Below are 72,089 nucleotides of genomic sequence, written 5' to 3'. Positions count from 1 at the left end.
TCATGTCAGTATTGTCCTGTTGAAAAACGGCACTTTGGGACTGTCACATGATAGGTAACACATGAGGACGCAGGGTGTCCGTGACGTATCGTTGCACCGTCAGAGCACCGTCAAATACTATTGCGAACTGAAGTCACACCATATCGCCCCACACTCTGACATACCAGGAGGAGGACGTTAATGTCCCGTCAACAGCCAGGTCATTAGAGACGGGTTGGGGAAGGGCGGGGAAGGAAATCGGCCGCGTCCTTTCAAGGGAACCATCCCGACATTTGTCTAAAGCGATTTAGGGAAATCACGGGAAACCTAAATCAGGATGGTCGGACGCGGGTTAGAACCACAGTCCTCCAGAATGAGAGTCCAGTTTTCTAACCACTGCGCCACCTCACTCGGTCTGACACACCAGGACTAAAACCACTGTGCCTCTTCGAAACACTGAAAGAATGGGACCTTTCCCAAAGTCGCCACTACACTCGCCGACGACGGTCGTCGGGGACGATGGAGAATTGCGATTAAACGATTAATACAGCGGTGACGCCTCCCATTAGCAGTCCATACATCCTAGTTACGGTACCACTCCAGTCTTGACCGTCTGTGTTATTGTGCTACAGGCCGCCCATGCAAGGGACAGAAATTCCCTAGTTCGGCTGCTGCAGGAAGTTCATTACATGCGATGGCAGGCTCGGATGCCAAGGGGTTACGATGTGCTTAGTGCACAATATGGCGATACTCGCCCCTTCCCTGCCCTGCGGTAGTCAGACGCGTTCAATGGCGCGTTACTATCCTAGAGAAATTTAATTATTACTTGAATTGAACATAAAGTTTTTCAATGTGACAATTAGTTTAATTTATCAGAAACTTACAAAAATAAAATCCTTCAAGAGTTACGCAGATATCACCAGAAAGAGGGAGAGCGACGCATCATTCAGATGGTGGGCATGTGGCCTTAATGACTGCATGGTATGAACTCGTCAGAGGCTCAGCAATAGTTGTAGAAGTGTTACTTTCAAATAGCTGAGCTATTGTGACCCATCGTCCCTCAGTGTTAATCACTGCAGCCTGCATCTGACGAGATCGAAGCCCAACAGATTCATTGGTCAGAAATGAATGAATGAATGAATCATTCGCTCTTGGAAAAGACAAGCGATAAAACCACGAAGGTATAATAAGAGTTTTTATGACGCCATAAACTTGAAGCCAACGTCTGCCATGTTCGTATGGCCAAACATTAGCCTCTGGTGGAAGGGTTTCGATAGAAAATGCTTGCCTGCATTATTGAGAGGTGCAAAAGCCGTTCTTATTATAGTACAAAGTGTAGAGGAATCACATTCCATACCAAAGTAGACTTTTCTTTTATATGCACGAATTTTAGTTGCGCTGCTTACTTTTACTCTAGTGGTTATCTTTTTGTCATTTAACTTTAGATTTCCTATCAGTCCAACTCGAAAATCGCTCTTGCGAACTCGGTGTGAAGGAAAGTCACAAACCAACCAAACATGGCAAATCATATTTTCAGCGTTTTCTGGAAGATGATACGGACCGAACATCAGTTTCGTCTGTCCGTGTTAAGAAAAATGCTGCATTGTGATAGCAGCCTTTTTATATCACATAATTCTTTTCTTGATTATTGGAAACATAACAAAAAATTAGTTCAATTAACGAGACGAAATGCGTTGTGTTACTGGATCAAGTAGGCACTTAAGACCAGAAGGTCGTCTCAGAATGCCTTCCTCATGCTGTATTACTCACAACAGCATTTACTATTTGAAACAGTTGTTGCGTGCACACGAGGGAAATTAAGAACAAGAAGCAATCGTCTCCTAATGCTTTGGGAAAAATATCATGGCGGCACCGGCTTCAACCAACATACTGTGTAATGCTGTAGCGCCACTCCCCTTATTACACCTCCTTATACCATCATGAAAAAAAATTGTTATGTTTCAGCCACAGGCTTATTTTATATCACTGATGTCGTTGGACTTAACTTTTACATTTTGTGGTTCTTGAGTATAGAGAGATTCATAAAAAAGAAAAAACACCTCATGTATTCAAAGAAAATAAAGCACACATAGGCACGATAAACTAAAGAAACGTAACTCCTTTATTAAAAGTAATAGTTCATCCCCAGAACTTGGACGATGAGTATGTTTGTCCTCCCGCTCCTATGCAGTGGGACACCGTACCAGTATCACTTCTGAATGCCCCACAAATCTGGATATTGCATGATTCGATCAGGAGGCCGGACGAAGACTCACCATGAGGCCCTTTCAAACTCTGTCAAGTGTTAATAACTCTGCCTCACACGGTACGCGGCATCTCCGTGTCGTTCACGGTGATCACTCAATGTCTGACGCTGCTTATGTCCCTTATACACCCTGCTATTTCTGGTAACAACGCTATTGTACTCTGGTGCCGTTCTACATATCACAGAGATCTGCAACTCCTATCACTTATATACTTGCCGACCGTATACATCTGAACGAAGTTACACAGACATCCGACGCTGTAGTCATGGACTGTGCGGCTGGCCCCGGCGGAGGTTCGGGTCCTCCCTCGGGCATGGGTGTGTGTTTGTCCTTAGGATAATTTAGGTTAAGTAGTGTGTAAGCTTAGGGACTGATGACCTTAGCAGTTAAGTCCCATAAGATTTCACACACATTTGGACATTTTTGAACAGACATCCGACTGTCTTCTGGATATTTCACTTTTCGTCAGGAAATGCGTCAGTAGCGAGTAAAAAAAGCTCTCACATTTAAAATATCGTCCCATGAATAAAACGATCTGATACGACGTCTCGGACATCTAAATCAGCGTGATAAGAGAAAAAAAAGACCACAAAATAAGATGCCCCGGAAGACTGTCTGAAAATATTACGCCTCCATGTATTATCGTAAGTATCCTCTATATGGAAGAGAATAACTGTTAATATTTCTGCACTGGAAACCCATTAACATAGAGGCCTCGAGAATAATCAGGTTATTAACATAAGACTGCTGTCGCCTGAATCTTCGTTGTGACTAAGGACAAGACAAGAAAGAACCTTTCCATCTTTTCCAAGGTCTCTTCCATGCAGCTATTTAGTATTGCTACTCGGCACATTAGAACTTTACAACATATGAGGAAAAGATATAAAATGCAGCAATCTCTCTATTATGCGGTTCCGACGGGCGCGAGATTGCACGGACATCCGAAAAACATAGATAATTCAAGCTACACTTTCTTTACCGAACTGCTACTTACCGTATGCACAAAACAATGCACAGAAAAGTACGAGAATCCATGGTATAATTCGAAGGCAAGTAGTCATCACGAAAATATAATTGATTATGTTTACACAGTTTTAATTACCTTACAGGAAATGGAATATGATGCTCAGGATGTGATGGGACAAACAGGCCTATAGAGATGATTAAATATGGACTATTGTTAAGTTCAGACTGTCACATCTGATCAACAGCAATAATGTTGTGATTGTTTAAAAACGGGGAAGCAGCAAAACTTCCGATTACTTGTTGTTGTTGTGGTCTTCAGTCCTGAGACTGGTTTGATGCAGCTTTCTATGCTACTCTATCCTGTGCAAGCTTCTTCATCTCCCAGTACCTACTGCAACCTACATCCTTCTGATTCTGCTTAGTGTATTCGTCTCTTGGTCTCCCTCTACGATTTTTACCCTCCACGCTGCCCTCCAATACTAAACTGGTGATCCCTTGACGTCCTACCAACCGATCCCTTCTTCTAGTCAAGTTGTGCCACAAACTTCTCTTCTCCCCAATCCTATTCAACACTTCCTCATTATGTGATCTACCCATCTAATCTTCAGCATTATTCTGTAGCACCACATTTCGAAAGATTCTATTCTCTTCTTGTCCAAAATATTTATCGTCCATGTTTCACTTACATACATGGCTACACTCCATACAAATACTCTCATAAACGACTTCCTGACATTTAAATCTACACTCGATGTTAACAAATTTCTCTTCTTCAGAAATGCTTGCCTTGCCATTGCCAGTCTACATTTTATATCCTCTCTAATTCGATCATCATCAGTTATTTTGCTCCCCAAATAGCAAAACTCCTTTACTACTTTAAGTGTCTCATTTCCTAATCTAATTCCCTCAGCATCACCTGACTTAATTCGACTACATTCCATTATCCTCGTTTTGCTTTTGATAATGTTTATCTTATATCCTCCTTTCAAGACACTGTCCACTCCGTTCAACTGCTCTTCCAAGTCCTTTGCTGTCTCTGACAGAATTAAAATGTTATCGGCGAACGTCAAAGTTTTTATTTCTTCTCTATGGATTTTAATACCTACTCCAAATTTTTCTTTTGTTTCTTTCACTGCTTGTTCAATATAGAGATTGAATAACATCGGGGAGAGGCTACAATCCTGTCTCACTCCCTTCCCAACCACTGATTCCCTTTGATGTCCCTCGACTCTTATAACTGCCATCTGGTTTCTGTACAAATTGTAAATAGCTTTTCGCTCCCTGTATTTTACCCCTGCCACCTTTAAAATTTGAAAGAGAGTATTCCAGTCAACATTGTCAAAAGCTTTCTCTAAATCTACAAATGCTAGAAATGTAGGTTTGCCTTTCCTTAATCTAGCTTCTAAGATAAGTCGTAGAGTCAGTATTGCCTCACGTGTTCCGATATTTCTACGTAATCCAAACAGATCTTCCCCGAGGTCGGCTTCTACTAGCTTTTCCATTCGTCTGTAAAGAATTCGCGTTAGTATTTTGCAGCTGTGACTTATTAAACTGATAGTTCGGTAATTTTCACATGTGTCAACACCTGCTTTCCTTTGGATTGGAATTACTGTATTCTTCCTGAAGTCTGAGGGAATTTCGCCTGTCTCATACATCTTGCTCACCAGATGGTAGAGTTTTGTCAGGACTAGCTCTCCCAAGGCTGTCAGTAGTTCTAATGGAATGTTGTCTACTCCCGGACCTTTGTTTCGACTCAGGTCTTTCAGTGCTCTGTCAAACTCTTCACGCAGTATCATATCTCCCATTTCATCTTCATCTACATCCTCTTCCATTTCCAAAATATTGTCCTCAAGTACATCGCCCTTGTATAGACCCTCTATATACTCCTTTCACCTTTCTGCTTTCCCTTCTTTGCTTAGAACTGGGTTTCCATCTGAGCTCTTGATATTCATACAAGTGGTTCTCTTCCCTCCAAAGGTCTCTTTAATTTTCCTGTAGGCAGTATCTATCTGACCCCTAGTGATATAAGCCTCTACATCCTTACATTTGTCCTCTAGCCATCGCTGCTTAGCGATTTTGCACTTCCTGTCGATCTCATTTTGAGACGTTTGTATTACTTTTCGCCTGCTTAATTTACTGCATTTTTATATTTTCTCCTTTCATCAATTAAATTCAATATTTCTTCTGTTACCCAAGTATTTCTACTAGCCCTCATCTTTTTTCCTACTTGATCCTCTGCTGCCTTCACTACTTCATCCCTCAAAGCTACCCATTCTTCTTCTACTGTATTTCTTTCCCCCATTCTTGTCAGTTGTTCCCTGAAACTCTCTACAACCTCTGGTTCTTTCAGTTTATCCAGGTCCCATCTCCTTAAATTCCCAGCTTTTTGCAGTTTCTTCAGTTTTAATCTACAGTTCATAACCAATAGATTGTGGTCTGAGTCCACATCTGCCCCTGGAAATGTCTTACAATTTAAAACCTGGTTCCTAAATCTCTGTCTTACCATCATATAATCTACCTGAAACCTGTCAGTTCAGATTACTTAGGGTTGTCAAACCAATACAGACATGGAAAAAAAAGTAAGTGAAACTTCTGAAATACTAAATACTTTATGGAGCCCGAAAATGAGCAAAACCTGGTTTTATGTTTATTCTTAAATTACAAAAATTTTTAAAAATTATCGAAATATCGGAAAAGTATACTCTACTGACTTCTACAACAATATAAAAAACAACAAACATCTTTTCTTTTTTTCTGTCTTCTGACAGATTTGGTGCTGCTTCTTCTGGTAACGTGGAAGTTATTCTGTGATGTCTTCATCGATATTCTATCATCCTGTCCCTACTTCTTGTCGGTGTTTTCCATGTATTCCTCTCCTCGCCGATTCTGCACAGAACCTCATTTCTTATCTTTTCAGTCCACCACATTCGTCTGTAGCACTACATCTCAAATGCTTCCATTCTGTTCTGTTCAGGTTTTCCAGTATAACATGTTTCACTATCGTGCAATGCTGTACTCCAAACGTACATTCTCAGAAATTTCTTCCTCAAATTAAGGCCTATGGCCACGTAAGTCCTTTTTCCCAGTGCTGATCTTTTCTTTATGTCCTCCTAGATCCCTCCGTAATGCGTTATTTTGCTGCCTAGGTAGCAGAAATCCTTAACTTCATCTACTTAGTGATCATCAAGTTTATCGCTGTTCTCATTTCTACTACTTCCCATCTTTCGTCTTTCCTCGTTTTACTCTCAATTCATACTCGGTACTATAAGACCGCTCATTCCATTCAACAGCTCCTCTAACTCTTCTTCACTTTCACTGAAGCCAGCAGTGTCATCAGCGAATGTTAACATTGATATCATTTCATCTTGAATTTTAATCCTGTCCATGAGCCTGTCTTATTTCCGTCATTGCTTCCTCGACGTTTAGATTGAACAGTAGGCGAAAAAGATTACATCACTCTCTTAAACCCTTTTTAATCCGTGCGCTTCGTTCTTGGTCTTCCACTCTTCTTGTCTCCTCTTGTATCTTGTACTACTGTATATTATCCATACTTCCCCACAGCTCATCCCTATTTTTTTTTTTAAAGATTTCGAACATCTTGCATCATATGACATCGTCAAACGCTTTTTCTAAGTCGTCAAATTCTGAGAAAGTGTTTTGATTTTTCTTCAGTTTTGCTTCCATTACCAATCGCAACGTCAGAATTGCGTCTCGCATTTGTCGGATATTGCAGTCTTGGGAATTGTGTAGATGATAGCTTCTCCGAAAGTGATGCGGTATATCGCCAGCCTCATACATTCGTGCACGTGAAAATGCACGTGACGACTCTTAGGAGATGCACCCGCTATTGAGAAGAGAAGAGACAAGGCAGTTCTTGCGACGGAGGTCGCCTACGCGGCGCGCCAAGTGGCGTCGAAGTGTCTCGAAACGCCCGGGACGCCCGGGACGTCATTGCGGAGCTGCTGACAGGGCTCTCATGTGCACCTTGCCGAGCCTTTGAATTTCGACATCGGGTCTGTCCCGTGTCTGTGTTGCTACTGTTCTACTTGGGAAGTCGTCGCACCTCTTCTTGTGTGTTCTAATAACCTGCCCCAAGGTAAGACAAGCCATGTTCACATGAACTGCGGTACACTCTCGCCTTTCCGAGTCCTAGACCGTCTAACAAGACGAAGAATAGTTTTTTACCTTCGTTGACGGGGGCCTAATACAATGGATGCCTTAATTCCGTTGGAGTCTACCGTTGTTCCGGGATATTAAACTTCACTCAAGAGCCAAAGAAACTCGTACATCTTCCTAATATCGTGTCTGGCGCACACGACGTAGCATGGACTCGACTAGTCTGAAGTAGTGCTGGAGGGAATTGACACCATGAATCCTGTAGTGCTGCCCACAAATCCGTAACAGTACGAGGGGGTGGAGATCTCCTCTGAACAGCACGTGGCAAGGCATCCCAGATTTGCTCAATAATGTTGATGTCTGGGGAATTTGGTGGCCAGCGGAGGTGTTTCCTGGAGCCACTCTGTATCAATTCTGGGCGTGTGGGGTGTCGCATTGTCCTGCTAGAATTGCCCAAGTCCGTCGGAATGCACGATGGACATGAATTTATGCAGGTTATCAGACAGGATGCTCACGTACATGTCACCTCCCAAGTCAGACGATTCAGTTGCTGAAAGGTTCAAAGAAAACTTGAGTTTGATTTATACATGTACCCGATTCATACGATAATAGTTTGTGGTGACTTTAATTTACCCTCGGTATGTTGGCGAAAATACATGTTTAATTCCGGAGGTACGCATAAAACATCATCCGAAATTGTGATAAACGCATTCTCTGAAAATTATTTCGACCAATAAGTTCATGAGCCCACGCGAATAGTGAACGGTTGTGAAAACAAACGACCTCTTAGCAACAAATAATCGTGAGTTAATAACGAGCATCAAAACGTATACAGGGATCAGTGAACACAGGGTAGCGAGATTGAATATTGTAGCCCCCAAAGCCTCCAAAAATAAAGGAAATTATATCCAAAAAAGAAGATAAAAACTCATTTGACACCTTCCTGAGAGACAATCTCCCCTCCTTCCAAATTAATAATATAAATGTGGATCAGATGTGGCTTGTATTCAAGGAAATAGTATCGGCAGCAATTGAGAGATTTATACCAAATAAATTAACAAACGACGGAGCTGATCCTCCTTGGTACACAAAACGGGTCAGAACACTGTTGCAGAAACAACGAAACAAACAAGCCATATTTAAATAGACGCAAAATCCCCAAGATTGGCGATCTTTTACAGAAGCTCGAAATTTAGCGCGGAATTCAATGCGAGATGCTTATAACAGTTTCCACAACGAAACTTTGCCTCGAAACCTAGCAGAAAATCCAAAGAGATTCTGGTTGTATGTGGAGTATGTTAGCGGCAAGACATAATCAATGCCTTCTCTGCACGATATCAATGAAGATACATTCGAAGACAGTGCTGCCAAAGCAGAGTCACTAAACACTGCCTTCCGAAATGCCTTCACAAATGAAGATGAAGTAAATATTCCAGAATTTGAATCAAGAACAGCTGCCAACATGAGTAACGTAGAAGTAAATACCCTTGGAGTAGTGAAGCAACTTAAATCACTTAATACAAGCAAGTCTTCTGGTCCAGACTGTACACCAATTAGGTTCCTCTCAGAGTATGCTGATGCATTAGCTCCATACCTAATAATCATATACAACCGTTCGCTTGACGAAAGATCTGTGCCCAAAGACTGTAAATCTGCACAGATCACACCAATATTCAAGAAAGGTAGTAGGAGTAATCCACTAAATTACAGGCCCATATCATTAACTTCGATCTACAGCAGGATTCTGGAAGATATATTGTGTTCGAAGATAATGTATTACCTCGAAGAAAACGATCTACTGACACACAGTCTACATGGGTTTAGAAAACATCGTTCTTGTGAAACACAACTAGCTGTTTATTCGCATGAAGTGTTGAGTGCTTCTGACAAGGGATTTTAGTTCTATTCCGTATTTCTGGATTTCCGGAAGGCTTTTGACACTGTACCACACAAGCGGCTTGTAGTGAAATTGCGTGCTTATGGAATATCGTCTCAGTTATGTGACGGGATTTGTGATTTCCTGTCAGAGAGGTCACAGTGCGTAGTAATAAACGGAAAGTCATCGAGCAAAACAGAAGTGATTTCTGGCGCTCTCCAGGGTAGTGTTTTAGGCCCTTTGCTGATGACGCTGTCGTTTATCGTCTAATAAAGTCATCATTAGATCAAAACCAATTGCAAAAAGATTTAGAAAAGATGTCTAAATGGTGTAAAAATTGGAAGTTGACCCTTAATAACGGAAAGTGTGAGGTCATCTACATGAGTGCTAAAAGGAATCCGTTAAACTTCGGTTACACGATAAATCAGTCGAATTTAAAGACCGTAAATTCAACTAAATACCTAGGAATTACAATTACGAACAACTTAAATTGGAAGGAACACACAGAAAATGTTGTGGGAAAGGATAACCAAAGACTGCGTTCTATTCGCAGGACACTTAGAAAATGTAACAGATATACTAAGGAGACTGCCTAAACTACGCTTGTCCGTCCTCTTTTAGAATACTGCTGCATAGTGTGGGATACTTATCAGATAGGTCTGACGAAGTACGTCGAAAAAGTTCAAAGACGGGCATCACGTTTTGTATTATCGCGAAATACGAGACAGAGTGTCACTGAAATGATACGGGATTTGGGCTGGACATCGTTAAAAGAAAGGCGTTTATCGTTGCGACGGAATCTTCTCAAGAAATTCCTATCACCAACTTTCTCCTCCGAATGGGAAAATCTTTTGTTGACGCCGACCTACATAGGGAGAAACGATCACCACGCTAAAATAAGGGAAATCAGAGCTCGTACGGAAAGATATAGGTGTTCGTTCTTTCCGCGCGCTGTACGATATTGGAATAATAGAGAATTGTGAATGTGGTTCGATGAACCCTCTGCCAGGCACTTAAATGTGATTTGCAGAGTATCCATGTAGATGTAGATATAGATGGGCTAGGAAAGTCAGGCGTGGCTCTGAGGAGTGCGACCAGATATGTACGGTAAGCCGTGAGCAGGAAGGGGCTGGTCGGTCGGTTACAGGAAACGACAGAATGTAAATACCGAATGGCTTTGGAGGACTTACGGTCAAATAACGCAGAAGGGATAGATAACATTCCATCAGAATTTCTAAAATAATTGGGGGAAGTGACAACAAAACGACTATTCACGTTGGTGTGTAGAATATATGAGTCTGGCGATATACCATCTGACTTTCGGAAAAGCATCATCCACACAATTTCGAAGACGGCAAGAGCTGACAAGTGCGAGAATTATCGCACAATCAGCTTAATATCTCATGCATCGAAGCTGCTTACAAGAATAATATACAGAAGAATGGAAAAGAAAATTGAGAATGCGGTAGGTGACGATGAGTTTGGCTTTAGGAAAAGTAAAGGGACGAGAGAGGCAATTCTGACGTTACGGCTAATTATGGAAGCAAGGCTAAAGAAAAATCAAGACACTTTCACAGGATTTGTCGACCTTGAAAAAGCGTTCGACAATATAAAATGGTGCAAGCTGTTCGAGATTCTGAAAAAAGTAGGGGTAAGCTATAGGGAGAGACGGGTCATATACAATATGTACAACAACCAAGAGGGAATAATAAGAGTGGACGATCAAGAACGAAGTGCTCGTATTAAGAAGGGTGTAAGACAAGGCTGTAGCCTTTCGCCCCTATTCTTCAATCTGTACATCGAGGAAGCAATGATGGAAATAAAAGAAAGGTTCAGGAGTGAAATTAAAATACAAGGTGATGGGTATCAATGATATGATTCGCTGATGACATTGCTATCCTGATTGAAAGTGAAGAAGAATTAAATGATCTGCTGAACGGAATGAACAGTCTAATGAGTACACAGTATGGTTTGAGAGTAAATCTGAGAAAGACGAAGGTAATGAGAAGTAGTAGAAATGAGAACAGCGAGAAACTTAACATCAGGATTGATGGTCACGAAGTCAATGAAGTTAAGGAAGTTAAGGAATTCTGCTACCTAGGCAGTAATATAACCAATGACGGACGGAGCAAGGAGGACATCAAAAGCAGACTCGTTATGGCAAAAAAGACATTTCTGGCCAAGAGAAGTCTATTAATATCAAATACCGGCCTTAATTTGAGGAAGAAATTTCTGATGATGTACGTCTGGAGTACAGCATTGTATGGTAATGAAACATGGACTGTGGGAAAACCGGAACAGAAGAGAATCGAAGCGTTTGAGATGTGGTGCTATAGACGAATGTTGAAAATTAGGTGGACTGATAAGGTAAGGAATGAGGAGGTTCTACGCAGAATCGGAGAGGAAAGGAATATGTGGAAAACACTGATAAGGAGAAGGGACAGGATGATAGGACATCTGCTAAGACATGAGGGAATGACTTCCATGGTACTAGAGGGAGCTGTAGAGGGCAAAAACTGTAGAGGAAGACAGAGATTGGAATACGTCAAGCAAATAATTGAGGACGTAGGTTGCAAGTGCTACTCTGAGATGAAGAGGTTAGCACAGGAAAGGATGGAAAAAAAAGGAAGACAGAAGACACAGCCCGAGACATCCACGGCAACGATCACACGTCATAAGAAAGGCAGATCAGTCGTTCACGAACCGTCAGACGATATAACATGTCCCCAAGGTGACATTCCTTGCCTGATTCCTTCCATGCCACAGTGAAAAGAGGACTGTATAGCGATTGTGAGGGTCACATTCCATTGTAATGTTGATGATGGACAATAGGTCCAAATGAAATGAAATACAATCATTTAATACACCTTTGTGATGATCGTAAACTATGATATATGTCGTACAGGGTCTTATGCTCCAGCACTGTCAGTTTAGTTAGTAGTTGCCTCACCTGCATAAAGAGTGACGGCCGCTGTGGCCGAGCGGTTCTAGGCGCTTCAGTCCCGAACCACGCGGCTGCTACGGTCGGAGGCTCGAATCCTGCATCGGGTTGGATGTGTGTGATGTCGTTAGGTTAATTAGGTTTAAGTAGTTCTGAGTTCTAGGGGATTGATGACCTCAGATGTTAAGTCCCATAGTGCTTAGAGCCATTTGAACCATTTGAACCATTAAGAGAGTAGTTTTTGTTTGGTTTCCTGTTGTCGAAACATTAACAGATTGGCTTTTTCTGGAATTACTATAAGGTGGCACTTACACAGAGGTACCAAAAGTCATGGGATAACTCCCGATATCGTGTCATACCTTATTTTGCCCGACGCGGTGCAGCAACTCGACGTGCGATGGAAGCCCCTGCAGAAGTACTCAGCCATGCTACCTTTACAGCCATCCATAATTGCCAAAGGGTTGCTCGTATAGGATCTTGTGCAATAACTGACCTCTCAATTATGTCCCATAAATATTCGATGGGATTCATGTCGGGCAATTTGGGCGACGAAATCATTCGCTCGAGTTGTTCAGAATCTTCTTCAAACCAATCGCGAACGAACGTGGTCTAGTGACATGGTCTATGACTGGCTGCAAATAACTATTTCCAGTCAACGGTCAGAGCAGCCAGTCCGTTGCATGTAAACACAGCCCGCATTATTTGGAGCCAGCAGCAGCCCGCACAAAGTCTTGTTGACATCTTAGGTCCTTGGCTCAGTGGCGTCTGCGCCACAACAAACCCTACCATCAGCTCTTACCAACTGAAATCGGGACTTATCTGACCAGACAGCAGTTGTTCAGTCGATAGGATCACGGGCCGAGAGGCACTGCAGGCGATGACGTGCTGTTCGCAAAGGCACTCGTGCCCTCCGTCTACCACCACAGCCAATTAACGCTAAATTTCGCAGCACTGTCCAAACGGATACGTTAGACGTACGTCCCACATTGATTGTTGTTTGTCTGTTAGCAGTGACATCTCTACGCAAACGCCTCTGCTCTCAATCGTCGGCCACTGCGTTGTCCGAGGTGAGAGGTATTACTTGAAATATGGTATTTTCGACACATTGACACGTTCTAGGAATATTGAATTCCCGAACGATATCAGAAATGGAATGTCCCATGCGTCTAGCTCCAACTACCATTCTCTGTTCAAAATCTGTTAATTCCTGTCGTCAGGCCATAAACACGTCAGAAATCTTTTCACATGAATCATCTGACTACAAACGACAGCTACACCAATCCACTGCGCTTCCATACGTTGTGTACGCGATACCACCGCCACTTCAAAAAATGGTTCAAATGGCTTCTAGCACAATAGGACTTAACATCTGAGGTCATCAGTCCCCTAGAACTTAGAACTACTTAAACCTAGCTAACCTAAGGGCATCACACACATTCATGCCCGAGGCAGGATTTGAACCTGCGACCGTAGCGGTGGCGCGGTTCCAGACTGAAGCGCCTAGAACCGCACGGCCACACCGGCCGGCCACCGCCACTTACATATGTGCAAATCACTATCCCATGACTTTTGTCATCTCTGTGTACGTCTTACTGGGGCTTCATGATGCAGCACTGCCCAGATGTGTCAGTGGTAGCTTGCCCTGCAAAATTAGAGAAGTTGCCTAGTTTCTTATTTTCAAATAATTAACGAATTACCTTTGTTATAATTACTATAAGGCAGCATTTACTTCTCACTCGAACCAAGTTTACCGTAATTAGAGCATCAAAAATTGTTACCCTGAGTTTTAACTCTAACTCTGCGTCTACGTTTCGTTAAGTAGCTACATCCTTTTCAGTTTACTAATTTTTTCTTTACTTTATGTTATAAGTTTTCATTTTTTATTACAACTGTTACAGCATGAATCGATTATGTATTATCACGACAGATTTTTTTTCTGTGCAGAAATATGTGAGAGTTGTAAAACGGATGGTGTTTGGTCCTATTTAAGAGAAAGCAGGAAGCCTGTAATAAATGAACTTTGCTCCTGATAGTGTTTGTAAATGATCAGAGTTCATTAAATTTTTGGAAATCTGTCTAAAGGTTTCATTAGCGTGTTTCTGTACACACATCTTAAGAGGTCACAATAATACAGGGTGTCCCTGGAAGAGTGGTCAGTATTGAGGGATGTGACAGGAACGTTTGTTCGAAACAAAAACGTCCAACAAACATGGGTCTAAAGTGAATACCTTAAGACCTATGAGAACTTTTTTATCTTCGATACTGTGAAACGAATCGCTTCCGCTGCGAGCTCTTTGCTTTCCATATTTTGGGAGGACGTAATATGGACCAAAACAAGAAATGGAAATGCCGTGTCGCTAGGACCTCCCGTAGGGTAGACCATTCGCCTGGTGCAAGGCTTTCGAGTTGACGCCACTTCGGCGACTTGCGTGTCGATGGAGATGAAATGATGATGGTAAGGACAACACAAACCCAGTCCCTGAGCGGAGAAAATCTCCGACCTAGCCGGAAATCGAACCCGGGCCGTTAGGATTGACATTCTGTCACGCTGACCACTCAGCTGCCGGGGGCGGACACCAAAACAAGAAAAAAACTGTCTAGTAAATACGGGCTCTAACATACATACCAAAAGAGTTATGACCAAGTGTTCAGTAAAAGAAGGTGAACCAATGCTGCCCGCATCTCGTGGTCGTGCGGTAGCGTTCTCGCTTCCCACGCCCGGGTTCCCGGGTTCGATTCCCGGCGGGGTCAGGGATTTTCTCTGCCTCCTGATGGCTGGGTGTTGTGTGATGTCCTTAGGTTAGTTAGGTTTTAGTAGTTCTAAGTTCTAGGGGACTGATGACCATAGATGTTAAGTCCCATAGTGCTCAGAGCCATTTTTTGAACCAATGCTAATAGCTCATAAGGCATCCATTTTAGACCCCGTTTTTTCTGTAAATTATTTCCTTGTTTTGGTCCATACCTCTCGAAATATGGAAACAAAATAGCATGCAGTAGAAGAGATTTGTTTCACGACGTGCTCATAGCTCTTAAGGTGAGCATTTTAGAGCCCACGTTTACTACGTATTTTTGCTTTGAGTGTTCGTTCTTTTCATATCTCTGAATACTGCCTATTCCTCCTGGGACACTCGGTATAGCAAGGCAGAGAATGAAATTATCTGAAGGTACGTCATCTACTATGCCAATATGATTAAAACATGATTACACACTGAGGAAAAAAAACGCAACTCCAAGCATAACTTGTGCGATACAAACGAAAGTTGGTAGGCACGTTTCTACATTTCAAAGATAATGTCTATTCAACTTTCGCGCCAGTCGATTAGAGTGGCACTTATAGCGCCACTATGAGGATGAAAATCTGGTTGGTTGGTCGGTTGATTGATCCGGGTGGAGGTCATCGGCCCCATTGGATTGGGAAGAATGGGGATGGAAGTCGGCTGTGTCCTTTCAAAGGAACCAGCCCGCCATTTGGGGATTTAGGGAAACAGCGGAAAACGTAAATCAGGATGGCCGGACGCGGGTTTTAACCGTCGTCCTCCAGAATGCGAGTCCAGTGCGCTAACCACTGTGCCACCTCACTCAGTGTGCAAATCAGGTTTACTTTCAACATACGATGTACCGGTCGTCAGAGTTAGTTACCTTTGAGATTGGGTGTGATGAGTTGGTGTTAGTCAAGAACGCCTGTAAGGCGCCAAAGACCCCACTGAATTTGAACGAGGTCGTGTAATAGCGCTACGAAAAGCTGGATGTTCCTTGTGCGATACTACAGAAAGACTTGGCAGGATAGCCACTGTACATGATTGCCAGCAGTGATGAGCACGGGAGTGTACGGCCGCAAGGTGACTCCGAAGGGTTCAAGTCGTTCAAATGGCTCTGAGCACTATGGGACTTAACTTCTGCGGTAATCAGTCCCCTGTAACTTAGAACTACTTAAACCTAACTAACCTAAGGACATCACACACATCCATGCCCGAGGCAGGATTCGAAACTGCGACCGAAGCGCACGCGCGGTTCCAGACTGTAGCGCCTAGAACCACTCTACCACTCAGGCCGGCCTCTCCGGAGGGAACAGTCGTGTTCGGCGTACAGCTGTGGCGCATCAAGCTGCGTCTGCAGCATGAATTTGAGCAGCAGCTGGCACCACAGTGACACAAAGAACTGTTACAAGTTGGTTACTTCAAGGACAGTCTGGTGATTCGACCTGTTGTGCTGCCATTCATGAACAGCATTCCAAGGGATGTTTTCCGACAGGATAACGCTCGCCCACATACCGCTGTTGTAACGCAGCATGCTCTAAATAGTGTCAATATGTTGCCCTGGCCTGTTCGTTAACCAAATCTGTCTGTGATGAAGCACATTTGCGACATCATCGAATGACAAGTTCACCGTCATCCACAAACAGCATTAACCTGTTGAAGCGCCCTGCTAACCCACAGGACAGGGCAGACAGAATAAGGGGCTGTCAGTTACACTCGAACATACAACTTTATACTTTGATCAAACGTTACAAGAGCCCAAAAAATTTTTTTATACACACAGCCTTAATCTTTGGGACTTAATTGGCGGCTGAAAGCCACTTTAATTTAAAAACGGATGAAGGCCAATAACTTAAAACGCAAGCATAATCAGAAATTTAAAAGGCAAGCCTTATCTTCAAACAGTTCTTTAGTAAAAGCTGAAGTAAGCAAGTTAAATTCAAATCCGCTGAAGGCCGAACACTTAAAACTCCAAAACATTAATTTTTTTTAAATATCAAAGTCCTTACATGAAACAGTTCTTTAATTTAGGCTGAAGGCTTCAAGAACAAATAACAAACTCAAACCGGCTGAAGAACGAAGACTTAAAAATTCAAATTTTTTTAAAAGCCAAAGGGCTTACGCGAAACACTACTTAAGAGTAAAACAACTCTAATTTAAAACACAAAACCTGCTAGATGCCATACAAGTACCAACAACAAGAACAATTTTTTTTAAAAAAAGGCAGTACACACAAGGGCGCCCATATGTTCGAGGGTCGGCCTTAGGTGAGACAAGCAGTCGGGCCAACCATTCACGATCCGACGACAACCCAACCGACCGACAGTCAGCGGACTCACTGACAAGATAACTTCAACTTCACCCGACCAGCGCACAACAGGGAGTTCAACGGAACAACGTAAAATATATTTGCGCCCTCAACCAATCAAACACGGAGCTGTCAAACTACAAACCGTGCTGGACAAATCAAATGGCTCTGAGCACTATGGGACTTAACAGCTGAGGTCATCAGTCCCCTAAACTTACAACTACTTAAACCTATCTAACCTAAGGACATCACACACATCCATGCCCGAGGCAGGATTCGAACCTGCGACCGTAGCTGTCGCACGCTTCCATACTGAAGCGCCTAGAACCGCTCGGCCACCGCGGCCGGCCGTGCTGGACAGCAACAACATGAGGAGGAAACTACACTGCCTGAAATTTACGTCAACGGCCAGGGTAGGTAACCGGAACGTTAACGGTCACATGGCACAAGATTCTGCTGGTGCACTTCAATTCAAATAACCAAATACAGTGAAACTCCACCGAAGGGTGGCTAGAATTTTCCAACTTGAAAACCACGTTGTTGCTCGTGGGAATAACCCAACAGCCGACAACGAACTCCAAACGACACGATGCGAACAGTCTTGACTTGCTGGTAGGTTAACTCAAAACTCAACCTTCTTGTCCAGGGTCGGTGAGCCACAGACCTCGTAGTAATGGGAACAGCGCCACACTCTCCGACACCGCGTAGAGACCGCCAGCGGTCCCCGGCCAAACTACGCCCCGCCGAGAATTCCTCGCTGCTCAACGTCAACCGACCGACTGCTCAGAGCCAGTACGCCGACAACATTTGAAATAACTTGTCAGTCAAAATCACACAAACTACAAACAGTTTCAAGTTCACTTGCCCGAAGAACTAGACAATGCTAACAGCAGTGACTGTACAATAGCAAAGACGAATCACGAGTCGGCACACACAGCTAACCCATAAGCGATCGCCGGCCAAATACACGTCTTCCGGCAAGACGACCGACCGACGACCAACCAAAGTCGTCCCCACTCCAATTATGTGCGTCGGCAACCGTCGGGCGAGTCATAGCGGTCCGGACCTCATTGCTGCCGCGCTCCGACTGAACTGGTGCCGCGTGCCAACTCAAACACTGCCAGGTCCGAACTAACTGCTGGCACGTACCTACTCACCGGTCGACAGACGACGAGCGGGAAGTAACAGCAGTCCAGCAAAGACAATACGGCAGGGCTTATATCGATAAGCGCTGCTGCTGCCGCTCACGGGCAGGCAAAGCAGCAACTCAGTGACACAAGTAATTTAAACTAACATAACGAGGTGGCAGTACGGCAAAAACAGGATGCTAAATAAGAGATGGTACGGACACGAGCCACGCACGGCTCACCTGTCCGGTCCCAAGAAAAAATTTAATAAGTAATACTTGTCAGACCAAATGAAAGGAGACTGCGCCAAGAAGCACAAGCCCTGACGCTAAAGGAAGCTTTCCAATATACGTAAGTGGTAACATCGAGTGGAAACCTATAAGAGAAATCGAACATTAAAGTGTTTTCGTGTCGAACGAGCCAGCGGATGGAAATATCCCGAACAGCTATTATAGAATGTCAGCCTCAGAAATTCTGAGAGAGGATTCAGGGAGAGCAGTAGTGGTCGCTTTGAGGAGCCACCGTGTAGCTGCGCATGGCAGCAGCAGCAGAAGGATGCAGAAGTAATATTCTCAGCGGGAAGTCGGTCATCAGATCTAGTGAGACGCACGTCAACTGCAAGATAAGTAATTATTATCTATTCTGGGGACTAGCTTTGAACATAGACGATCTGTCTTTGTCTCAAGTAATATATAGCATTTGTAGTTTTGTAATTAACAAGAACAATTTACGGAATAGTAATTGTCTCTTGTAAGCTTAGGCGAGTGGCCTGTTGATAAAAAGAAATTGAGTCTGACATTTATTAAAGAAGGGGTTAGGAATTGGCGCTTCTTTTATAAGTTATGAAAGATGTAATAAATACTGAGCTCTTCAGCATACCCATCCTGCCGTCAATCCTAACCGATTACCACTGCAACCAATAATCACAGATCTACCTCGGACAGCTTTCTCATCTCCGACAACAAAAGTGGACACCCCAACAGCCCTCAGATTGTCATCAACGTTCCTTTTGCACGACAAAACTGTGCTGGGATGCGACAAACCTCCCTGTATTGTTTTTGGATGGGTTCCGCCTTTAGCAAAACACAGTTTTGTTTTTTATCCCAAACATGTTTCACTGCAGTTGCAGCATCATCAGTGGGCCTTTATTTTATGGCTTTTTACCACAGGGTGTGGCTGTCCTGAGGTATTATTTTTTTATAGCGCCTGTTTTCTTTCACAGTTTGTCAAGGTCTTGTTTTTACAGCTGATAAACAGTGAAACAGTGACAGTGACAGCTCAATATACGGAACTTCACAGCGAAGAAGATGAGAGGGAAAGAAAACATGACAAACTGTGAGAGAACATAGGCACTATAAAAACATAATACTTCAGGAAAACCACACCATGTGGTAAAAAGCCATAAAATAAAAGTCACTGATGATGCTGCAACTGTAATGAAACATGTTTGGGATAAAAAACAAAATTGTGTTTTGCTAAAGGCGGACTCCATCCGAACATATCTGTTGTTAAAGCAAACACGGACAAAGGAGCTTCAACCTCAAGATGATTACTCCCTGTATTGACCGACAAAGTGCAACAGGCATGGAACTCTATCTCACAAACATACATTTGTCACCTGTACAACAGAATGCAGCCACGTTTGCACGCTTGCAATCAACTTTCTGGCATTTGCAACCGTTATAAATGTACCAGAAATTCACTTTTGCAATGGCTACCTCCCGCTTAGATTAATCTGTGACCTTGCAATGTTAATCATTTAAATGCGTTATCTACGCAAAAGTGTTACCGGAATATCATTATCCTAGATTAATTATTTCTTGGTGTTGTGACTTTGTTCCGACAATGCAGATTAATGAGTAGACAACGTTCCGTTAGAGCTACTGATAGCCTTGGGAAAGCCACCCATGACAAAACTCTACCATATGGTAAGGAAGATGTATGAGACAGGCGAAATACCCTCAGACTTCAAGAAGAATGTAATAATTCCAATTCCAAAGAAAGCAGGTGCTGACAGGTGTAAAAATTACCAAACGATCAGTTTAATAGGTCACGGTTGCAAAATACTAACATGAATCCTTTGCAGAAGAATGGAAAAACTGGTAGAAGACGACCTCAACGAAAATCAGTTTACACTCAGGAGAAATGTAGGAACACGGGAGGCAATACTCACCCTATGACTTCTCATAGAAGATAGGTTAAACCTACATTTATAGCATTTGTAGACTTAGAGAAAGCTTTTGACAGTGTTGACTGGAATAATCTGTTTCAAATTTTAAAGGTACCAGGGGTAAAATACAGGGAGCGAAAGGCTGTTTACAATTTGTACAGAAACCAGGTGGCAGTTATAACAGTTGAGGGGCACGAAAGGGGTGAAGTGGTTGAGAAGAGAGTGAGACGGGGTTGTAGCTTATCCCCGAGGTTACTAAATCTGTATATCGAGCAAGCAGTAAAGGAAATAAAGAGAAAAATTTGGAGTAGGAATTAAAGTCCAGGAAGAAGAAATAAAAGCTTTCAGGTTTTCCGATCACATTGTAATTCTGTCAGAGACAGTCTTTGGAATGAAGACCACAACAACGTCCACAGATTAATGTTCTTCACGTCTTTAATACTTCGATTACTATATTGTAGCGAAACACTTGGCCGTGAATGATCACTTCGCTACACATTAGATACGTCGCATCTTCGTTTTCCTCCAGTCTGTCACGGTTAAATTACAGGGCAGGACCGGTGCCAAGAAAGATTCTTGACTCCCAGCTGTGTTTAGACGGGAGCGTTACACGAGGTAAATTTGTGAGCAGTCAGTCGGAACAGAAAAAGCGTCTTCTGCGCAGTCGTTGACCGTAGAATTTTCCCACAGTTTCGCAAGTTGGCGTCGTCCTGTCCGAGCTTTGACTTTCCGTCTGCAACCGCGAAGTGCGTGCAAAAAGGGACAGTTGTGAGAAAGATGGAACCTGCTATATGCAACAACGTCACGTGGGAGACACAGTATATATGGAACAAAAGATCGGTCCCAGAGATGAAGGTACGTAGTTCGAAGGAAGACAGCGCAAGAACCATGTCGGGAATCCCGGTAAGTGTGTGAGACGTAACGCTAGTAGGCTGATTGTGTTGCTGTTACCGAGCGATGCAGCATATCTGTTAGGACAGTGCGCTTTTCTTCGACAGGAGTAGGATCCCGTTTGCGTTCCAAGTACGCTGATTTAGATTTTCTATAGTTCCAAAAACATAAGCTCCAATTCACATATACTTCTGAAATGTGAGTAGTGTCTGCCTGATATGTGGCGATTATCAGTCATTTCGGGGTAAATAACGAATAGTTACTTGAGGTTTCCGCGATGGATTTAATACTCCATCATTTACCAACAGTGCAAGACGACGGCTCTTCTGGGATCTGTGAAAGATAATCTACTTTACACGGAAGATATATATATGAAAATCTTTGTGAACGCGGTAAAATGTACACATTGCGAACAATACGCACCGTAAAAGAACATTGCATTGAACACCAGCGATACACTCGCCTACTGCAGCCTAACAAATCTGAGGTGTCTACATCTACAGCTGCATCTACATATATACTCCACTAGCCACCAAGCAGTGTGTGGAGGAGGGCCCAATTCGCGCAAAAGTCATATTCTCCCCCACCCCCCACCCCCCGCCCCCACCTGTTGGACTCGCGGATCGGACGAGGGAAAAACGGCTGTCAGAACGCCTCAGTACGAGCTCTGATTTCCCTTATCTTTGAATGGTGATCATTGCGCGATTTGAAAGTTGGTGGTAATAATATATGCTCTACATCCTCCGTGAAGATCGGATTTCGGAATTTAGTGAGCAGCCCCTTCCGTTTAGCGCATCGTCTATCTGCAAGTGTTCCCCACTTCAAATTTTCTATGAGATTTGTAACGTTCTCGCGATGGCTAAATGTACCAGTCACGAATCTTGCCGCTCTTCTTCGGACCTTCTCAATCTCTTGAATCAGATCCAACTGGTAAGGGTCCCATACAGACGAACAATACTCTAAGACTGGACTAACTAACGTATTGTAAACAATTTCCTTTGTTGAAGGACTGCATCGTTTCAGGATTCTACCAATAAACAGCAATCTAGAGTTCGCCTTGCCCGTTACTTGTGTAATCTGATCATTCCATGTGAGATTTCGAATAGTCACACCCTAATACTTGACGGATGTTAACCGCTTCCAAAGACCGGGCATTTATTTTGTACTCGTACATTAATAGAGATTTTCGCCTTGTTATACGCATTAGGTTACACTTTGAGAGATAACTGCCAGTCATTACACCACGCATTTATTTTCTGTAAATCCTCATTGATTTGTTCACAACTTTCGTGTGATACTACTTTCCTGTAGACTACAACATCAACGGCAAACAGTCTAATGCCGCTGTCAATACCATCAACCAGAGTCTTTATCTAAATCGTAAAAAGCAGCGGTCCTATTACGCTACCCTGGAGCACACCTGAATTTACGCTTGTTTCTGTTGAAGTCACCCCATTCAGGACGACGTACTGCTCTCTGTTTGTTAGAAAGCTTTCTATCCAACCGCATATGTCATCGTATAGACCGTAAGCGCTCACTTTTTGGAGCAAGCGACAGTGCGCAACTCAGTCGAACGTCTTTCGAAAGTCGAGAAATATGGAATCAACCTGGGAGCCGGTACCTAGAACCTGTTGCGTATCATGCACAAAGAGGGCCATCTGTGTCTCGCATGACCGGTGTTTCCTAAAACCGTGCTCGTTTCTGCAGATGAGCTTCTCAGAGTCTAGAAAGGTCATTATGTCTGAACACAAAATATGTTCCATGATTCTACAACAAATCGAAGTCAGTAAAATTCGCCCTTAATTATGTGCATCCGATTTTCTTCCCTTTTTTATAGATTGCTATGACCTGGGTCTTCTTCCAGTCCCGTGGAACTTTCCACTGTTCCAATGATCTGATACATGATGGATAAGAATAGTGCTATATTTGTAGCATAGTCGACATATAATCATACGGGGATACCGCCTGGGTCAGATGCCTTCCTGGCGTCTAAGGATCTTAACTGTTTTACGATCCCAGATACACTAAACACTATGTCAGCCATCCTTGCGTTTGTTCGATAATTGAAAGGGGGAATGGTGGAACACTCCTCAACGTAAACGAGTTTTTGAAAGCTAGGTTTAGAATTTCGGCCTTCTGTTTATCATCATCCGTTACATTACCCGTACTGTCAGCAAGAGAAGGTATTGAATTATTTGTAGCGTTCATAGATTTTACGTATGACTAAAATTTTTGAGGGTTACTTTTAAAATCTGCTGATAAAATACTGTTTTCAGATTCGTTAAAAGAATCTCTCATAGACCTTTTGGCAGCTGCTTTCATTTCGCATAATTTCTGTTTGTCAGCGGGGCAGTGACTACGCTTAAAACGACTGTGCAAAATTCTCTGCTTTCTCAGCAACTTCCTAATATGTTTCTTGTATCAAAGTGGATCCTTTCCCTCCCCTATATGTTTACTAGGCACATACTTCTGTAGCACGTGGTGGACAATACCTTTAAATTCCGACCAAATATGCTCAATATCTTTGTGCCCTACGGTGAATGCTTGGAGCTGACTATGAAGATATTCATTAATGACACTTTTATTTTCTTTCTCAAACAAGAAAACTCTACGCTGTTTCTTTGGTTCTTTTGCAACTTCCACTGACATAGAAGCCACTACGACATTATGGTCTCTAATACCTTCTTCTAGATCAACTTCCTCAAAAATATCTGTTTGTCGCCAAGATATCTAATATGTTCCCATCTCGAGTTGGTTTTCTAGCCAATTGCTCAAGGTTGTATGTTGAGAGCGCTCCTAGGAATACTTCACATGAGTCTTTGATTCTGCCCCTGTGATATACGTGTAATTTTCCCAGTCAGCGGATGCCACATTAAAGTCTCCACCTATAACTAATGGATAATTTGGATATTTATTTCCTATATACTGAAGACTTTTCCTGAAACGTTCTGCGACGTTTGTTGCGTATGATGGTGGTCTATAAAAACATCCAAATACAATGGTCAATCCTTGTCTGATTGACAGCTTTATCCAGACTATTTCACAGTCCGACCCAGTATCGATCTCAACTGCGTTTAAACAGCTTTTAACTGCAATGAACACACCACCTCCCATAGCATCAGTCCTATCGTTCCTAAACATTGTCCACTCCGAGTTCAAAATTTCACTGCTTTTTATGTCTGGTTTCAAGTTTGTTGACACTGTCAGCCACGAGATACGCGATCTGTTGTACTTTTTTTATTTATGTTAGGAAGTTAAAACCCGTGAAGTCAAGTTCGTCCAAGAAAGCTTCTTTATTTGGATTGTTTACTAGTTTCAGCTAAAAATCTAGCTATCATCAGATCATAAAACATTCTTGCTTAGTGTTGGTGCTATTACGACTTCACACATCGATAAAATCTTTCTTAAAATGACAGCATCCGTAAATAACATATCAAAAACGGGTTTTCACCATTCGTGACCAGTGTAATTGAACTGTGCTCATAAAACAAAGCCGTTATGTCACTAAAATTTAGTAACTGACACAATCAGTAGCATATACAGGATAGATAATTTTAATCCATAATCGGGAATATCAAGGGAAGTTGTAGGTGGCAAAGACGGTCCCGCATTGCTACTAAAGGCCGTGGCCTCGAACGTGATTTTCAATGTGATTTGGAGATTAAAGTGATTTTACTGAATGGAAATCCTAATATTTTATTGATGATTTGAAAAGAGCGGGAAATTTTACGTATTAAATGATATATTATTCAAGGTCATTGCAAGGTCCAATGAACGTCAGATATATAAATATGTTGCTGATTGTAGTAGGGATTAATACGGAACACAGAAGGGATGCAGCAAAATACAGTCTTCGATTGTAAGCGTCATCCCGAGGAATGAGAAGCGAGTGGACTCACTCAACGATTTATAAATCAATTATTTACCTTTTATATGCTTGTTCCTTCTTGCAGATGACAAAATAACATTATACTTTTTTTTCTGTCAGAGACAGCAAAGGACTTGGAAGAGCAGTTGAATGGAATGGACAGTGTCTTGAAAGGAGGATATGGGATGAACATCAACAAAAGCAAAAAAGGATAATGGAATGTAGTCGAATTAAGTCGGGTGATGCTGCCGGAATTAGTTTAGGAAATGAGACACTTAAAGTAGTAAAGGAGTTTTGCTATTTAGGGAGCAAAATAACTGATGATGGTCGAAGTAGAGAGGATATAAAATGTAGACTGGCAATGGCAAGGAAAGCGTTTCTGAAGAAGAGAAATTTGTTAACATCGAGTATAGATTTAAGTGTCAGGAAGTCGTTTCTGAAAGTATTTGTATGGAGTGTAGCCATGTATGGAAGTGAAACATGGACAATAAATAGTTTGGACAAGAAGAAAATAGAAGCTTTCGAAATGTGGTGCTACAGAAGAATGTTGGAGATTAGGTTGGTAGATCACGTAACTAATGAGGATGTATTGAATAGGATTGGGGAGAAGAGAAGTTTGTGGCACAACTTGACTAGAAGATCGGTTGGTAGGACATGTCCTGAGGCAACAAGGGATCACAAATTTAGCATTGGAGGGCAGCGTGGAGGGTAAAAAACGTAGAGGGAGACCAAGAGATGAATACACTAAGCAGATTCAGAAGGATGTAGGTTGCAGTAGGTACTGGGAGATCAAGGAGCTTGCACAGGATAGATTAGCATGGAGAGCTGCATCAAACTAGTCTCAGGACTGAAGACCACAACAGCAGCATATTTATTTTTGGCAATAAACACGTTAGCTACAACTGAAAGTTCAAATCTCTTTCGCTCTTTCCAAATCCGATGTCACAAATAGGTGTTTCCATGAAACAAGACTCAACTTTCGAATGATCTTCGATAATTACCTTTAAGATCATGGTAATGATAGATGAACCGTTATGCAGCTTCCGAATTGTATCTTACATCATATTGCTGCACCCTTACTTCAGAGTTAATAGCTAAAAACGGTTTTGCCGGCCGAAGTGGCCGTGCGGTTAAAGGCGCTGCAGTCTGGAACCGCAAGACCGCTACGGTCGCAGGTTCGAATCCTGCCTCGGGCATGGATGTTTGTGATGTCCTTAGGTTAGTTAGGTTTAACTAGTTCTAAGTTCTAGGGGACTAATTGTGGTGTCACCGCTAGACACCACACTTGCTAGGTGGTAACTTAAATCGGCCGCGGTCCTGTAGTACATGTCGGACCCGCGTGTCGCCACTATGTAATCGCAAACGTAGCGCCACCACAGGGCAGGTCACAAGACACGGACTTGACCTCGCCCCAGTTGTACGGACGACATAGCTTGCGACAAGACGTATCACGTCTTCCTCTCATTTGCCGAGAGACAGATTAAATAGCCTTCAGCTAGTCCATCGCTACTACCTAGCAAGGCGCCATGTGTATCATTGCTAATTGCTTACTACTATGCAAGAGATGTATTTCAACAAGAACAAGACTACATTAAAGTTAAGTATATTAAAATCTCTCTTCTTTTCTTTATAGTTTTCATCCAGTCTCCTGTTTCAGAATTTACGCCCGTCTGCGTTAGTTTCGCGTGCACCTAGCCACTCATTGTGTCGAGACCTTAGGGAATCGACACAACAATATTTTGGCGACGAGGATGGGATGCCGCGCCCACGTTGCAGTCTTTGTGTTATACTTGCTCTAATTTGTTTGTGTCATGGCTTCGCCGCATTCTCCAGATGTACTGTCCGAATTTTTTCGCTTGCAGAATCAGCAGACGCAGGCGTTATTGGAAGCCCTTGGACAGCTCGTCCAGGGTCAACGTGCGCTGCAAACCGATGCGGCACCCGCCGCTTCATCGTTACCGCAGCCACACAACGCTGTCGCACCGCCATTTAGGCCCTTTGAGGCCACAACCGAAAGCTGGACTGAGTGGGCCGATCAGTTCAACTTCCACCTCACAGCTTATGGAATTCAAGGTAAAGAGCGGCAGCCGTTTTTGCTTTCTTGTGTCGGTGTGTCTACCTACCGTGTGATAGTGAAATTGTTTCCCCGACGCGACGTAGCAACTCTGTCCTACGAAGAAATTTTGTCTGCTTTAGATGCCTATTTCAAAGAAACAGTAAATGTAGTTGCAAAACGGTATACGTTTTTTCGTACAAAACGTACCGCCGGTCAGACTAACAGGGAGTGGGTAGCAACTTTGCAAGGCCTTACTAGAGACTGCGCGTTTGCCTGTGAATGTGGCCTCCCATATTCAGATACTATGGTGCGTGATGCAATTGCACAGAACGTTTCTGATGTTCGCATAAGGGAACAGATTTTGAAGCTAGTTAATCCCTCCCTGCAACAAGTGATAGACATATTGGACAGGCAAGACACACTTGACTGTGCTCAGGAATCATTTGAAACTTCGCCAGCAGTGTGTCACATTAATCGGCCCGCCCGGCCCGCTGCAAGGGACGCTAAGCGGCCCTCGCGCCCGACTTCGCTGCGGCCGCCTAGCTTGCAACCACGTGCGCCGCGTAAGCAAGCAACTGCAGTGAAATCTTGCCCGCGGTGTGCAACTAGACATTCGCGTGAAAATTGCCCGTCACGCCAAGCTATTTGCTTTTACTGTCACAAGAAAGGACATGTACAAAGTGTTTGCCGGAAAAAGTTAAGATCAGACAATCGCACAACTTCCAGGCCTTTTGCTTCGCGCCGGAATCGAATCCAGGACAATCAGGCTCGTGGACCTTCGCCCATGGACATTAATGTAGTTCATTCCCACCCGTCCAGTGACACTTTAGCTAACAGTGACTGTGTTCGTCCCACCCAACGTGTGCGTCGACGTCGCCGGAAATCCCGTAAAGTTGCAAGTGCTTCTGGACCTGTATCAGTTCAAATTGCACGAGACAGTCGCTCTTGTCGTCAACAAGACAATAAACTTTTTGTGGACTTAGACTTTGCCGGAAAAGTGATCCCATTCCAGCTCGATACCGGAGCTGCTGTTTCATTGCTCAATCACGACACGTACAAACAACTGGGCCAACCGCCATTGCGTGCCGCAAATGTTACGTTAACTAGTTACTCAGGACAGCATATACCTGTGTTAGGACAGTGCAGCCTTATTGCAACATACAAGGGACAGACAAAACTTGTGTCCTTTTATGTTCTTCGTTCCTCTAGTGCAGTGAACTTGTTTGGTTTAGATTTGTTTCAATTGTTTAATATGTCTATTGTAAATCAGGTCCTATCCGTGAATCAGACTGTGCCTTCCGCCAGTGTTTCTAGTCTTTGTGAAGAATTTGCAGACATTTTTGCACCGGGCCTTGGTTGCGCTAAGAACTATGAAGCGCATTTGGAACTGAAAGACAACGCGCAACCGAAATTTTTCAGAGCGCGCAATGTTCCCCACGCATTGCGTGATGAGGTCGCAAGAACATTAGCCGAATTAGAATCTCAAGGTGTAATTGAACGTGTGCAGGCTTCTCTCTGGGCCTCACCCTTAGTAATTTTGCCAAAACCTTCCGGAAAATTGAGACTTTGCGTGGACTTCAAGGCAACTGTGAATCCACAACTTGTGACTGCTACTTTTCCTTTGCCCCGCCCGGAAGATCTTTTTGACAAACTGTGCCCGGGAAAGTATTTTTCAAAATTGGACCTCGCAGATGCGTACTTGCAGATACCTGTGGACGAAGAATCCCAGCGCGTCTTAGTGGTAAACACGCATCTTGGCTTGTATCGCTTCAAAAGACTGCCATTCGGGTGTGCATCCGCCCCTGCTTTATTTCAGCAATATTTACAAACTATTTGTGCGTCGGTCCCTACTGCTGCGAACTATCTGGACGATATTGTGATCTCAGGAAAGACAGGAGCCGAACATTTGCAGAATCTCCGGACATTATTTCAGGTCTTGCGTCAGAATGGTCTTCGCTTGAGGAAGGACAAATGTGTGTTTTTTGCTCGTGACTTACCGTACCTGGGGCATGTCATAAATGCCCAAGGAATACATCCGAGTCCAGAGCACCTTCGTGCCATTCAGGACTTGCCGTCACCGCAGAACTTAAAACAGCTACGGAGTGTGCTGGGTAAGGTAAATTATTATCACCGATTTGTGCGCAATGCTTCTTCCATTTCAGCTCCGCTTCATCGCTTACGCCGTAAAGGTGTTCCGTTCGTCTGGACGACGGAATGCGAACGCGCCTTTCGCCAGTTGAAATCGGCGTTCCTTTCAAATACTTGCCTTACGCCATTCGATCCCCGAAAACCCCTTTTGTTGATGGTAGATGCATCGGATTTCGGGATCGGTGCTGTGCTTGCGCACAAGGATGGCTCGCATGATCGCCCTATTGCCTTTGCGTCCAAATTGCTCTCATCTGCGCAAAGAAATTATTCACAAATAGAGAAAGAAGCTTTAGCTCTCGTGTTTGGTGTTACCAAGTTCCATGACTTCTTGTATGGTCGTCACTTTACCATCATCACGGACCACAAACCGTTGACATCACTTTTTCATCCGAACAAGCCTGTACCTCCACGTACAGCGCAGAAATTCATTCGCTGGTCACTTTTTCTCTCGCAGTACCGCTACGATATCTTGTATCGGTCCACTGCTAAGCACGGCAACGCTGATGCGTTGTCCCGTTTGCCTGTTGCTGAGGATAAGGCATTCGATTCTTCCGAACTTGCTTGCATGTTCATTGATTCGGAAGCCGATGACGTGGTCGCATCGTTTCCGATTGATTTTCGTCGTGTAGCTACAGCCACAGCTGCTGACACTGTCCTTGCTCCCGTTTTGCGTTTTGTTGCTACGCAATGGCCCTTGTCAAAGTCACGGATCGAGGATCCTTTGGTTCGCCGTTTTTTTGCTCACAAGGAGAGACTTTTTGTACGACGTGGTGTTTTGTTGTTGCGTTCCGATAATGATCAATCCCGAGTCGTGGTCCCACGTTCGTTACAGTCCTCTGTCTTAAAGCTTCTTCACCAAGGCCATTGGGGTATAGTGCGAACGAAACAACTTGCTCGGCAGCACTGTACTTGGTTCGGAATCGATGCTGCGATTACGAATATGTGCTCCTCTTGTGTGGCGTGTGCCGAACAACAATCCGCACCGCCGCGGAAATTCTTTGCATGGCCGAAAGCCACTTCCCCTTGGCAACGCTTGCACATCGATTTTGCTGGTCCATTCTGGAATGCTCGATGGTTGGTTGTGGTCGATGCTTTCAGTAATTTTCCTTTTGTTGTCCGGATGTCTTCCACGACGTCTTCTGCCACAATCCAAGCCTTGTCTGCTATCTTTTGCATTGAGGGTCTTCCGCAGACTATTGTTTCCGACAATGGCCCACAATTCCTGTCCGCAGAATTTCAGTCATTCTGCACGGCCAATGGTATTCAACATCTGACATCCGCGCCGTTTTCGCCTCAGTCCAACGGTGCCGCTGAACGATTGGTCCGGACTTTCAAGTCGCAGATGTTGAAGTTGAAAGAGTCGCATTCTCGGGAGGACGCTTTGTTGCTCTTTTTGTCCTCATATCGCTCTCAGCCTCGCGATGGTCGCTCGCCGGCTGCATTGCTCCATGGTCGTCCTCATCGAACTCTGATGTCTTTGTTGCATCCGCCACATCAGGTTCCTGTGCAGCGGCAGACTCCTGCTTTTGCTCCTGGCGACGTTGTCTATTATCGCAACTATCGCGGTTCACAGCGTTGGCTCGCAGGGCGCATTCTTCGCTGCCTCGGCCGCGCGATGTATTTGGTTTTGGGGGCCTCTGGTGAGGTGCGTCGGCATCTCAATCAGCTGCGCCTCTGTCGTCGCCTGGGTTCTGCCGCTCCCCGTCTGCTTTCAGCGACGGAGCCGTCAGGTCAGCGCCTTGGGGACCCATCTACTGGCTCGCCTCATCCCCAGGTGTTACCGACGATGCCTTCCATTTTGCCTCATGGCGTCGCGCCGCCGCAGCCGCCGCCGGCGCCGCCAGCAGCGGACGCTTCGCTGCAGCCGCCTCGCGCCTCCCTGGGTCACGCGCCGCCGCTTGCTTCCCGTGACCAGCCGTCCTCCGCCATGGCCTTCTTGCCCGCTCCGGACCAGATGTCGTCTTCGCCCGTCGGGTGCTCCGACCACATGGAGGTCGACCCTTCTGTCTCATTACGTGCGCATACACCTCATGTTGACGTGCACCCTGGACTAGGTTTGCAGGCGTTTCCTAGCTCCCCTCGGACCGAATGGCCGGGTGCGGGTGGCACAGCCTCGCCTGTTGTTCGGCTCCCCACCTCATCGCATACGTCAACATGGGGTCCTCCCCACGGCGGGCGGAAGCCTTATCTCACGACCGTTCGCCGATTTGCGGGGGAGGAATGTGGTGTCACCGCTAGACACCACACTTGCTAGGTGGTAACTTAAATCGGCCGCGGTCCTGTAGTACATGTCGGACCCGCGTGTCGCCACTATGTAATCGCAAACGTAGCGCCACCACAGGGCAGGTCACAAGACACGGACTTGACCTCGCCCCAGTTGTACGGACGACATAGCTTGCGACAAGACGTATCACGTCTTCCTCTCATTTGCCGAGAGACAGATTAAATAGCCTTCAGCTAGTCCATCGCTACTACCTAGCAAGGCGCCATGTGTATCATTGCTAATTGCTTACTACTATGCAAGAGATGTATTTCAACAAGAACAAGACTACATTAAAGTTAAGTATATTAAAATCTCTCTTCTTTTCTTTATAGTTTTCATCCAGTCTCCTGTTTCAGAATTTACGCCCGTCTGCGTTAGTTTCGCGTGCACCTAGCCACTCATTGTGTCGAGACCTTAGGGAATCGACACAACACTAATGACCTCAGCAGTTGAGTCCCATAGTGCTCAGAGCCATTTGAACCATTTAAAAACGGTTTTGCTTATTTGTCCTTCATTGAACCTTGCCATGACCTTGAGTAACGTATCATTTTATACTTAAAAGTTACCGTTCTTTCAAATCTTAAATTAAATATTATCGTTCGCATTAAAAAAAGAAGCTTTAACCTCGAAATCACCTTGAAAATCACCTTCGAGGTCACGGCCATTAGTAGCAGTGTTTGCCCCTCTTCGCCACCTACAACTTTTATCTACAACATTTTACTGTATCTCATATCTGTCCCGAGTTATTCCCGATTATGGATTAAAATGGTCCATCCTGAATATCATGATCTCTAAATACTGATTATGTCAATTACAAAGATGAAATGGCATAACACCTTTGTTTTATGATCATCGTTCAATCACACTGGCAACGAACGATGAAAAGCTGTTTTTAATTATTTCATTCATGGATGTCGTAATTTTAAGAAAGATTTTAATAATGTGTGAAGCCGAAATGGCACCAACACGAATGGTTTATGATCTGGAGATAGCTAGATTGTTAGCCGAAACTAGTAATCCATCCAAATAAAGAAGATTTCATATGCGATATTGACTTCATGGGTTTAAAAAATCACAGTGGCTAAAAGTTGTGTTTCCACTGGCAATTCCATGGCTTACGAGAAGTTAAGATAGTGGCCACCGCCTCATTCTTATGGGATTCAATGATCAAGGAGGCTGTGGTAATACAGTCAGTAAAAGAACGTCTCAGCTCGACGAATCATGAAAAATCATTTCACGTCTGCGCTCTCAAAATAAATAAATAAATAAATAAATAAAATAAATAAATAAAAATAAAAAAATACTGTTCTAAATCTACACTGTCTACGCTGCCTGGCATTCCAACATACGCCATCCACAATAACCTACAAAATACTTCGTAAGCACTGCGATTTCGCTGACTCTGCGCTTGCTGTGTTTTCCACATAGAGGCGTAAAGTTTTATCTATGACTCACGCTGTCGTAACCATGTTATCTCTGACGCATGTGGTTTTACTCTACAAAGTTATCTAAAAATTTTGCAAGGGACTCACCTTGAGATTGGCTGAATGGTTGTCTGGCGAAATATCAGAAAAACAATATACCGGATGCACTCCAGAAAACTGATGGAATAAACAGTGGTTAGTTTTTATGTGAAGTGGGCTGCAAGTTGCACAATTTTAAAGATTTGAGACAGGTCATCCTAAATATACGCAAATACATTGAGGTGGTGTCTTAATCAAGTTACACCGTGCAGTGTAACGTATTTTCTGGTGTACATTACTTCCTCTTTACCCTGGCTTTTCCCCACGTAATTCATAGCTTCGGCATGTTAATCTGGATTTGACAGCGTTTGTCCCTTCCTGTTGTTGTCGGAATGACCACCAGATCAAGTATATTGGTGAGTGGTCACCAAACTTTTTTGTTTTGTTTAAGAGCCAATACTGACATTATACATTGACAACTCGGTATGTATAGGTAGTGGAGGAGGGGGGGGGGGGAGGGGGGGGGGAGAGAGCTGGAAGGTAACCACTCAAAAAGAAACTCAATTTTCATCAAATCGTGGTTATTGATCGAAGTTTAGCAATTACACATACTGAATCCACAAAGAATCACATGAAATGTTTTTAAAAAGAAAAGAAAATAGCATAAAGGAACTGCATGCATTGTTGTGGAGCCTTACACAGTGACCAATTTTCCGTACCTAAGAGGGTAACGTTGCCACTGCCACCGCAACAGGATCCGATGTTCTTTTCTGCTTTCCGGGCCCATTTTCTAAGCATGTTGAATCAATACCAAGTGAATCAATACCAAGCCACTGCAGCCGTCAATAAATTTTCAATCGGCCTCTTGTATTACGCCAAATAAAACAAAAGAAAAACAGTTTTAAATAATAGAAATTAATTAGTTCAAAATTGTCACAAAGGGATAAAACGGCGGATGATAGCTTCGTGTACAAAAGAGTTGTATTATGCATGTTTTTTTTGTAAAAAAGCTAACCCTTTTGGGGTGAATACCTGGGCAAGTTTTCCCGACAAGTAATGAGCCACTTTTCCCGACAGGACGTCACTCTGGCTTTAGTGATTCACAGAAGAAACTACCAGACTGAAGTAAATAACAGGGAACTACATTTGTAGGCCAAGAGACGTTGTTTAAACATTGATGTTGTAAAATAAATATGTTGCTCTCCACACAAGTAAGGTTACAGGAGTAATATAAGTGACTTACCTCACATCAGACGACTCAAAACCAAAAATACTAAAAGATAACGGGACAAGCTTCCTGTAGCAATCTCACTGACAAAAATGGTCATGTACTTGAGAAGTAGTGTGATCACTTCGCGGCAGGCAGTAGCGCTGTTTACGGCAAAAACTATACAATGGCCACTTTTCTCGTCCTGCCTACTGTACCACACTTTCCCCTACTGGCATTATTAAGTGGTAAACTACATAAATTAGTATGTTACATTAATTAATAACGGTAATTGCAAAACCAGACACGGTCACAGATGTTTACTGATTTTTGTTCAAAAAAATGGCTCTGAGCACTATGGGACTCAACTGCTGAGGTCATTAGTCCCCTAGAACTTAGAACTAGTTAAACCTAACTAACCTAAGGACATCACAAACATCCATGCCCGAGGCAGGATTCGAATCTGCGACCGTAGCGGTCTTGCGGTTCCAGACTGTAGCGCCTTTAACGGCACGGCCACTTCGGCCGGCCTGATTTCTGTAATTTTGCTTTTCTTTATCTCATTTTTTTATATTACAGCAACCTTAATTTGATTTCATATTATCTGCTACGAACGTGCAGCACACTTGAAGATGACGGATGCGCATTCATGAGTCCATGTTACTTCAGTTCGAAATTTATGCCATAAGACCTGGTCTGTTCGATTTGCGCACGTACTGGATGACAAGCAATAAAGTATTCCCCTTCTCACATATATTCCCCTTGCATTGCCCCGCTACTTGCACTCGCTCTCTGAGATAAGGGCCAAACTGTACTTACCTCACGGCCGAACCCACTAACATCAATTAAAATTCGATACATCTTGAAACATTACTATGTATTTTTGTTGGTTACAGAGCAAGAATAATGCTCTTAATATGCTGATAGCGTTAGTTGACCTTTTTTGTTTCTGCTGTTGAGTGCTAGAAGCTTATTATTATAAAACGCGGCTGAGAACCGCGAGATCGTACGGACGCTTAACTCGGGCGCATGCGCCCGCGGATCGCTGTTTGACGACCACTGACTCAGATTGTTGACCTTGAGAACTGATCCCTGCTACAACCACATGCTGAATTGCATGTGAAATTGGCGCGGTCCAGGTAAGTGTTGTACGGCGTTTTAAGGGTTGAGACGCACTGAAGTTTACTTGTATGCCTCTTTTCTCAATTTTCCCGACAGATAAATGCCCATAAGCGTTAAGTCTGGTGAGCGTGCAGGCCATTTCGTGTTTCGTGTTTCAGCGAGACTGTGGTTACTATTTGACCAAGTTCCACACACACCATGTTGCTGAAGTTCTCTTCAAAGGCTCTTTCTAGCGCAACAGAGAAGTGTCTGTAGTTCAATTAGAAAACATACATCAGAAAACCTCACATTCATTATATACAGTGGATCACCCAAACTTCCCCTGCAAATATTGCGGAAATAGAAATTCCTATTGATGTGCGGTTGACACGGAATGGATTGGTAGTCAGGGGCTAGTATTTTTAGCCAGTCAACAGAGTGTAATCATCATCATCATTTTCTTTGGCCTTTGTCCCACTCAAGCGCGGGGTCGGCCTTGTTACGATGGAATTTGGTATTCTTAGTATGAGATGCCCTTCCTGCCGCCACACCGTACCTCCCCCCCCCCCCCCCCCGGGTTGTAATCAGTGTACCCCAGCTGTCTGCGTTTAGTGTAAGCCATGAAATAGTGTGAACATTTTCAGATGTCTGTCAGTCGTGTAACCGAGGCGGGACGTGGGGAGGAGTCCGGTATTCACCTAGTGGGAAGTGGAAAACCGCCTAAAAACCACATCCAGGCTGGCCGACACACCGGCCCTCGCCGTTAATTCGCCTACCCGAGTCCAGGAAGCACCACATTAGTGCCCCCAGCTAACTTGGCGGGTTAATCAGCAGAGCGTATTAATACTTACAAAGTGTATATTTTATGCAAACTTACACTTTTTGTGTTGGCATCAACAAACTAAAAGTCGAGTAAATTAAAATTCCAGTGGCGTTTGCTGCAGGAGTCCAGTGCGAGTCATTTTCGAGATATTGTGTTTTGATAAATTTCTAGACAGACACTGTTTGTGCCATTCAACCTGCGCAGTTGCTAGGTACAATGTTGTTATGTTTGCCTACAGTGGGCTTGTGTTTTCTTTGAGTGCATTGTGATTTACTAGCCAGTGTGTGACAGTCCAAGCAGTAGGTCGTGAGTGGACGATGGGATTTACCAATACAAAAAAAGCCGACATGCTCATGGTGTATGGAGAATGTAGGAAGATTGAAGTTCGGTCTTGTACGTTGTATGCGGCAAGATATCCCAATAGATGTCAAACGTCTCGGCAATTATTTCCTTACCTCTTCAACCACTGCCTTGGAAGCTGCAGTGTAACACCTAGAAAACGTGAAACAAGGAAACAAGTGACGACAGTAGAAGTGGAAATTAGTGTTCTTGCTCCTGGTGCAGTTGACCCGCACATTAGCTCCCGCGCAAACGCACGAGGAAATGGCATGAGTCAGGAAGGTACACCATATATTCTCCATCGGCATAGGTTCCATCCTTACCACGTCAAGAGCTTCATGGAAACGATTGTGAGAATCGTGTTAACGTCTGTACATGGATATTAAGACAGGATACTCCAGATGTATCATGTATCTTGTTTAGTGATGAAGCCACATTTACCATTCATAGCTGAAACAAACACTACTGGTCTGTTGAAAGTCCCCGTTGGTTTCGTAAAGTGGAATATCAGCGTCCATTGAGTGCAAACGTGAGGTGTGGGATAGTGAACCATCAGCTCATAGGCCCATGTTTCACAGATGGAACACTGAGTACGCAGAAGTGTCGCAACCTCCTAACAGACCATCTTCCACGGGCGCTATAAGATGGATGCTGTAGACTAGGAGGAACCTGTCGTACCAAGAAGACAGTTGTCCAGCCGACAGTGCACCATACACTACAGCACGTCTTCACGAATTGTTTCCAAATTGTTGGACTGGATTCAGAGGACCTGTACTTTGGTCGGCCCATTCATCGGATTTGACACCTTATTTATTTATTTATTTTAAATAAATAAATAAATATGTAGACGTATCATTCGAATCAGCAGGTGACAATTTTGTTAGTACGTTGTCTTCCCAAAAGCCAATATCACTTATGGTTACAGCAAACAACAAGGTAAATCGCACCCCTTCAGTCGAAAAATGACACTTCACCATAGCTTCGAATGATTTTTTTAAATTTTTAACTAGTTTATAAAAGTGTGGAAAACACGGATCAAAGCACTTCCAACTGGAATTTCCTATGCCCTACTTGCAGCCTGCTCTGGTAATGGCTGTAAAAATCAAAAAATTACAACAACCCACACCTCTCTCACGAATTGGGGATGAAAGAGTGTAGTAAATCAGAAACCATCCCGCCTCAGTGCCTGAAATCGTTTCTAGATACTCTTAGTCTTTCGAAATACCAAGGGCTATATAAATTAAAACATAAAATAGTCTACTGCGTCAGTCACAGGTTTATTCTCCCACTATACGTTTCGATGCTTCACATCATTCTTTTCAGGTGGAGAGCGGCGTAGTTATATTGCTGGTGTTAGAGAAGATAATATATGTCTTTTCAGTTCATCAGACGTGGAAAGCAGGTTATGTTCCATCTTTTGAAGGCAAGCGGGATGGGAATTATGCTACTAGTTATTGTATTTGCTCTTCAGTGCTGCACATTATACTTTAATAAATTTTTATATCTAAACAAATTGAAACTATCGAAATGCGTAGGTGGAAAATGAAACAAGAGAGTAGCACAGTAAATTATTTTACATACAGAGTGACAATTATTGAACTATATGACACAAAATCGCCATAATTTCTGAACGGTTTGCGTTAGGACGTTCCAACTGCAAGGTCGACCGCGGGGTATGATGAGAATCAGTATCCGCATTATGGTTTGCTTTAGCAACGAAGCCCACTTTCATTTTCATGGGTTCGTCAATAATCAAAATTGGCGCATTTTGGGGACTGTGAATCCGCGTTTCTCGAACGAGAAGTCTCTTCAACCTCAACGGATGATTGTGTGGTGTGTCATGGAATAATCGGTGCGATATTCCTTGGTGGCACGGTGACTACCGAACGGTACGTGAAGGTTTGGGAAGATGATTTCATCCCCATTATCCAAAGCAACCCTGATTTCGATAAGACGCGGTTCATGCAAGATGGAGCTCGACCCCCATCGAGGCATGAGAGTACTTGATGTCCTGGAGGAGCACTTTCGGGATCGCATTCTGGCTACCGAGAGGCCACTTTCATGGGCCTTGATTGGTCGCCATATTCTCCGGATCTGAACACATTCGATTCATTTTAGTGGGGCTGTATTAAAGACAAGGTATACAGCAATAACCCCAAAACTATTTCTGGACTGAAAACAGCCAATCAGAAGGTCATCGACAGCATCGATGTTCAGATACTTCAGCGGATCATGCAGAATTTCCCTATTCGTCTACGTCACATCATCGCCAATGATGACAGGTACATCTAACATGTCATAACCTAAATCCCAATATCTGTAGTGACGTTTACATGTTGAATAAAGTGTGTGTACGACGTAATTCGTAACTAATATCCGTTTTTTTCGTATAGTTCAATAATTTTCACTCTGTATATTTATCTACTGTGCAGCCCTCGTAATGACATTCTTTATAAATGAAATATTTGCTTTATTTAGCCCTATTCTGTATTAATTTGAGATTACGATCGCAGAAGGTGTTTGGCTCGAGACTGAGCTAAAGTGTTGAGTGAAATAAATCGTAAGGGGCTATCAAACAGTTTCCGTTGAAGGCCTACGCTCAAGAACGGGTATGCCAATCGGACAAAATCTCCTGGAGCATTGAGGAAATTATAGCACCGATACACCAGGCTGGAGATACCCGTTTGATAAAACACCGTGTACTGCTGCGTGAAGAAGTCCGTACATGCCTGATGCACATCCTCGTCCGATAGGAATCGTCGACCCTTCAAGGCATTCTTTTAAGCGAGGGCGAGCTTGATAATCACGTGGGGAGGGATCAGGACTACAGGGCGGGTACTCCAGTGTCTTCCACTCGTGTTGGCGTAACTTCTGCGTTACGACCTTTGCGTTATCGTGAAGCAGCAGCACACCTTGGCGCACCATTTCACAACGATGGTTTTCAATAGAGGTGCTGCCCCGTACACATTCTGCATTCTGAGATGGATGTCTACCGATGTTTGTCCTTCGGCAGCCAAGAAAAGAGTAACAGCACGTTGGTCCCGTTTGGAAGCAATGGTAGTAATGTCACTGTAGTTCACGTTTCCGCACTTACCGTATGCACGTCGGAAAGACTGTAACTCCTTGCCTAGGAGTTGTGCGGGGTAGCCGCGTTGTCATAGGCGCCTTGTGACGGTTCGTGCGGTCTCCCCCCCCCCCCCCCCCCAGGAGGTTCGAGTCCTCCCTCGGGCACTGGTGTGTGTGTGTGTTGTCCCTAGCGTAAGTTAGTTTAAGTTAGATTAAAGGACCGATGACCTCAGCAGTTTGGTCCCTTAGGAACTTACCACTAATTTCCAGTTTCCTTGCCAACATCTCGGTGCTTACGAAGCCGCATCGAAGTCGTGCTACGTTCCATATACGCTACAGCGAAGCCTTTAAACGGAACCTTTTTGATCGCCTCTTATAAATGAATGGATCTCGGTCCTTGAGAAGCGAATTGAGCAGTCCTACTGTGTCCAAACGTCAACACAACTGCCGAATAGCAAGAAATAGGCGTTTGGTTTTTTCGATAGCGGCATCGGGAATGAAATATGCTTTAAAATGCTGGTAGGTCCTAAGGATCCTCACGCCGCTGGATGGAAATCTGCGAGGAGCTTCCTTCCAGTAATGCTTCTTCCCACGTGTTCTGGGGTGCGCAGGGAAAACAGGGCTTTCGAACTGTTCGCTGTCTTAGTTAATCTCTTAGCTATCTGAAAGTGGATGATAACGGTAAATCAACCTGTGGGACAGTTCTCCGGTTCCACAGAAGGATATTCATGTGGCTAGTTGGATGGTAATCCTTTCGGCTGCGCCAAATCAGGTCATCTATCTGCGTGAATCTGTATCACTAAACGGCTAAAACGGTCATATATTCTCAGTTGCAGGTTGCCTATTAAATGACTTCCAGGGGAAACAAAATGTTCATTGTCAGTTTCTCTGTGTCTTGTAAAAATGAATGTATGTGTATATTATCTCTTCTTAAACGTCTGGATCTGTTTTATTCAGGCGCGGTATACAACGTACTTGCGATGAATAAGCAATGGAGAGCAGCACTGTGGGAGTAAGAACTTCCTACCTCTCAAAGGGGTTCAACTGCGGATGGAGGTGGAAAAGGAACGTAGCGCATCACACGTAACTTCCGAGACTTTATTCATCCTGTATTTAAAAATGGGAGCACGTAGCGACTTGCAACAAAATTTAAGTAAAATTTAGAACATTTAAGAAACTTTTTGTCTCCGATACCTCCACAAAGTAATGAAACAAAAAGAGTTTATCGCTTACTAAATTGTCGGTGTTCATGCAGTAAAACTGCCACATGAAGCATAACGATTTTATTAATTACTTCATTACCGCTAACTGTACTCACAACACATTTCGCGGATGATATTCACGTACACAACTGAATGTTCCTGCAAAATTATATCATTGCGAGAAACAGTTCAGGAGATATGACATCAAAAACATTGAGATGTGTGAAAACTGCCACATCAGGCGTTATTTACTTCTTTACTACTGATTCTATCCCGGGTTCCCGGGTTCGATTCCCGGCGGGGTCAGGGATTTTCTCTGCCTCGTCATGACTGGGTGTTGTGTGATGTCCTTAGGTTAGTTAGGTTTAAGTAGTTCTAAGTTCTAACGGACTGATGACCCTAGATGTCAAGTACCATAGTGCTCAGAGCCATTTGAACCATTTTTGAACTTATTCTATTCGCAAAACATTTTGCAGTCAGTACCCAAACAGAGCATTTCATGTACTTAAACATATCTTTGTACGACGTATAGTTCAGGAGGTATGTAGCCATAACCAATAAGATTCTTGAAAAACTAGGTTTTCTTAAAACGGACAGCGAAGTATCCATAACAGAGGTGTTCAACCCGTCAGTCGGAATCGTCCGGTCGATCGCCATGACTTTATGAGTCGATCTTTCAACACCCTTGCCGAAAATGGGCTTAAATGAGATGTTGTTGTAAATTCCAGTTTGTTGACATTGAGTGTTTTGGACGGTATCCGTTGGCGGTAAAATGGTTCAAATGGCTCTGAGCACTATGGGACTCAACTGCTGTGGTCATAAGTCCCCTAGAACTTAGAACTACTTAAACCTAACTAACCTAAGGACATCACATCCATGCCCGAGGCAGGATTCGAACCTGCGACCGTAGTGGTCGTGCGGTTCCAGACTGTAGCGCCTTTAACCGCTCGGCCACTCCGGCCGGCCGTTGGCGGTAAATCCGACAACAATATCCCCGCTTCTTTCGTCTCCATTTACATATCACCGCGTTTAACGCTCGCGTCAAACAAAAGCCTACATTCCTCCAAGGTGAGGTTAGTACTCGCTAACTACGCGTGTTGTGAGTTGGAGTTGCGGTGAGAGGGGAGAGCGCTCAGGGTTAGCTGTGACATGAAGCGCAGTGTGCGGTGCAGGAAGGAACAGGCTCAGACTCCAGTAGGAGACACAGACCTCAGTTTTCCAGTCCGCGCGAAACAACAGCACGCTCGACGATGATAATAATCAGTTAAATACACTACTGGCTATTAAAATTGCTACACCAAGAAGAAATGCATTGGACAAATGTATTATACAAGAACTGACATGCGATTACATTTTCACACAATTTAGGTGCACAGATCCTGAGATATCAGTACCCAGAACAACCACCTCTGGCCGTAATAACAGCCTTGATACTCCTGGGCATTGAGTCAAACAGAGCTTGGATGGCGTGTACAGGTACAGATGCCCATGCAGCTTCAACACGATACCACAGTTCATCAAGAGTAGTGACTGGCGTATTGTGATGAGCCAGTTGCTCGGCCACCATTGACCAGACGTTTTCAGTTGGTGAGAGATCTGGAGAATGTGCTGGCCAGGGCAGCAGTCGAACATTTTCTGTATCGAGAAAGGCCCATACAGGACCTGCAATATGCGGTCGTGCATTGTCCTGCTGAAATGTAGGGTTTCGAAGGGATCGAATGAAGAGTAGAGCCACGGGTCGTAACACATCTGAAATGTAACGTCCACTGTTCAAAGTGCCGTCAATGCGAACAAGAGGTGGACGAGACGTGTAACCAATGGCACCCCATACCATCACGCCGGGTGATACGCCAGTATGACGATGACGAATACACGCTTCCAGTGTACGTTCACCGCGATCTGTTGACTCAGGGATCGAGACGTGGCTGCATGATCCGTTACAGCCATGCGGATAAGATGCCTGTCATATCGACTGCTAGTGATACAAGGCCGTTGGGATCCAGCACGGCGTTCCGTATTACCCTCCTGAACCCACCGATTCCATATTCTGCTAACTGTCATTGGATCTCGACCAACGCGAGCAGCAATGTCGCGATACGATAAACCGCAATCGCGATAGGCTACAATCAGAACTTTATCAAAGTCGGAAACGTGATGGTACGCATTTCTCCTCTTTACACGAGGTATCACAACAGCGTTTCACCAGGCAACGCAGGTCAACTGCTGTTTCTGTATGAGAAATCGGTTGTAAACTTTCCTCATGCCAGCACGTTGTAGGTGTCGCCACTGGCGCCAACCTTGTGTGAATGCTCTGAAAAGCTAATCATTTGCATATCACAGCATCTTCTTCCTGTCGGTTAAATTTCGCGTCTGTAGCACGTCATCTTCGTTGTGTAGCAATTTTAATGGCCAGTAGTGTACTTTGTGTCATTGAAACCGAGATTGCTGTTTGTACTAACAAATAACCGCCTGAACTTTCACACTGTGTAAAGTTGATTCTGACAAATTATTCACAATACTGCAATAAACAGCCGATAATATAAAAAGCCATGTATCTCACTAAACTCTTTTAAACAGTTCTGATGATCTCTATTTTTTTCAGAATTGTCATATCTTGAAAATTGAATTGTTTGACTAAAATTTTTGATGAAGAGAAAATTACCTTTACATATATTTTGTGTAATTAAAATGGTTTGATTCAGAGAATATTCAGCCAGTGTTTGATAATGAGAACACTTAATGACTTCCAACAAAGTTTTGACGTAATTTTAAGGCTTTTTTAAACTTCATCTCGCTTACATGCTTAACACAGTAACTTATCTGTAAAGTAATCCAGTTTTGCACAAGGAGTTGGATTCTATAAAGAATCGGAGTATAGGGGTTTACTGGTTTTAACTAAGCTCTTGACCAAAACTTTCCGCATTGATTCCTGTCACTTCCTACAGTTTTTTTTTTTTTTTATTTCCTTTCATGGTCCGTCCTTTACATTTCTCAGAGAAAAGCTACTTGACAAACTCATTTCAGCTGTAGTTTAAAGGTACAGCCTATAGCTGCAGCCAGTTACTGAGATGTGTACGATGGTCGGTGAGCAGCCTCCTACGTTTCAGATGCTCCTGCTGCTGGTGGCGATGCTGGTGGCGGCTGGGATGGCGCAGTTCTACGGCTACGGCTACCCCTCGTACTACGGGTACGGCCGCGGCTACGGACTCGGCTACTACCGCCCTTATTACGGAGGAGGCTACTACAGACCGTACTACAGGCGCTACTACGGCTACTATGGATGATGGAACTAGCGCAGGAAGTTCCTGGCTTCGATGCACCCTCATTACCCATCAGCTTACTCCTCTACGCTTTATCGTACATATGTATGGACTTGCCTTAGAAACTTAATTGTGCGTTTCACTGTGGTTAATAAAGCAAAGTTTCAGCTGGTACAGCTCCGAATACTCTTTCGCAACTTTCCTGAAAACATATACCTCCTCCGAGGCAAAAATACCATAAGTGAAGTGCGGTCGATATGTGATGAAAAGCTATAAATAATACACTGTGACACTGATAGCGTGCACAAAGGATGTTGTGAAAATAAATCGTCTTTTTCTCCACACTGTTTCATTGAGCTGTGGTGCTGGACCAAGCAGGCTTATCCACAATTCCCATGATCTACCACTAAAAAGCTTGGAAAACATTCGATAACGCAGCAGAAATGTTGTTCAACTAAGCTCAAGAGAAGCACTGCATAACTCATACGCGATTTGGCAAAGAAGTGATCCGAAGGCAATTTTCATTTCTCAACCAACCATCTTAAACCATCAGAAGTTCTTTCCTCTCTTGTATTCACGATTCAGTTCCCTGCATGTGAATAGTAATTTAAAGGAAAAAAGAAGAAACTGGTGTTTGCGTGCCTTGTCTCCACGGATTACACACAGAGGAACAGAATGATTTTCTAATCATACAAGGAGATACCGAATACCATTACGTAATACACATTTTAATTAAAATTTATTAAGGTCACAAGATTCCACATAAATCAGCAAACCTAAAAGGATCGCTCCCAAAACCAAAAGGTACAGTTACCAGTTTCCAAACTGAAAGCACTGCAAGGCAAAGATTCAGATATGACGAAATTTAAGAAATATTCTTCACATCAATGAGCGTTTGAGAGAAAAATTACATGATCTTAAAAGTACATGCTTCAAATGTTGTTGTTGTGATCTTCAGTCCTCAGACTGGTTTAATGCAGCTCTCCATGCTACTCTCTCCTGTGCAAGCTTCTTCATCTCCCAGTACCTACTGCAACCTACATCCTCCTGAATCTACTTAGTGTATTCATCTCTTGGTCTCCCTCTACGATTTTTACCCTCCACGCTGCCCTCCAATCTAAATTGGTGATCCCTTGATGCCTCAGAACATGTTCTACCAACCGATCCCTTCTTCTAGTCAAGTTGTGCCACAAACTCCTCCTCAATTCTATTCAATACCTCCTCATTAGTAATGTGATCTACCCATCTAATCTTTAGTATTCTTCTGTAGCCACATTTCGAAAGCTTCTATTCTCTTCTTGTCCCAACTATTTATCGTCCATGTTTCACTTCCATACATGGCTACACTCCATACAAATACTTTTAGAAACGACTTCCTGACACTTAAATCTATACTCGATGTTAACAAATTTCTCTTCTTCAGAAACGCCTTCCTTCAAATTCTGAAGGGGGCAGGGGTAAAATACAGGGAGCGAAAGGCTATTTACAATTTGTACAGAAGCCAGATGGCAGTTATAAGAGTCGGGGGACATGAAAGGGAAGCAGTGGTTGGGAAGGGAGTGATACAGGCTTCAAATAAAATCAGACAACTCTAAAAAGCTTTTAGCAGTGTGTGGAGTAATGTACACAAACTCACAGTAACGCCCAACTGAACTTTAACTGGGTACATCGAGTGACATATAAATCAATTTCAAGCATGTTTTAAGAAAAGAAGCATACAACAACTCTAACAATAAATTTGAAGGTCAAACTTTTACAAAATATTCTGAGCAACCTACTGATATTGCAAGTGGTTCGACCGGGCTGTAGAAGCCGTGACACTCCACAAAAACGTGGCCAAGTTTCCCATATTAACTGGTCCCAAATCATACACAACACTATTATCACAAACACAATAAAATTAATATTAAATATATCGTGGCGACAAATAGCTGAGTCTCATACTCTGGGGATTGGATTTAGGGATTAGCTGCAACCCTTCCTTCAATACTGCTCTGTTTTACAATATAAGAAAGGGCAAGTAAAGCAGAATAATTGGTCCCAGCATAGCAGAGAGCTCATCACGTCCTTTATACGCCGCCCGGATCGACGGAAAACTTTGCTTTGTTTCCCGCCACAAACAAAATTATTTTTAAATAGGAATTTTACGTCCCCTTTCGATAGAGTAGTCCCGAATTAATCCAGTGCGATATGTATCACTAGGACAGTAATACATGAGGAATAGTCAGTACTCTAGCAGCCACTCGCGTGCCGGCACAAGCAAATTTATAACAAGCATAACAAATTCTTGGAAGTTGGTTGCATATGCAAAAGGAAGAGCACTGGGCGGCCACGCACGTCTGATGAAAATGTCGAGCGTACCAGAGACGCGTTCGTACGGAGCCCTCGGCAGTGTACATGACGGGCAGTCATGAACTTCAACTTCCTCAAACAAGGGTGCGGAGTGTTCTGATACGACGCCTGCAAATGGGGCCTTACAAGTTGCAGTTACATTTTGGATTTCAGTTCGAGGGTATGGCAGAGAACACTTTTCTCGAACGCCTCATCTTTCCGAACGAATCGACATTTCATCTATCAGGTAACGTAAAGCGCCGTAATGAAAAAATTTCGAGGCCACAAAATTTTGGCGTAGTCATCGAACATGAAAGAGACTCACCGAAACCGAACGAGTTTTTTGCCGTCTCTGTTCACAAAGTTTAGGGATCTTCCTTTTTTCGGAGGAAACTGTGACAGGAATGTCATATCCGGACATGTCGGTTGTTTCCTTGCATTCACGATGATACCAGTGTTTACATTTTTATGCATGACGGCGCCGAGCCTCAGTTTACCCTTTCAGGTGCAGCGTTTTCTTAACACCACCATCCCACAACGTTGTACTGTAAGAGATGGACAACACGATATTGTTCCCTGTTTTTTGTCTTCGAGGTCATCAGACCTCACTTTTTGCGATTTTTTTACTGTCGGCTTACATAAAAGACAGAGTCTTTGTCACATCTATGGCAGCTACGCTTCAAAAACTTAGCAACTGAATTGGTGAAGCTGTCGATCCAATAAATAAGGACTTACTGATTCGTGTGTGGAATGAAAGGGACCACAGTTTCGATATTTCTCGAACATCGTGTGGTGCTAATGTTGAGTGAATGGCATAGTGACTGAATGAACACAAAACTTTGAACCTTCCTCTTTCCAGTGACATGTGCAATGTGTTTCTGTTTTCCACAGTTTGTTCAAATGGCTCTGAGCACTATGGGACTTAACTGCTCTGGTCATCAGTGCCCTAGAACTTAGAACTACTTAAACCGAACTAACCTAAGGACATCACACAAATCCATGCCCGAGGCAGGATTCCAACCAGCGACCGTAGCGGTCGCGCGGTTCCAAACTGTAGCGCCTAGAACCGCTCGGCCACTCCGGCCGGCCACAGTTTGTCTGTACTAAATTGTTGAACTCTAGTCTATCTTTTTGAATCAAACTGTATACATCAGTTTTATTACGAGAATATGCTGTCCTTCTCGAACCTACAGAACAGAGGTTGCTAGGCATAAAGTGACACTATTTCTTCTTCCAAAGACTGAACACTAGTTACAAAACATGCCTATCCGAAATAATAGAATCGAGTCGGTAAATTCTGACAACAGAACTCTGCGTACAAAAGTCACTGCCTTCTACTAACCTTTTCGTCAATGGATCGTGCTTTAATAGCGACTTAACGGTTTTAAAACCGTAATACTAGCAGTGGGGTACCGTGCTTCTGAAAATGTTTTCAAAATGTTTTTTTTTTCCTTTGACACAACTGTGACTGTCAGCAATTACCAAGAATCGGTTATAATGCACTTAAACAAGTCTGATAGGAACCACAATACGCTTAACACTCATCCAATATGAGAGAAAGCCAGGAACATGACACTGTTGAACAATTTCTCGGAAACTGAAAACCATAAGCAACAACGTGACTGATACTATGAAGCGATCATGGTTTCACTAACCATCGCGTAGCATATCACTACTATGAAATTATTATTTACTATATATATATATATATATATATATATATATATATATACTCCTGGAAATTGAAATAAGAACACCGTGAATTCATTGTCCCAGGAAGGGGAAACTTTATTGACACATTCCTGGGGTCAGATACATCACATGATCACACTGACAGAACCACAGGCACATAGACACAGGCAACAGAGCATGCACAATGTCGGCACTAGTACAGTGTATATCCACCTTTCGCAGCAATGCAGGCTGCTATTCTCCCATGGAGACGATCGTAGAGATGCTGGATGTAGTCCTGTGGAACGGCTTGCCATGCCATTTCCACCTGGCGCGTCAGTTGTTCAAGCGTCTACTTAAGCACCTTAGTGAAAATAACATACTGTCAAAGTCACAGTTTGAGTTTCTTAAGGTTTCTGATATAGAGAAAGCTTTCTACACTTACAGCAAAATTGTCTTTACTTCTTTGGGCAACAAATTAGAGGTAACTGGCACATTCTATGACCTATCAAAGGCGGTTGACTGTATGAATCACAGCATTCTTTTAAGTAAATTAAAATATTATGGCGTCACTGGTAGTGCTGCAAAGTGGTTTCAGTCATATCCTACTAATAGAAAACAAAGGGTGTCATTATGTAACACTTCAGTAGTAGGCAACCAGAAATCATCTGAATGGGAAGAAATTACATGTGGTGTTCCCCAAGGTTCTATACTAGGTCCACTACTGTTTCTTGTTTATATTAATGACCTGTCATCTGTTACATTACCAGATGCCAAGTTTGTCTTCTTTACAGATGATACAAACATTGCAATAAATAGTAAATCAAATATAAATTTAGAAATGGCAGCTAATCAAATTATTACTGACATTCATAAGTGGTTCATAGCCAATTCACTGTCACTAAACTTTGAAAAGACCCACTATATGCAGTTCAGAACTTCCAAGAGATATCCTTCTGTGTATAAAATATGATGACATGGAAATAGGAGAAGTTGAGAGTGTAAAGTTCTTGGGATTACAACTTGATAATAAATTCAGTTGGGAGCAACATACTAACGAACTGCTAAAGCGCCTAAACAAGTCTGTGTTTGCAATGTGAATGATGTCAGACATAGGAGATATAAATATTTAAAAAATGGCATATTTTGCTTATTTTCACTCCATTATGTCATATGGTATCATATTTTGGGGTAACTCCACACACAGAGAAAAAATTTTTAGAGTACAGAAGCGTATAATAAGAGTAATGGGTAGTGTAAATCCAAGAACATCATGTCGAAACCTATTCAGAGAATTGGGCATATTAACCACAGCTTCTCAGTATATTTATTCCTTAATGAAGTTTGTTGTAAATAATACATCTCTTTTCCCAACTAACTGCTTAGCACACAGTATCGATACTAGGAATAAGTACAATATACATAAAGATTTAAAATCACTTACTCTTGCCCAGAAAGGAGTCCAGTATTCAGCAATGCTTATTTTCAATAAGTTACCAGTAACCATTAAGAGTTTAGTTTCAGACAAGGCATACTTTAAACATAATTTAAAAGAATTTTTGGTGGCCAACTCCTTCTATTCCATCCGTGAGTTTCTCAACAAGTGCAGTAGACAATTCTAATGAAAATTTATTATACTTTAACTTTTGACAATACTTGGTTGTAACAGCCAAGTAACTACCTACTGTGTGAATGATGGATGTATGGAAAGCAGATGTAAGTCTTAAGTCTGTAAATAGTGGAAGTTTAATTTTAAATCTTATACATAATCTGACTGTTCTAAACTGAGGATCACTGAAATGAGTAATTTACTTTAATTTTTGACAATACTTGGTTGTAATAGCAGACTATGAAGAAACAGAAAGTGTATGCTTGTATTCATCAAGTACTGCACCAAAAAGGAGGAATGAATGTCTTAACAGTTATATGGGATCTTAGACCTGTAATAGAGGAAAGAATACAGAACAGAGTTACAGGAGAATACTGAGTTGATAGGAATGAGAGAAAGAAAGACTCCTTGAGTTCTGCAATAAATGTAAGCTCTTTCCTTTTTGGTCGTTAGTCTTCTGACTGGTTTGATGGTGCCCACCACGAACTCGTCTCCTCTGTCAACCTCTTCATCTCAGAGTAGCACTTGCAACCTAAGTTCTCAATTTTTTGCTGGATGTATTCCAATCTCGGTCTTCGCCTACTGTTTTTACCATCTACAGCTCCCTCTAGTACCATGGAAGTTATTCTCCGATGTCTCAACAGATGCCCTATCATCCTGTCCCTTCTCTTTGTATCTTCCTCATATTCCTTTCCTCTCTTATTCTGCGCAGAAACTCTTCGTTCCTTACATAATCAGTCCACATAATTTTCGACATTCGTCTGTAGCGCCACATTTCAAATGCTTCGATTCTTTTCTGTTCCGGTTCACTCGCAGTCCATGTTTCACTACCATACAATGCTCCAACGTACATTCTCAGAAATGTCTTCCTCAAATTAAAGCCTGTGCTTGATACTAGCTAGATTTCTCTTGGTCAGAAACGTCCTTTTTGCCAGTAGTAGTCTGTTTTTCCTTGTTCTCCTTGCTCCGTCCGTCATTGGTTATTTTGCTGGCTCGTTAGTAGAATTCCCGAACTTCATTAATTTCGTGATTATCAGTCCTGACGTTAAGTTTCTCTTGTTCTCATTTTTCCTACCTCTCATTCCTTTCGTTTTTCTTCGATTTACCCTCAATTCATTGTCAGTTCATAGTCTGAACTTATTAGACTGTTCATTCCATTCAGGAGACCATGTAACTCTCCTTCACTTTCACTCAGGATAGCAATGTCATCAGCGAACCTTGAATTTTAATTCCACTCCTGAACGTTTCTTTTATTTCCATCATTGCTTCTTCGATATACAGATTGAGCAGTCGGATCGAAAGACTACATCTCTCTCTTACACCCTCTTTAATCCGAGCACTTCGTTCTTGGTGGTTCACTCCTATTATTTCCTCTTGGCTCTTGTACATATTGTGTATAATCCGTGTCTCTCTATAGCTTACCCCTATTTTTCTCAGAATATCGATCGTACTGCACCATTTTAAATTGTCGAATGCTTTAGTCAGGTCCACAAATCCTATAAATGTGTCTTGATTTTTCTTTAGTCTTGCTTCCATTATCAACCGTAACGTCAAAATTGCTTCTCTGGTGCCTTTACCTTTCCTAAAGCTAAACTGACGCTCATCTATCACATCCTCAATTTTCTTTCCCATTCATCTGTATATTATTCTTGTAAGTATCTTTGAAGCATGAGCTGTTTAGCTGACTGTCGGCTCTTGCAGTCATAGGAATTTTTTGGATGATATTTTTCTGAAAGTCAGATGTTATGTGGCCAGATTCATACATTCAACACACCAACGTGAATGGCCGTTTTGTTGCCACTTCCCCCAAAGATTTTAGACATTCTGATGAAATTTTATCTACCTCCCTTCTGCATTATTTGATCTTAAGTCCTCCAAAGCTCTCTTCATTACTGATTCTAATACTGAATCCCCTGTCTCTTCTAAATCGACTCCTGTTTCTTCTTCTATCACATCAGAAAACTCTTCCCCCTTATAGAGGCTTTCAATGTACTCATTCCACCTATCTGCTCTCTGCTCTGCATTTAACAGTGGAATTTCCATTGCACTCTTAATGTTACCAGCATTGCTTTCAGTTTCACCAAAGGTTGTTTTGATTTTCCTATGTGTTGCGTCAGTCCCTCCGACAATCATTTCTTTTTTAATTTCTTCAGATTTTTCCCGAAGCCTTTTCGTCTTCGCTTCTCTGCACTTCCTATTTCTTACAGACCACAGCGACTTGTATTTCTGTATTCCGGAATTTCCCTGAACATTTTTGTACTTCCTTCTTTCAGCGAGCAACTGAAGCACTTCTGTTACCCATGGTTTCCTTGCGGTTACCTTCTCTGTACTTCTGTTTTTCTTTCTAGCTTCTGTGACTGCCCTTTTTGGAGATGTTCATTTCTCTTCAACTGTACTGCCTACTGAACTGTTCCTTATTGCTGTATCTATTTCCATAGAGAACTTCAAGTGTACCTTGTCATCTCTTAGTACTCCGGTATCCCACTTCTTTCTGAATTGTTTCTTCCTGATTTCTCTCTTGAACTTCAGCCTACTCTTCATCACAACTATATTGTGACCTGAGTCTATATCTGCTCCCGGGTACACCTTACAATCCAGTACCTGATTTCGGAGTCTCTGTCTGGCCGTGATGAAACTTAACTGAAATCATCTCGTAGCACTCACCATTTTCCAAGTATACCTCTTCATCTCGTGATTCTTGAGCAGAGTATTCGCTATTACTAGCTGAAATTTATTACATAGCTCGATTATTCTTTCTCCTCTCCCAAGCCCATATTCTCCCGTAGTCTTTTCTTCTGCTCCTTCCCTTACAACTACATTCCAGTCCCCCATGACTACTAGATTGTGATCCCGCTTTACATACTGTACTACCTTTTCAATATGCTCATACACTTTCTCTATCTCTTCATTTTCAGCTTGCGACGTAGGCATGAATACCTTAATTATCGTTGTCGGTGTTGATTTGCTGTCGATTCTGATAAGAATAGCCCTGTCACTGAACTGTTCACAGTAACACACTCTCTGTCCTACCTTCCTATTCATAACGAATCCTACACCTGTTATACCATTTTCTGCTGCTGTTCATATTACCCTATACTCATCTAACCACAAAACCTTGTCTTCTTTCCCCTCCACTTCACTGACCCCTACTATGTCTAGATTGAGCCTTTGCATTTCCCTTTTCAGATTTTCTAGTTTCCCTACCACCTTCAAGCTTCTGACATTCCACGTCCCGACTCGTAGAACGTTATCCTTTCGGTGATTATGTAATGTTTTTCTCATGGTAACTTTCCCGTTGGCAGTCCCCTCTCGTAGATCCGAATGGGCCAATGGAGAGACCATCATGACACTCCTTCAATTACAGGCCACATGTCCTGTGGATATACGTTATGTGTCTATAATTTAGTGGTTTCCATTGCGTTCTGCATCCTCATGCCCAATGGCATTGCTGATTCTTCCGCCTTTAGGGGTAGTTTCCCACCCCTAGGACAAGAGAGTGCCCTGAACCTCTCTCTGCTCCTCCGCCCTCTTTGACAAGGTCATTGGCAGAATGAGGGTGACTTCTTATACCGGAAGTCTTCGGCCGCCAATGCTGATTATTTATCAAAATTCAAGCAGAGGCGGGATTCGAACAGTGGCCTGAAGACGCTACTCCTATTTTTGTTGATGTCATTTTTTTCTGTTGTTCGTTGAATTTGCTCGGCGCGGACACCCGATGACACCCGTTTGCGGTCTTCGTTGATCCATTCACTCAGTTTTTTGTTGCAGAGGGAAGCTAATCCTGTGACAGAACACGCTGAGTTACCGTGCCGGCCTCCTCGACGATGGGAAAACCGTGGCCTGGTCAGGTGCGTCCGGACTTCCGTTGGTAAGAGCTGATGGTAGGGGTCGATTGTGTCACAATCCCCACGAAGTCATGAAATTAATTTATCAAAATGGCACCGTGGAAGCTGGTGGTGGCTCCATCACGATGTGCGCGGTGTTTATAAGGGATGGAGTGCTCTGATCCAAATGAGCTGATCATTGAGTCGAAACGGTTACGTTCAGCTACTTGGAGACCACCTACAGCCATTCTGAGTCTTCATGTTCCCAAACAATCATGGAATTTTTGTGGATGATAATGCACCACGTCACCAAGCCACATTTGTTCGCCATTGATATACTAAGATGCTACCTGTTCTTCCGGACATGTCCGAAAGAACAGATACCATCGGTGACCATGCAGCTCGTTAGAATGAAATTACAATGAAATGAACACCCTTAGCTGCTTACAGGCGTTGATATACGTCAACGGGGACAGATGAAAATGTGTGCCCCGACCGGGACTCGAACCCGGGATCTCCTGCTTACAGGGCAGACGCTCTATCCATCTGAGCCCAGGAGGACATAGAGGAAAGCGCGACTGCAGGGATTTATCTCTGGCACGCCTCCTGCGAAACCCACATTCTTTACGTCTTGTCCCGCACTACATTCGTAGTGCCCCAGCCCATTATACTCATTACTCGCGGCGCGTTGCCGATTCCCGTAAGAGTTCGGGCACTGTTTGTGCATTCGCACAGAATAAGATGGTCAAGTGGCCGGTGAGCCTTAACTATAGGTATACTGCAGTCCCGCTATCCTCTGTGTCCTCGGTGGCTAGCCGCCACGGTAATTCAGCGTGTTCGGTCAGGGGGTTCGCTGCCCTCTGTAATAAAAAAACTGAGTTAATGGATCAACGACGAACTGAAACGGGTGTCTTGCGGCGTCCGCCCCGAGCAGATACAACGAACGAAAAAAAAAAAAAAAAAGATGCATAGAGCGTCTGCCATGAAAACAGGAGATCCCGGGTGCGAGTCCCGGTCGGGGCACACATTTTCATCTGTCCCCGTTATAGTATGTCAACGCCTGTAAGCAGCCAAGCGTGTTCATTTCATTGTAATTTGTTCGCCATTGGTTTGAAGAACATTTTGAACAGGTCGAGCGAATGATTTGGCCACCCAGATCGCCTGACATGAACCCCATCCAACAGTGATGGGACATAATCGAGACGTCAGTTCGTGCACAAAAGCCTGCACCCGCAACACTTTCGCTATTATGGATGGTTGTAGAGGCATCATGGCTCAATATTTCTGCAGGTGACTTCCAGCGACTTGCTGAGTGAAGCCACGTCGAGTTGCTGCACTACGCCGGAAATAGGAGGTCCGTCACAATGTTAGGAGGTGCCGCAAAAATTTTTCCACGTCGCTGTATGCCTTAATAAGTTGAAAAAAAAATTCTGAAATTGTACATCTTAACTATACCACTGTAATGGAAGTTCAACATGGTCATTGGGAAATCTAGACAAGATGACAACAGATTTGTTTCAGATTGGGTTCTGTAGAAAGATGATGAGAATTACTCGGAGAAGATAAAAACTTGAGGAGATTCTCCGCAGAATAGGCGAGGAAAGGAGTATGTGAGGCACACTGACATAAAGAAGGCATCAGGAATGACTTTTAATTGCACTAGAGCGAGCTGAGGAGGGTAACACCAGCAGAGTAAAACAGAGATTACGGTATACACAACAAATAACTGAGGACCTTGAGTGTAGCGGCTATCCTGCGTTGAAGAATTGGGCAGAGGAGAGGAATTCATAGCGGGCAGCACCTAGCCAGTCAGAAGTGGGATAACATGTACTATTGAACCAAAACCTTACGATCATTGGCCACCATAAGACTGAATGCCGTCTGGTGGAGTTGCGTACACATGATGCTTTAAGGAAACTGTGTAAGCAGAGCAGGGACGAAGGAGGAATCATTCTAGCCACGACAGGGGCAGGAAATGGGGAAACACACTGACATAAGCGACTTTGACAAAGGGCAGATTGTTATGGTGCGGCGCCTGGGGCCGAGCACCTCGGAAATAACGAAGCTGGTCGTGTGTTCATATGCTACTGGCTTGAGCACCCAAGAAAAGCTGTTGCAGGACGCCGAAACCACAAAAATGTGACAAGGTGTTGGACGTCCACCCCTCATCACAGAACGTGGTAGTTCGAATCATGCCCGCTCTGTGAAGCAGTGAGCATATTTTTATCGAGATTGGTCCGTAGTTCAGTGAAAACGTCTCGCCCAGTCGGATGAATCACATTTCTTGTTGTACCACGTCGATGTTGGTGTCCAATGCAACAGCTGCGCGAAACGTACACCTTGCCACACCCGCGGGCCAGTGGCGACAAAAGAATGGTGCAAATGGCTCTAAGCACTATGGGACATAACATCTGAGGTCATCAGTCCCCTAGACTTAGAACTACTTAAACCTTACTAACCTAAGGACATCACACACATCCATGCCCGAGGCAGGATTCGAACCTGCGACCGTAGCAGCAGCGCGGTTGCGGACTGAACCAGTAGCGACAGTATTACGCCAAGGATGATATTGACCTGGGCCTCCACGGAACTCCTTTCAGCAAGATAACTGAATCGTGTTACAGTGATTTGAGGAGAATGATAGTGAACTCATGTTAATCTCTTGGCCACAAAATTTGCCTGAACCGGATGGAACAAATGTGGGACGCTATCGCGCGTCAGATCCGCGCACACAAATTACCGGCAACTCCGTGACCTACGCACAGGCATCTGGGGCTCATACTTCCCGGATCCTACCAAGGACTTCTCAAATCATGCCACGTAATATCGCTGCTGTGCTGCGTTCCAAAAATGTAGCCACACACCACTGAGCAGGTGGTCGTAATGTTTTGGCTCATCAGTGCGTATTCCTGCCACATCAGCCTTCACTACCTTGTTTAGTACCGGCTTTCCATCTGAACTCCTGACAGTTGTACAGCTAGTTCTGTTTTCTTCAAAGCGAATTTATGTTTCTCACAGTTATCCATGCTTTCACGTCATCACATTTCTCCTCTGGTCACTCCTAGTTTTCAATTTGCACTTTCCGTCGACCTCATTGTTTCGACACCTGCAACCCCTTTTGCCTGCTTTATAGCTCTCCCACTCATCCAATTCAATGTTCGACGTCTTATTTGCGATATCAGGATCTATACTAGGTCTTGTTATTCTTGCTTATACACTCTACGATGAAAGCAGAAAAATACGAAGCACCACAAAGAAATTATCTGAATGGAATGGAAATCGATAGATATGATGTACATGTACACTAAGACAAATGACTATAGTTTCAGGAAATTTTGATGACTTATTCAAGAGACAGAGGTTCACAGATTGAGCAACTCAGTAATGCTGGCCCTTATCCAAGCAGTTAATCGGGTTTGCATTCATTGATAGAGTTGTTGGATATCCACCTGAGCGATATCGTGTCAAATTCTGTTCAAATAGCGCTGTACAGCGACAGAATTTCGATATGGTTGAAGGGCTCTACCTATAATGCTTCATCTTGCTCAGATATAAACCCAGGATATCTTGCGATGAAGGGAAACTGTGCTGTAAGAATGTCGCGGATGACAACCCAAGAAGTCCTGCTATCAAAAGAAATAACGCCCCAGACCACCACTCCTGGTTGTGGAGCCGTATGGCCGGCGACAGATAGGTAGGTATACCACCGGTGTCCAGGATTTCTCCGTGTCGCCTGCGCTGTTCATCGGGGCTCAGTCCGAAGCCGGACTCATCACTTGAGACAACTCTACGCTAGTCAATGAGATTCGAGGCCGAAGAAGTTTCTGGAGACGGCCCCGACAGCGTTGAGATATGAACCTTACTGTCTCCCTCCATAAGATCGAACACCCAGGAGTTCCATTTCTTTTCACACCTGGACCCCATTGGTTTTCATCCGCAGTACTTTTACAGCATATTGGTATGCCGCCGATATTCTACGCTCCGTTCTGTTGCTCTTCATGACAAGCCATCCTGGGCGTACATTTCAGCAAGATAACGCCCGGCCGCACACGGCGAGAGATTCTACTGCTTGTTTTCGTGCTTGTCAAACCCTATCTTTGCCAGTAAGGTAGCCAGATCTCTCTCCAATTTTGACGATCTGATGCGGACTTGTCAAAGCGGAGGAGAGGATAGAGATTCAGGGCTCTCTCTTGCCCTTGGGGTGGGAATCTACCCATAAAGGCGCAAGAATCAGCAATGATCAACGGCATGAGGGTGCAGAAGACAATGGAATCCACTGCATTAAAGACACATAACGTGTATCCACAGGACATGAGGCCTGTAATTAAAAATTTTAAGAGTGTCATGATGATGTTTCCATTGGCAAAATATTTCGGTATAGTCCCCCATTCGGATCACCAGGGGGGGACTGACTAGGAAGGGGTGATTGTGAGAAAAAGATTGAATTACAAACGAAAGCATAGCTTTCTACGAATCGGAGCGTGGAACGACAGAAGTTTGAACGTGGTAGGAAATCTAGAAAATCTGAAAAGGAAAACGCTAAGGCTCAATCTAGATACAGTGGCGGTCAGTGAAGCGAAATAAAAGGAAGTCAAGCATTTCTGGTCAGACGAGTTTAGGGTAATATCAGAAGTAGTAGAAAATGGTGTAACTGGAGTAGGATTCGTTATGAATAGTGCAGAGAGTGTGTTACTCTGAACAGCTCAGTGATCGGGTTATTCTCATCAGCATATACATCATACCAACACCAATAACAATAACAAATGTATACTTGCCGACGTCGCAAACAGAAGATGAACAGACGGAGAAAGCATATGAGGATATTAAACGGGTAAGTCAGCATGTAAAGGGAGATGAAAATCTAATAGTCATGGGGGATTTGAATACGGTTGTAGGAGAGGGAGTGGAAGAAAGGGTTACGGTAGAATATGGGCTTGGTAGTATATACGAGAGAGGACAAAAATTAATTGAGTTCTACAGTAAATACTTGTTATTAATACCGAATATTCTGTTCGAGGATCAAAAGAGGGGGAAGGTTTACTTGGAAAAAGCCGGGACAAGATTTCAGTTAAATTACATAGTGATCAGGCAGAGATTTCAAAATTAGATACTAGATTGTTAGGCGTACCCTGGATCAGATATACTCAGTTCACAATTAAGTAATGATGAAGAATAGGCTGAACTTCAAGAGAGTGGTCAGTACGAATCGGTTCGTAAAGAAGTATTAAAAAGTGAAGAGATATGTTTCAAGTTCTCTGGGGCTATAAACATTGCGATAATGACTAGCTCAATATACAGTACAGTTTAAGAGGAATGGACGTCTCTAAAGAGGGCAGTCACGGAAGTTGGAAAGAAAACCGTAGATCAAGAAAGACAACTGAGAAGAAACCATGGATAACCTATGAAATACTTCAGCTGATTGACGAAAGAAGGAAGTACAAAAATGTTCCGGGAAATTCGAGAATTCAGAAATACACATCAGTAGGGAACGAAGTAAATAGGAAGTACAGGGAAGCTAAGGCAAACTGGCTGCATGGAAAATGTGCAGAAATCGAAAAAGAAATTATTGCCGTAAGGACTGATTCAGCATATAGGAAAGTCAAAACTATCTTCGCTGAAATCAAAAGAAAGGTCGGTAACATTAAGAGTTCAATGGCAATTTCACTGTTAAATGCAAAAGAGACAGGGGATCCAGAATTAGAATCAGAATTTAAGGGAGCTTTGGTAGACTAAAGATGAAATATAGCACAAGAGATAGATGGCATTCTATCAGAATTTCTAAAATCATTGGGGAAAGTGGTAACAAAATGACTATTCATATTAGTGTGTGGAATGTACGAGACTCGCGACATACCACCAGTCTTTCGGAAGAACATTATCCACAAAGTTGCGGAGATAGCAAGTGCAAGAATTATCGCACCATCAGCTTAACATCCCCTGCATTCAAGTTAGTGACAAGAATACTATAGAGAAGAATGGTTAAGGAAACTGAAGATATGTTATGCAACGATCCGTTTGGCTGTAGGAGAAGTAATGGCACCAAAAAGACAGTTCTCACGTTGCAGTTGATAATTGAAGCAAGACTGAAGAAAAATCAAGACACGTTCACAGGATGTCTCGGCCTGGAAAAAACGTTCGACGATGTAAAATGGTCCATAGGTTCGAAATCGTGAGAAAATTAGAGGTAAGCTGTAGAGAAAGGTAGGTAATATAAATATGTACAGTTACGAAGAGTGGACAATAAGACTGGAAGACCAAGAACGAAGCACTCGGATTAAAAAAGGTGTAAGACATGAATGTAGTCTTTCGCGTCTACTGTTCAATCTATACATTAAAGAAGCAATGGCAGAAATAAAAGATAGATTCAAGAATCTTATTAAAGTTCAGGGCGAAAGGATATCCATGATAAGATTAGTTTATGACATTGCTGTCCTCAGCGAAAGTGAAGAAGAATTGCAGGATGTATTGAATTCAATGAACAGTCTAGTGGGTACAGAATATTGATTGAGAGTAAATCGAAGAAAGATGAAAGTAATGAGAAGTAACGGAAATGAGGACGTCGAGAAACGTAACATTACAATTGGGGATCACGAAGTAGAGGAAGTTAAGGAATTCTGCTACCTAGACAGCAAAATAGACTATGACGGACGCAGCAAGGAGGACATTAAATGGCGACTGGAACTCGCGAAAAAGACATTCCCGGCCAAGAGAAACCCGCTAGTATCAAACATAGGTCTTAACTTGAGGAAGGAATTTTTGAGAATGTATATTTGGATCACAGCATTGTATGATAGTGAGACGTAGACTGTGGGAGACGTGTGGTGTGGTGCTACAGATGATTGTTGAAAATTAGGTGGACTGATAAACTAAAGCATAAGGAGAGTATCCGCAAAATCAGCGAGGAAGGGACATATGGAAAACGCTGTCAGGAAGAAGTGACAGTATGATAGGACATCTGTTAAGGCATCAGGGGATAACTTCCATGGTACCTGAGGGAGATGTAGAGGGCAAAAACTGCAGAGGAAGACAGACTGGAGTACATCCAGCAAATAATTAAGGACGTAGGGTGCAATTGCTATGGGACATAATTTGTCGCAATATCCCTCAGAACGACATCCACCAATTCTGCCAATCAGTGCCAACTCGAGTAACTGCTTGCGTAAGGGCCAGAGGTGGACCAACGCCTTATTCACTTGCTCACACTGTGTAGCTTTTTCTCTTGAATAAATCATCCCATTTTTCTGAAATTGTAATTGTTTCTTTTTTTGTACATGAACACCAGATCTACTGATTTCCATCCCATTCGGATAACTGTTTTGTGGTGTGTCGGTTTTTTTTTTCTTAGAGTGCATATTCATCTGCGACGTTAAGTATTTCATTTACGAGAGCTAACTTCATCTAACTCTACGCCTATTTGTTGTCTGTTGCATGCCGCCTTCGCAGTCTTCCAATTTCGGTAGCCAGCAGTGTACATTCTATAGGTTTATGACCCTGTGCGTGATAGCATACAGTGAACAACCTATATAATACGTAAATGAGGGACATTTCCTCTTTAACAGTTTTCGTTAATATATTTGGAAAGAGATGGATACAAAAGATTTGGAGCCATCGGGCCACAACTATTTTAATGTGTTAGTAATGCTGCCAAGAAGCACATAAACAGTAACCACGGAGCTAGATACTGATGTCTGCAAACCACTGTGCAGTGCATGGCAGAGGTTACTTCACATTGTACCAAGTATTATGATTTCTTCCTATTCCCTGGCGCGAGAACAATCAATACTTAAATGTCCGTGAGCGTAAGCTGAAAATTTTGGCTTACAAATTTTGTTCGAAAAATCTCAATTCATATGCACTAAATGCGACATCCAGAACTTATCACAAAATATGGTAAGCTCGAGAGAATACCGTACTCCATGAACCTAGGTGAGATCCTTGAACCTACTGGGAGAGGAAAACTAACACAGAAAATGCGCCTGCAAAAACCGAAGAGGATTTACTGAGAGACTTACCACATCTACAACAAAAAATTTCTCACCACACGTGTAAACCTCTGGCCCAATACATAGTTATCAAATCAAAAGGACATAAATGCCACGCTTTACATAAAACAAGACACAGAAAACATCTTGAAAGAGAAACGCAATATTATGAGAAAGATTATCGGCCGAAGTGCAACGGGAGATGGCTACGGACTAAAATTCTGGAAAACAGCAAAACTCGTGGCACACATTTAAAAAATATTAAGGATTTTTTGGCCCTCCTCAGATTCCCAGTGACATGACTTCCTACCAACATTTTAACGTTACACGAAACGACTGCCTTCGACAAATCAAAACGCTCCAAAATGAGCCCACATAAATTTATCCGAAGTTTTAGACAGAAACGCGAACGGACTTAAGGCTGACAGACAGTAAGTACAATGGGAGAACAAAACTGCAAAGACATCAGGAAGAAAATGAATTAGAAAAAGGAAAAGAGTAACACAGAAGATTGAATGAAAAACGTTGAATGATTTCATAGTGTGCAATTCCATCTGACATTAATAATAATTACAATTATTATTACCATTACATGTAAATTAATTATCCCCTCATAAAAATATGCGTGGAATATGCTAACATTTCATAACAATTAACAATTTTTTAAAGCATTGGATATTGTGGAGAAACAGAGTGTAATACAAAATTCAGGTAAGAGATGAGGTGGGAATGTAATTTTTAATTTGTGACCGATTTATAAATACGATCGAAGAAAAATTACAAAGCATACAGTTATGCTAAATGAACATGTCAAGAGTTCACGAAAGTTTAAAAAAATAGATAGCAGGATTCTGATCGGATATATGACTATTTCTTGTTACTACTAACCATTATCAATACTCAGTATAGACTCATATTTGACAGACAAAGAAATAGAAAGGAACATGAACTGTGTTAGAAGTGTTTACGGGAACATCGTATCGGGAATAAAATTATGCTTGTACGTACGTAAGATGGACTAGATAATTTCCCAAAAATTACTGTATTATATAATGGAATTAAGTCTTAGTAGGAACTAATAAAAATATTTATTACATTTTACGTTCATTTGAATTCAGGCAAATCTGCCTTTCTCCAGAGTAGGGTGATAAGAGCATGGATTACAGCAACCCACCTTCAGTGTTTCAGATCAGGCGCTAAACTTCTTTCACTACTGCAGCTATCACACATTATTTATGTTCTTGAAATAAAAACCATCGTTAGTCAATATCGAGAACTATTAGCATTATGAAAATGAGTAAAGCCACTCCGCGTCTTCGTTAAGATCAACAGTTTATAACATAACGGTATTTTGCAGTCAAAGATATGTTAGAAGTAGGGGAGAGTTCTCAGTACTTTAAAATTTTATAGTTTTCAGGGATATGTGAGTACTTTTATCTTTGATAACAGAAAATTACATGAAAAAAATTGAAAGTGGAATTCCTGTACCACGAATTATTACAGTTTTACGTCATGGCCACAATGCTTTTGAATACCGAGACTTCCAGAATTCAATGACAGTAAAGAGAAAGAAGTTAGTACTCACTGTCTTATTACTGTCAATAACGAGCACAAGCTAAATATGGTAGACAAATCTGTTGAATATGTTGTTTGATTCCTTTTTAATGTACTTTTCAAATTGTGCATCCATGAACCATGTAGTAGTATACTTCAACACTATTTAAGAATTGTCAGTTTACACAAGAAAAATAGTTTTTCGAAATGGCACCTAATAAAATGTAGTAACTTTGTCACTGGTCGACAATGCTGTTTTATTAATGCTTTACTTTCACACACTTCTAGATAGCTACATCGCAAAATGAAGACAAAGTTGAGGGAAGAATGTTTTACTGTCCATCTTCCATTGACGTACATACACTGTCTACGTATCGTAAGATTTGAATGTGTGCAGGTCTCAGTTTCTTTACAGTTACGCATCTTTCTGAAATTGTGTACTAGACTACGGGGCGTTTCTAAATTTGCCTGAAGAACCGATCCAAGTACGCAATCTGCGCCACTGCGGAATTGCACGTTGACAATCCGTACAACAACAAGATGACACATTTTCTGGAAGTCTCGTCATTCCAACCACGGCCGCAATTTCGCCAAGTGCGCAGCTGGTCGTGACACGTAAACAACTTGTTTCATGGGAAGTCTCTCACTCTGGTGCGTGACCGTCACGGAGGACAAAGTGTGGGGACCTTCGTAGCGATAACGTCTTCTCCGCCTGCGCATTTCGCTTACAAAAGGCGGCTGTCTGCTTCCACTGAAGAACAATATGTATGAAGCTAAGTCTTACAGCCGTCCGCTAGATACTACTAATCCGATGTGGAATTACTTTTCTGTTAAAATTTCGCATTTGTTATTGTTGAAACAATCGTAGGCCTTACCACTGGCCGAGTAATTTGTTTACAATGACATTTAAGGAAACAATGTTGAAACAAAATTTCGCTCAAGTGTTTCGTTTGACAAATTTCGCTTGTGGTCTAGAGGTAACATCTTTGATTCATCGTCTTAGGTACCTGGTTCGATCGCCGGGACGGTAGCTCAGCGTGTTCGGTCAGAGGGTAATGTGCCATCTGTAATAAAAGAAAACTGGGTTAACAGATCAACAACGAACTTAAATGGATGTCTTACGACGTCCGCCCCGAGCAGATGCAAAGAACTAAAGCGAACAAAATGAATTTTTTTTTAAAAAAAGAGGTAACACCTTTGATTCATAATCAAAACGTCTTAGTTACCGGGTTCGAATCCCACCGATGCTTAAATTTTGATAAATAATCAGCATTGGTGGGCGAAGACTCCTGGCATTAGAAGTCACCTCTCATTCTGCCAACGGCCTTGTCACAGAGGGCGGAAGAGCGGACAGAGGTTCAGGGCACTCTCTTGTCCTAGGGGTGGGAAACTGCCCCTAAAGGCGCAAGAACCAGCAATGATCAAAGGCATGGGGATGCAGAACGCAATGGAAGCCACTGCCTTAAAGACACTGAGGAAATTACCATGAGAAAAAGCTTGAATAATCAACGGAAGGATAACGTTCTACGAGTCGGGGCGCGGAATGTCAGAAGCTTGAACGTGGTAGGGAAACTAGACAATCTGAAAAGGGAAATGCAAAAGCTCAATCTAGATTTGGTAATGGTCGGTGGAGTGGAAAGAAGACAAGGATTTCTGATCAAACGAGTACAGGGTAATATCAACAGCAGCAGAAAATGGTGTAACGGGAGTAGGATTCGTTACGAATAGGAAGGTAGGGCAGAGAGTGTGTTACTGTGAACAGTTCAGTGACAGGGTCGTTATTATCAGAATCGACAGCAAACCAACATTGATAACTGTAGTTCAGGTGTACATGCCAGCGTCGCAAGCTGAAGTTAAGAGACAGAGAAAGTGCATGAGGATATTGGAAGGGTAATACACTATGTAAAAGGCGATGAAAATCTAATGGTAATTGGGGACTGGAATGCAGTTGTAGGGGAAACTAGTAGAAGATAAGGTTGCAGGAGAATTTGGGCTTCGGACAAGGAATGAGTGAGGAGAAAGACTAACTGAGTTTTGTAACTAGTTTCAGCTAGTAATAGCGACTATCCTGTTCAAGAATCACAAGAGGAGGAGGTATATCTGGAAAAGGCCCAGTGATTCGGTAAGATTTCAGTTAGATTACATCATGGTAAGACAGAGATTCCGAAATCAGACACTGGATTGTAAAGCATACCCAGGAGCAGTAGTGATGAAGAATAGGCTGAAGTTTAAGACATTAGCCAGGAAGAATCAATATGCAAAGAAGTGGGATACGGAACTACTAACGGATGACGAGACATGCTTGAAGTCCTCTAAGGCTATAGTACAGCAATAAGGAATAGCTCAGTAGGCAATCCATTTGAAGAGGAATGGACATCCATGAAAAGGGCCATCACAGAAGTTGGGAAGGAAAACATAGGTACAAAAATGGTCACTGCGAAGAAACCATGGGTAACAGAAGAAATACTTCAGGTTGATTGATGAAAGGAGGAAGTAAAAAAACGTTCCGGGAAACTCAGTAATACAGAAATACAAGTCGCTGAGGAATGAAATAAAAGAAAGTGCAGGGAAGCTAAGAGGAAACGGCTGCAGCAAAAAAGTGTGAAGACATCGAGAAAGAAATGATTGCCGGAAGGACAGGCTCGGCATACAGGAAAGTCAAAATAGCCTTCGGTGACATTAACAGCAAGGGTGGTAACATTAAAAGTGCAACGGGAATTCTACTGTTAAATGCAGAGGAGAGAACGGATAGCTCGAAACAATACACTGAAAGCCTCTATGAGGGGGAAGATTTGTCTGATATGATAGAAGAAGAAACAGGAGTCGATTTAGGACAGATAGGGAATCCAGTATTAGAATCAAAATCTAAAAGAGCTTTGGAGGACTTAAAGTCAAGTAAGTCAGAAGGGATACATAACATTCCATCATAATGTCTAAAATCATTGGGGGAAGTGGCAACAAAAAGGCTCTTCACATTGGGGTGTAGAATATAGGTGTCTGGCGACATACCATCTGACTTTGGGAAAAGCATCATTCACACAATTCCGAAGACGGCAAGAGCTGACAAGTGGGAGAATTATTGCACAGTCAGTTTAACAGCTCATGCATCAAAGTTGCTTACAAGAATAATACACAGAAGAATGGGAAAGAAAATTGGCGATGCGCTAAATGGCTTTAGGAAAAGTAATGGCACGAGAGAGGAAATTCTGACGTTGCGGTTAATAATGGAATAAAGACTAAAGGATAATGAAGACACGTTCATAGGATTTTTCGACCTCAAAATGTGTTCGACACTGTAAAATGTTGCAAGATGTTCGAAATTCTGAAAAAAATAGGGGTAAGCTGCCGAGGGAGACGGGTCTTGTACAATACGTACAACAGCCAAGAGGGAATAATAAGAGTGGACGACCAAGAACGAAGTGCTCGTATTAAAAAGGGTGTAAGATAAGGAAGTAGCGTTTCGCCCCTTCTGTTCAATCTGTACATCGAAGAAGCAATGATGGAAATAAAAGAAAGGTTCAGGAGTGAAATTAAAATTGAAGGTGAAAGGATACCACTGACACGATTCGCTGATAACACTGCTATCCTGAGTGAAAGTGAAGAAGTAGTACATGATCTGTGAACGGAATGAACAGTCTAATGCGTTCACACTATGGATTGAGAGTAAATCGAAGAAAGACAAAGGTAATGAGAAGTAGTAGAAATGAGAACAGCTAGAAACTTAACATCAGGGTTGATGGTCACGAGGTAGATGAAGTTAAGGAGTTCTGCTACCTAGGCAGTAAAATAATCAAGGACGGAGCAAGGAGGACATCAGAAGCAAACTAGCTATGGTAAAAAAGGCATTCTTGGCTAAGAGAAGTCTACCAATATCAAATATCGGCCTTAATTTGAGGGAGAATTTTCTGAGAACGTACGTCTGAAGTGCAGAATTGTATGGTAGTGAAACATGTACTTTGGAAAAACCGTAACAGAAGAGAATGGAAGCATTTGAGATGTGGTGCAACAGACGAATGTTGAAAATTAGGTGGACTGATAAGGTAAGGAATGAGGAGGTTCTATGCAGACTCGGAGAGGAAAGGAATATGTGGAGGAGACTGACAAAGAGAAGGAACAGGATGATAGGGCATCTGTTGAGGCATCAGGGAATAACTTCCATGGTACTAGAGGGGGCTACAGAGGGAATAATCTGTAGAGAAAGGCAGAGGTAGGAATACATCGAGCAAATAATTGAGGACGTAGGTTACAAGTGCTGCTCTGAGAAGAAAAGGTTAGCAGAGGAGAGGAATTCGTGTCGGGGGCCGCATCATACCAGTCAGAAGACTGGTGACCAAAAATTTTAAAAAAAATTAGGATATTCAAAATGTTCAAATGCGTGTTAAATCTTATGGGACTTAACTGCTAAGGTCATCAGTCACTAAGCTTACACACAACTTAACCTAAATCATCCTAAGGACAAACACACAAACCCATGCCCGAGGGAGGACTCGAACCTCCACCGGGACCAGGCGCATAGTCCATGACTGCAGTGCCTAAGACCGCTCGGCTAATTCCGCGCGGCCTTAGGATATTCGTACAGGCGAAACTCAACAACTGCACGATCTGATCGAAAATAGAAAAAGACATCCCTATGTAATGCGGAACTTACTACTAGATGTCACTAGACGCGGACCTGCAAGTATGAAAGGAGGGGATGGGGTATCGTGTTGTCGGTAGAGAAGCAGAAGCAGCAGAACAAATCGACCATGTCTTGTCTGTTCAGAACTCTCGTATCAGAGAAATATTGTTGTGTTTTGCAGCTGCGGTGGTGTTAAAATTGGTCTCGTGCGGAGGAAGGAGAGGAGAGGAGAGGGGAAAATTTTAGTTTGTTTCCACTTTTATAATTTCCATCTTATCCCTTTTACAGTTTTACGCATCCATTGGTCCAAGTATTAAGTCCAAGCTTTAATATTTAAACGGAAATATTTTTGATTTTTTGCAGTTTTAGTATAAGACCCTCTCCTATTAGACCCATACCATCCCTCTGCACCCCCTAACCTTCTTTCCCCGCTCTTAATCCCCTTCGTTCCATTTCATAATTTTATCATTTTGTGCCGCTTACAGTTTGCACACCCATTCACACACTATTTTACACTAATTATACTTTTTATAATATTAGTAAGACACCTCTTGCATGCTCATGACATCCATCCCCGCTTCCTTTCCCCTCTCCCAATCACCTTCACTCCATTTTCCCCCCTTCCTCCCTCTTACCCCTCGTTTCTCCCTGCTCCACCTTCTAACAACCTTACCACAACAAAGGTCAAAAATTAATTATGATTGTAGTGTTGCTCACGCTGCTAAATATTGCATTTTCGGGCAACAACAAAGTTATATGTGGCAGGTGTCATTAGAGGACAGTTATTAAAGTCATTTCTTGAAATAATGGATAAACTAGGCACTCATCTTTTCGTGTTTCCCACGCTGGTCTCGTTGTGAACTCATGGCTCAATCGTCGAAAATCTAGGTAGTGATGATTCCAAGCTCGGGTGCAAAGAGGCCTAGGTGTTATTCTGCGATATTCAAAAGTTTTATAGATGTGTTTCATAAACCATTCTTGAAGATTAAGCTTTTGCAAGTTAGGACAATGGTGATGTAAAAAAGTAATCAGCACTCCTAACTTAAGTTACACTTCTTTTTTATTAATTTTGTTGCAACATCACTTCACAATATAAAACATACTTGAAAATCCTCACTGTTAAAGTTCACATTTCATAAACTGACTACAATTTGTGTCTTTTCAACATGACGAACAAGACTTAACTCTCTAATAACCGGTTACGCGCCCAAAAATCAGAGTTAGAAGTACGTCAAAGAGCATAGTGACAAAAGAAAGAATACACATAAGAATAATTTCATTGGAATATAAACATATCGATGTATCAAAGTACCTCTACATTAATGAAATCAAATCTGAATGTTGTCACAGAAATATTTAACTATTTTACAGAAACACAGTAGAATATTGCTGGTATCGAGAGGCTGAGGTGAGGTGCCATAATGGTTACGTAATTCAAGTACCATTACAACCTGCACCAGATACCAATTTCAGCACTGACCGCAGCTGCAAAACACTGTACTCTGATTTGAAATCTGAATAGAAAAGACGGGTTGCTGACTTAATTACTTAGATAGTTATATATTTAGAACAGTTATTTCCTGCTTACTGTAAAATATTAGATGTTCGTATTTAGTTTTACCTTGTTTTAGATATGAAGATCATCCAGAGTGACCCAAACATGTCAAGTAATTTAAAGTGCGGAACTGAGACCGAAGAAAAAAACAGTGCGGATGCTGTATTGTTGAACTAGAGGTAGCGTCTGTGACTACTAATCAAAACGTCCTGTGTTCCGGCTTAAAGCGTAGTCAGAGCTTATGTTTTGAATAAAAGTCATCAGTAATTGCGACCAAAGACTTCTATCGCACGAAGTCACCCTCATTCTGCCAACGGCCTTGTCACAGCAGCTTGCCTTGGAGTGGGAAACTGCCCCTAAAAGGCGGAAGAATCAACACTGACCAAGGGCTTGATGATGCACAAGGCAATGGAAACCACTGCATTAAAGAAACCCTTTCGTTGCGAAGTATGATGTGCGAAGTGTATCTATCAAGTGGTGGTGACTGTAAACATGTGTGTGTGTGTGTGTGTGTGTGTGTGTGTGTGTGTGTGTCTGTGTGTAGTGTAGTGTAGAGTCATGTTCGCGGTGGATGACGATGAAATAAGGAGAGGGTGAAACCTGGTGCCAGCACATAGCCTACGCCAAGAAAACGTCTCCATCCGCCGGACAGATCACCATCAATAATCTCACAAGCCCTCACTTCATCATACAATCCATAGATTTGTGGAATTTAATCCAGGACATGAGGCGCAAATACTCGTGATCAGAAACTTTAAGCACTCACCTCTTTTCCCCTAGTTGGCAGCGAAAATTTCACCTACCACCAAGATTCGAACCGGCCTACCCCCCCCCCCCCCCCCCCGCCCATCACCACCCAAGTCGAACGCAACCTCACAAGTGTGGGTTAGCAACCTCGGATAGGGAGACAGGTTAGAAGGTGAGTGCAGCGGAAATGCAGAAGAGAGATCAGGTAGGTGGAAAGAGTACATTGGAGACCTCTTTGAGTAAGACTTGTCTGATGACGTACTAGACGAAATTGGAGTCGATAGAGATGACATGGAGGATCCAGTATTAAATGCAGAATTTAAAAGAGCTCTGGAAGACTTGAGATCGAATTAGGCGGAGGGAATGGATAACATTCCACTGGAATTTCTCAAATCAATGGCGGAAGTGGTAACCAGACGACTATTGAAGTTGGTGTCTAGAATCTATGTGAATGGCGACGTACATCAAACTTTCCGAAAAATACCACCCACACAATTCCGAATATAGTAAGGGCATATAAGCACGAAAACTATCGCACAATCAGCTTAACAATTCATACATCCAACTGCTGACAAGAATAACATGGGAAGAAAGGATAAGAGAAGTGAGAATCTGTCAGATGACGTCCAATTTGACGTTAGGAAAGATAAAGGCACCAGACAGGCAGCTTTGGTCGTATTTAATATCAGTAACTCGGTCAAAATCATGTATTCATTCACTCAGTGACCATACTGCCACCGAAACGGAAAATAACAGAGAGAAGGCCGAAATGCTGTATTCGGTCTTCCGAAATTGTTTCGGTCCCTCCTTTCAATCGCCGTACGAACGCCAAAATGCGAGATAACCCATCGCGGAATAGAAAAACAACTACAATCGCTTCGTAATGAAAAGGCGTCAGGACCAGATGCGCTACCTATAAGATTCTACAAAGATTGTGAGAAAGGTCTTGCTCTCTTATAGATGTAATTTATGGCAGATTGCTTGAGGAACGAAGGGTATCTAGAAAATAGAAGAAAGCGCAGATCGTTCCCGTTTTTAAGAGGGGCCGTAAGGCAGACGTACGCAATTATAACCTATATTGTTGACGTCAATCTGTTGTAGAATTATGGAACATGTTTTACGCTCAGGAATTATGACGTTTCTGGAGAATGAAAATCCCTTCTATAAAAATCAACATGGATTCTGCAAACAGAGATTCTGTGAAATTCAGCTCGCTCTAAAAAGACATCATATTTACGCTAGTGACTGTAACACTTTCATTATTTCACGATTGAAATTTCGGTCTTAGGCCATTATCAAGTGCAGATTTTTGTGGCATAAGTGACTAGTGATGGGCTAACGAACAAGAATGTCTACAGACTATGTTGTTTTTTGACATATGGATATGTCTGCTCGCAATATGTAACAGCGTCACGAATGTATTTAATGGTAATGACAACGACATATAAATGTGTCAGCTCATTTTAAGTTGACATGGCTTAAAGCCGCAAAAATCGGCACTCGATAATGGCCTAAGGCCGAAATTGCAATCGTGAAATAAAGAAAGTGTTACAGTCAGTGGCGTAAATATTATGTCTTTTATAAAGTTCTACATGACTGTAAATCCCAGGTATAAAAACTTACTTAATCAGCTCGCTCTGTTCCTCCATGATATCCACAGCGCTGCAGACAACGGCGCTCAGGTTGACGCCGTGTTCCTTAACTTCAGGAAGGCATTTGACACCATCCCGTACTGCCGTTTAGTGAAAAAAAATACGACCTTGTCGAGTATCGGAGCAGATTTGCGACTGGATTCAAGAGGTCCTTGCAGATATAACTGAACACGTCGCTCTTAACGGAACGATCGACAGATGTAAAGGTAATTTCCGGAGTATCCCAAGGAAGTGTTACAATTTGTGTAAATGATCTAGTGGAAAGCATCAGATGCATTTCAAGGCCGTTCACAGATATTGTGGTTGTCTATAACAAAGTAGCAACGCCAGGAGATAGAAACGATTTGCAGAAT

The 72,089-nt window shown here is 42.8% G+C and overlaps 1 long non-coding RNA gene across 1 annotated transcript; it reads left to right on the top strand.

Annotated features, from left to right (window-relative positions):
* Positions 1-21,364: 21,364 nt before the first annotated feature.
* LOC126259974 (uncharacterized) lies at positions 21,365-44,367 on the top strand. Its single transcript, XR_007546582.1, has 2 exons — positions 21,365-21,409; positions 44,041-44,367. It is a non-coding gene; the product is annotated as an uncharacterized LOC126259974 (long non-coding RNA).
* Positions 44,368-72,089: the final 27,722 nt, after the last annotated feature.

The sequence above is a fragment of the Schistocerca nitens genome, chromosome 5, assembly GCF_023898315.1.
Source record: "Schistocerca nitens isolate TAMUIC-IGC-003100 chromosome 5, iqSchNite1.1, whole genome shotgun sequence".
Lineage (NCBI taxonomy): Eukaryota > Metazoa > Arthropoda > Insecta > Orthoptera > Acrididae > Schistocerca > Schistocerca nitens.
This window is presented reverse-complemented; position numbering and strand designations above follow the sequence as displayed.